The sequence below is a fragment of the Struthio camelus genome, chromosome 7 (genome assembly GCF_040807025.1).
Source record: "Struthio camelus isolate bStrCam1 chromosome 7, bStrCam1.hap1, whole genome shotgun sequence".
Lineage (NCBI taxonomy): Eukaryota > Metazoa > Chordata > Aves > Struthioniformes > Struthionidae > Struthio > Struthio camelus.
Window position 1 is genome coordinate 25,993,944 of NC_090948.1, and position 70,792 is coordinate 26,064,735.

Sequence of the window (70,792 nt, forward strand, 5' to 3'; positions counted from 1 at the left end):
TGTCTGCTACACCCAGGGCCCACTACACTTTGAGACTTGCTTTGCAGCTGTGCAGCAAATGGTAATGTACTAAAAGAAAAAGAAGAGGTTGTGATTTCTGAATATACTCAGAGGAGACACAGAAAATGTGAAATTCAAAGTCATTTCACTTCTGCAGAACGAGTTTCCTGCCTATAACTTCTTATAAATTTAACGAGTATTACAGGCTCCATATGACTACAAAGTCAGTGGGAATTATTGGCCCAAATGCTTTGCAAAGATTCATTTCATGAAGCAGCTCAAGTCTTTCTACAGTTGGCTTGAAATACATATGTTGCAAAAACACACTTAGACTTTGCCTCAGACTGTAATTATAGCACATTTCTTTGCTGCAGTGATGTTAGCCTTGCTAAACTGGCTAAACTCCAGTTGATAATCCTGCCTGCTTAACAGTCAACATGAAGTTTGATTTCTGCAGGATGTTTTAGATCTTATTCAATCAGCTGCTTATTATGTGGCACTTTTTAAAAGCTTTTGCCTTTGAACCCAAAGGGTCTTGGCCTTGGCCTTGACCTTGTGTATCAGTGGTGGCTGATAGCCAGACAAATATTTAATAATCAGTTTGTTGACCACTTCAAAGTCCTCTGGGATGAAAGACATTATGTAAAGCCAGCCATCCCTACTTTATTTTATGAGAGATGTTTAGCTCATTTAAAGAAGCTGGCCATCAAATTTCTGATAAAGTCATGAGGAAAAACACTTCCTAGTAAAATCCACCTTTAATTCTAGATTGATCTTTAATTTCCAAGTAGCTCCTCAGGAACTGTATGTGACTTGTTTCACAGAAACAAGTAGTGACAATTTATGGTACTGCTTCAGGTTATTTATTTTATTTACTGCTTCAGTCATATTCTGGACTATGGCAGACGTCCGGAGGCTAATTAATTTATACTGGCAGGGGTTTGCTCAGTCACAGAATCATCCGGTATCCACTGACTTCACTGAGCAGTAGGTCAGGCCTAAATGCAAATCCTCTCTTTATTCCTTATTTCCACCTCAAGACGATCCCATGAAACCTTATTCTGACGTGTTGTTCATATTTGTCTTATTGATGTTGGCAGTATGAAGGAAATTCTATCTATAGTACTTGCAAAAATTCCAGTTTTACTCTTTGCAGTCTTTAACTCTTTGTATTTAACCCCAATATTAGAGCTTAGCTTTTGCATTAGCGACAAAACCTGTTGACCTTTTACCTTTAGCTGAATTTCCTGAAAGTTCATCTTTTCCTTACTACGTGTAGACACTGTTTCTATCTATACATTTTTTTCTGAACTCATTACATTTTTTTCAAGAGGCAGAATGCATTTGAAAATAAACATGCAAGAATAACTTGGGATGTATATACACATAGGCATTAAAGGGAGGCCTTAAACCTGCACTTGGAAGAATGTCTGAAAACAAACAATGACATTAAGATGACGTAATTTCAGTGCATTTTATAGGGTCTTAAATCTTTGCTTTTTACTACCTGTTGGGCTCAATCCTGCAAATCCTTATTTCTCTAAGTGTCTCTATCAGAGTAAAAAAGTCCAAGTATAGTTACGAAGTTTAACCAGAAAAGCAAAAGTTGATTTCCCACTCCCATCACTGAGTCAGAGGTTGAAAGCAGTAGACGGGATTTCACTCGGATTCACTGTGCTTTGATGCTGCCGTGCTTGTCCTGACAACACTGCTAGGCAATGGAAGAGCCCCAAACCTCCTCTTAGGCTTTGTCTCCCCCAGCCGGCTTTTTGGAGTTTGCTGTGATGTGTTCTGGGTTAGGGGTACAGCGGGTCGGATGTGCCAAGAGAACACGGGGACTTCTCCCAGCTGTCTTCTCCTCCTCTCTTCATGAGTGAAACACAGCTTGCTTTCTACACATAACCAACCCTCTTCCCCCAAAAGTTCTGCCTATGTTTGCATATGCTATGCTGTTTGCCCATGGGAGATGGCACTCTCCCACTGTGAGCCTCCAGCACTGTCTGCTGTGCTGGTTTTTGCCCTTCTACATTCAAGCCCAGACCAGCACAACCATGTCCCTGGCTGCCTTGCAGTGACTGTAAGGGGGCAGCTTCCTGCTGTGCACCAGCCTCATCTGCATGCTGTCATGTTGCTGATTAGAAATGCAGTGAGACTAGGAAGCACATCTAATTCGTAATCTGTGTTTACAAAACTTGGTTTTATTTGCCCCAACTATCTAGCTCATTTTTAGACTTTGCTTATTCAGAACTGAAAGGATCCCCCATTTTAGCTGTAATCAATGGGAAATTAGCCAAAGAATCATTAGTTCCTCCTGCTTCTCCTATTTGGGAATTATCATAATTGTAATTTGCAGATATTTCAGCCAGTTTCCAGTCTGCTAGTGGTGGAAAGAATGGGTTTTGGCATAAAACTGGGCAATAGACTTGTTCAGTGTAGATGATTCTGTGCTTTCTTCATGTTCCGGAATGAAATAATCAGCTGTACAAGTCTGGTGTATAAGCACTGCAGCCCAGTCTCATTCAGAATGTACATATTTTTTGTCAGAAATTTCACCTGAAAATCAGCTCATACTGCAAACAACAAATGTCATTATCCCTTTTTATGCGAAAATTACCATTCTGGTTAAAAATAATCTCAGAAGGGTAAAAAACAGTCATAGTTCAATTTTAGGCTATTCAGGATCACGATTTTGCCTTGTGCTCTATATATTCAGTGTTTGCAGCATTTATGAAATCTGTTTGTTGAATAATTGCAAAATAAATAATGCAAAATAACAAAGAGAATTTTCTTTTCTTTTCAATTAACGTTATTCTGTTCTGCAGGTTCCTGCTTTAGTGGACAGTCCTTTTGCTTTCTTCTATGCTATTTTAAGGCAACTAATTTTAACAGCTCTAACTAAATGAAATAGTTGGAGAGCATACGTTATCAAGTACTGTATTCCCCAGCCCTTCAGAGCAGCTCAGCTTCAAATAGCACTTACATATTGCCGATGTAGGGATTACACCACTCCTCATCCACGTGATTTAATTCCACCTTGCAGCTGCCCAAAATATCTTCCAGTTCCTGGGTAGAAGGAATGTTGGGCTCGAAGCACTGCAGGGCTGAGAGGGTCAGGCCATGTTCAGGCGCTGCCCCTTTGGTGCTTATGTGCTGCTGAGGGCAGTGGGGATGTCACTGCTGCAGGATCAGCAGGGCAGTTTTTGCTGAAGTCTGGTGCTGCTTGATGTGTCCAAGCAGGTGGCTGTCCCAAAATACGGCACGCGCCTCAGCACCTCCCCAGATTAGCTCCCTGCTGCATCCCAGCTGAAATGGGAACAGCCGCTGCAATGCAAAACTCTGCACTAGGGAAACATCAGGCAAAAACCCATATTCACTCCCCAAGTAAGGAATATTACTGTGTGTGCCAGCACGGAGCTCTCCTCAGGAAAGCGACTTTGGCCAATACAACCAAGATGCACCCCCAAATGCCACATGTGACCCCGTTCTAATCATAAGTATCATCGGCTATTAGGAAACAAGGCACAGCTCATCTTGGGGGCAAATTCAAAATTCAAGTTCAAAAGACTATGAAAGCAGTTGTCCTGGGCCTCAGCAAAGGTCCCTCTCACCCAGTGTCCTGTGCCTGACTCTGGTGGTCAGTACATGCCTGTGAGAAATACGCACATGCAAGCACAAGTTATACTTTGCGATACTCCCCCAGCTTCCAACTAGTTGCAGCTCAGGAGCTCCCAGATCTGGACGTAGTTTCTATGTATTTGGTTTCTGTTCCATAAACTTGTCTGGTTACCCCCGCAGGTGTCTGTAGGCTTTTACCCTCCACAGCCTCTTGTGGCAAGGCGTTTCACAGCGTACCTAAACCACTTCCCCTTGTTTTGAACCTGGCTTCTACTAACCTCATTTGACACCCTTAGGTTCCCATCCTGGAAAAGAAATTTAAGGTAAGTTGGCACAGGAATTGTACATGACTCTCCCCAGACCAACGTGGTTTTGTGATTGCTTTAAGCAGATTTAAGTCTACCACAGCTGTGGTTGGGGTGGTCTTGCTGGACTCTCTGCTCACAGACTCCCACACTTGCAGCCTCCGTTGAGCTGGGACTAGCCCCATGACCCACCTGCTAAAGTGGATCTAGCTGAAAACCGTTTCAAATCCTCTTCAGAGGAGGTCTAACTTGTCTTTCTGGCACACTCCTTTCCTACAGGAGGAACTTATTCTTGAACTGTATACCCTCTGCTGTGGGTTTTCATCAGGTACGTTCTTTAGTTAGATGCATTAAAAAAAATTTGAAAGGGAATAACAGATTAAGGAGAACCTATGTAAGAAGGCAAGGCTGGGGCAGGAAGGTCTGTGTGTCCATTCATTTCAGAGGAAATGGAAGGTAGTTGGCTCCTCAGTCAGGCTGAATCTCCAGTACTGACAACTCCTAAGGGATCTTGGAGGGATATGCAGGCACCTCTAGATGAGCCTAGGTGCTCAGGTCAGTCCCCCCAGACACCCATCTTATCTTTAGGTACTGAAATATCCTTCAGAATAGGACCGTCCCTCAATTAGATGTTAACACTCAGTGCCTTTAGTCTCCCAAATTAGACGTTAACATTCAGTGTCTTTAGTCTCCCAAATCATATAGACCCTGTTGACATGTGCATATTCTGAAATGCCATTAGTGAGGCAGTATTTTTCTTTTGTTTTTGTTCCTTTGTCTGATTTGCCAGAACAATATCTGGAATATTTGAAATACAGTTTTTTTTCTGTCAGTAGCAGAAAACAACGAAGTTCTAGTGTCATGTCATGACCTGAACTATAGATAGTTGTGACCGGTGAGAAGGCGCAGCAGGGAAGGCGCAGCAGAGAGTACTTTCTGTTTTAAGAAGTTGCAGGGCTAATTCTACTGCTTTTGCACTGGAATCTGTTTCCCTGAGCAAAGCAAGTTACACTGTATATAAGGAAGAAAGAAGTGAGTAATATAGGCAAGCAAAAATATAGGCAACATTAACTCTGCGATTTAAAACACTTCTGTGATTTCCCAGTGTCCTTGAAAAGGGGTTTCTAACTAATTTATTCCATCCATTGGGGTAAGTAAGTCTTGTTGTACAAGAACATCATCACAGTCATTGGTGGTCTGGATGCCGTACCGGCTCAGCTTTGCTCTGTGCTCCTCTCTTCTGCACCCCTTGTGAAACAATACTCTCATAGGATGAGCAGTATTTAGGAGAGCAGCTACTAATTACAACAGGAGCAGCTTTCACAGCTGTGGCTTTGTGGAACAGATGTTCAGGGGCATGCAAAGCATTATCCTGATGGGAGGGTCCATCAATCTTTCTCACATGTGCCTAATTTTACCCAGCCTAAAGCCATTAAGATGCATTATTCCACTCACACGTTTTTCAGATTTTTCAGTACCATGTCTTCAAAAGGCTTCAAGACTGAAATCTGCTGTAACGTGAATGAGGTATAAATTATGATGAAATATTAACTTGTATAAATTCCTATTAACCCTAATGGAGAGCTTCAAAGGAAATCCAACACCTCCTCCACCCCTCTGCTGCTTTGTGAGGCACAAAGATCGCCCTAGCACTGTTGGCTTTTAAATGTGATTTTCTATTTGATCTTTCTATGCTTCAACGTTTTCTCTTTCTCTTGTCAGTAAAGCTCTTTGGCAAGATTCAGGAAAATCTGAACAGACACTCAATAGATCTCTAAAAAGGTCTTAAATATGCTGATTTTGCAAATCACCCATGTACGTTGCAGTAGGGAGGGATTTACACCTTCCCATAAGTGCTCAGCTAAATCAGGATCCAGGTCTCAGCCTCTCCACGCATTAAGGATGACAGGGGTCTGGGATGGAAGTACAACTCATGAGTTACCACCATTTAAGTTTTCCAATAACCTTGCAAATCTCTCCAGCAGAGCAAAAAAAGATCAGACCTGATGCTTAAAACGCAAACAAACAAGGAGAAAGGTATTTACTTAATCTGGCAGGGAAAGTTTATAAGGTCAGCTAATCAATAAATCAAACAAGTAGCAAAGGGTGAAAATAGATTTGATTATTGCTCCACGGTTCACCACAAGGTGTTACAAGCTAATTTTCAGGCAGAATGATAGCATGAATTTTGAATGCTCTTTCTGTATTAAAAATCACATTAGTTTAAGTAACTGATTAATTGATGATAGGAAAAGCGACACCCTCAAATCAGTTTAAAACTAATTTGTATCAATTAAGCCTCGCCGTTGATGTAAGCTAACTCAGTTCCTTACTGAATTTAGAATACAGTCATACAAGATGGTCTTAAGTCAAATTCAGCATGTTCAGGTAGGAAATGAGTCCGGTTAACTAAACTGTTTTTGAGCTCATTTTAAGTTGAAGCTTTGAAATCTGGAACATAGACAAGATGCCAAAGTCAGGTGTCAGGACTCTTACACAGAGACTGACAGAAAGGACTAATTCTCTTGTGCAGGCAACACAGCGCGTCTGTGTGTCACACACAGCCTGGTCCTTTGATGCCTTCTTTCTTCCAGGCTCTGTACTAATTCTTTGAGAAGGAAGAGGCCAGAGGGAGGCAGCTTGTGTTTGGGCTTAAATCTGGGAAGCTGAAAGAACTTAATGAAAGTTGGAGGACAAGCACTGGGGGAGATGTCTTCACAGGGCAAGAGCTAGTCTCCTGCTTGTGAGGCTGAACTGTTGCAGCTCAAGTTCATATTGTTGATGAGTGGGAGCAGTCGCCATGAGACGGGCTAAGCAATCCGCTTATCGAGTGAGGAGGAAGGAGCAGAAAGATGGTGCAAAAATATGTGTTTTATTTCAGCTTCCTACCTTGGTTTTCCTAGCTATGATATGGAGAGATAATCTGGAAAGAGTGGGGGGGGAGAACCAGTGAGTTAATGCTTACAAAGTACTTCAAAGATATGACATATTTTTTAATGTCCTCAATATATTACATAATATACCGCATCTTGCTGAAAATATATTTACACAAGAAAAGGTTTGTGGGCTTGCTAACCCTAAGACTGCACAGAGAGAGATCTGCTCAGACGAGGTGTATTGTGCTGGTGTGGGTCTTCAGGCTGTCACAGCTTTCTGTAGCATTGCGGTTTCTAACAGAGCAGTGTGTGGACTCCTAAGAAATTGCCCTCATCCCATCACTAGACCTGGTGCACAAAAAGGTTTTGCTGTGAGAATATGTACATGAGAACTGTAACCACATCAAGGAACTTGGTTGGGTTATACTCCCAAGTAAAATGGACTCCAACATACTGTATGGCTAGATGCAACTATTGAACTTGTCTCTGACATTAGCACAAATCAGGCAGAAACTCAATCCATCTACAGCACTCCAGTGGAGTTACATGGTAGCCTGGCATCAGGCACAGAAGCACTATGGGACACAATGCTTCTAGTGCTGCTGTTGGCTGTGCTTTTCTCAAAGGAACTGAGCTATCAGAATAAATCCAAATAAAGTCCTGTGGATGTTTTTTTCTTTAATACATAATTCTATTCATTTTTCAACATACAGTGATCATAAGAGACTGTATACGTGCAATGGTTATGAAGACTGAAAGTTAGAAACATTACTTTAAATGGTTTTTAGCAGCCCTGGTTCAGCAGCCCTTTTTTTGCCGTAGCTGGACATCCAAATTTCGCAGGTGTTTCAGAAAGCCACGATTGGGTGAAATCCATCGATGCTCCTTCACTGTTTTTATGGCCTCAACCAAGGAGAGGTGGTGATTTATCATGAGATATGCTAGGACTAAGGACGCTGACCTGCTTACTCCAACTGCACAGTGCACCAAAATTTTAGCTAGTAAAAAAAAAAAAAATTAAATTATAATCATAGAAGAGGAGCAGTACAGTGGAGGAAGTTTAATTTAAAGGAAAGGCAAACCTGCTGCCTTCTCCAGCTTAGTGACAGTAACTTAGCAAACGATTTATTTCTTACCCTTCTCATAGATCACATGAGCACATGAACGATTAAGTCCAATTTGCAACACTTACTCATCTGAGTCATACTCACTTGTGTGAGAAGTGTCATGAGGTCACAACCTGATTTCAGAAACAGTGGTAAATCAAAGAAAACTTTATTGAAGCAATGAAGTTGTTCCATTATAAGCAAGAGGAAAATCAGACACACTGATTTCAAAGGGGCTTACTTAGGTGAATAAGAATGCCAACATCTGGCCTGAAAGGATGGCATAAGCATGTTAGCCACCAAGAAAAATGATTGGCCTAGTACCACTGCATAATAAGGCAATTTGCCATGACTATAATTCTCTTTTGAAGCCAGAACTTGTGATGCAGACTGAGATAGCTCCATTAATGCCAGTTTACCCATGTTAAGGATTGGTCTTTTATGTAGTACAGGTTAGTTAGTATTTTATTGCACCAGTGCCAAGAAGTAACTCTTTTGAGCTATAAATCTTATTGAGTAAAGGTAAATCTTCTCCTCAGAGGCACAGCCCTGCAGGCCCTATTCATACAGGAAGTTCATTTGCAGTGTATGAGCCTCTTCACATGGCTGGTCACTGTAGAAATCAGGACTTCTGAGTCTTTATTCATTGGTTCTACAAATATAGATGCCATAAGAAGATCCCAAAAGACTAGACCAGATAAAATTGTCAAAACCATGCAAATAACAAAAACGTATACATAGCAAAACGCAAGCAGAGAATCTGCCCAGTCTCACTGTAGTAAATAAGCGCATTTCAGCTTTTCAGTTATGATGTAGCTGTCTACAGAGACGTTAAGAAATTCTTTGCCAATATTGCCCTTAAAATATGCCTGCAATCTATATGGACATTGTCAAAGGGCCAGAAGTCAAACCAAAAAGAGGAGTAGACCTAAAACCTTGTAGGGTGCTTACTTATAAATGCCTTTAGGCATTCTTTTGTAAGCAGGAACTTCAGCCCAACCTTGCTGTGTCCAAACCATCTGGGGGCAGTCTAGGGCTTTTGGTGCACCTCAAGAGACGGTTGGGGAGAATGCCGATGCTGCAGCGCTCAAAACGAATTGGAGCACACTCCCAGTTGTGGGGTGGATGGTGTCCACAGCAGGCCTTCTCTCCTCGTGGTGATAATGCAGGGTTGCTGCTGGGGCAGCAAGATGGGGTGGGCTAAGCTGTTAAGCTACAACTAACCTCTCACGGGTAATGTGGATGCATGGGGCTTGTTTCAGGAAGTAGCCATGCTCAAACTCAAGCCCCGGCCCCTGCCATGGAGCAAACAGATATAATGTGTGAGTGCATCCTTATAGTTCCCATAGGTCCCTTTTCACCGTTCTGAGCATCTTTTCTCAGATTCTTATAAATACTTTGCTTTCTCTACTTTTCAACATTATTTTTTCAGACTATGTTTTGTACCCATTTTAATTGTACGGTTTTTCTCTTCTATCTTTTTGAATCAGCCTTTCCTCACAGATATTCTTCGCTCTGTTCTATCTCCTTTCTTCTCTGCCCTAGCCTTTCTCCTGCATTTTTCATCCTTTTCCTCCGCTGCACTTTCTGTAGTCTTCCTTGATCTTCCAGGATCTAGTTACAGCTGTATATATGTGCCCAGCCTTCCCTCCTCTCACCACCCACCGTGCAGATGACGAACAACTAGCAGGAGACCATGTATTGACTGGTCCGCCACCGAGCTTGTGAAATTGACCTGTTACAAGAGGCTGTCAACTGACATAAAAATGTGAACAACAATAATTTCCTACCTCCTGGTGTGTTCAAAGCTTTATGGATAAATTCTGCTGCAGAGAAAAAGAACTGGCTTATGTCAAAGTCTGGAAGGTCATAGGCTGGTACACCATAATAATCAATGGTAGCTCCATAAAAGTCCTGGCCTCCTTGGCTGTACACTGTGCCATGGGCAGCATTTAAAACATGAGTAACTCCCATCTTCCACAGAACGAATCTGTTGTGAGCTGTTACTCTAAGGAAAAGACAAACAGAAACAGATCCCGATGAATACAGAGATATTTACAGAGCACTGTGATTGCATCTCCCAAGCCATTTGCTGAAACATACGCCGATGCTATGTTTCTCAGGGCTAACCAGCAATTAACCACCAGTTTAGACATAATTTTATCTCAGAATTCTTTGCTGTCTGCAGCATAAATAATGTCAATTAGCCAAACTATGAACTACCTAAAGCCATACCTATAAATCATACTTATAGGCAGAAGTGCGAGGACAGTAACAGGCTGAAAGAGGCAAGGAGTACAACAGAGGCGTTAAATTTTAGTCAGTCCAGCAAGCTTTACTTACAGGTCTCCTAAGAAGAGATTAGGCCATACTTCATCAACATGGTTACAGGAGGGTCCCCTTGTATTCAGCAGCTGCTCGATTTCTTTAAGAGAGGGGACATCCCCTGTGCATGTCCCAGCCCCTCCGGGGCCCTGTGGGCATAACTCCTCCGGCCCAGACATGCTGAGTGAGAAACAGCCGTGGCTCTCAGGAGCCGGTGATCCCAAATCAGCCCTGCCCGGCTTGCTGGGGTGCTGCCAGTGCCTGTCACCATCACAGTGGATTCAGGGAGATGGGCTGCAGCAGCTGCCGGCCAGCCACGCGCTCCCAAACTGCTGCACCGTGCTGCCCAGCAGTGCCGCAGCCCTGGAGGGTCTGCAGCCTTCTCTGAGCTGCCTCAACCACCCCCAGCAACAGCAAGCCATACATTACAAGTAATAAAAGGCCAGATAAAGGAAAATTAGAAACCTGTCAGGTGCACTAAGAATGACAAATATACCCTGGTAACATAGAGGCTTTTAAAAATATAGCTGTGAAAGAGCTGGAAACGCACCAATGACGCCTACTGACATGGCCACCAGGAGGCTAAACACCAAGTAGATTATGACATCTTGCCTAGCACCAATAATCTACAGAAATTTATTTCTTGAAGCTACAGGTTTTGCACCAGGTAAGAGAAGCTGAGCCTACGTGTGTGTTATATGTCTCGTTTTTTTCTACTGCAGTTATTGTTTTCATCAATGTGTTAATAAAATACACCTGCCACATATTGTATGTTATGTTCTTTTGCTGAAGAGAGAACAAAAAACAGGAGTATAACGGTCACCAGGTGAAACTTGTAAGTCACTAGGGTAGTTTAGATGGGAAGTCCTGGTGATTCACAGCTTGGGGATTCATCACATCAGATTGTAACATTGGAGTGCCTGTTCAAAAAGACAGTGGCTGCAGTTCTGATCTGCAGGCTGTGTGCTTCCCGGTAAAGAACCACAAAAATTTGAGGTGATCTGTAGGGCTACAGGGCAAAACACATGGAAGGTACTGTTCTTCCTGTGTAATCCTGTCGGCTGATAATCAGAGCAAAGCTCCTCTACCTAAGAAGTCCGGAAGAGAAGGAGACCCAAGAGGAGAAGCTTGCTGCTGATATCTGCTGTAGCAAAAAGACTGATAAATGGAAAGAATGCTTGGTCAGGCCTGCAACACCTTTATTCCACATGCCTTGTTTATTATGTTGGAGATGTTGTGATTCTGTGACTTTATAGAATCTCATGAAGCAGAAGTTGTTAAGATTATGCTGTGGACTTAGAGAAAGAAGGAACAGTTTAAGTCTCCTGTATATAAAGAGACTGTTAGTTCCCAAGGCTGTGTACATTCTGGCCTGGGAGCTGAAATGTGAGAAACTGTGGGCAACAAACGCTGCAGTGCTTATTTAGAGGGGAGACAGTGAGACAGGTGCTGAACTGGTGCACCTAGAGCCACAGGCTGCTGTTCCACAAGACCCAGCTGGGAGCAGGGCAGCCAGTTGGCCAGAGCCAGCATAGGAGAGCACTGTAAAATGGTTAAAATAATGCTTCAAGCACTAGGCATTATGTCCTTAATATGTTATCTTGTTTATCTGTTTTTTTTCCTTCCTTCAGTACAATAAGGTTTGTTAAGCTAATTGATTTGTGCTCACGTGTGAGGAAAGTTAACTGACTGAGCAGATGGAAGTTGCTTAGTTTAGTTTAGTTTTCCCAGGTTTCTGGGTGGAGGCTCAAGTTGGGGTTTTTACTAGCACTTTTTAAAGGTAAGCCCAGCTCTTTTGTTGTCAAACAGGTTCTGGCAAGCATATTTAACTCTGTACCTTTCACCTGTAAAACTCTTCTTGGCCTCTACCTCAGATGTGCTTGACTAAGAATTCAAAGGTAATTTGCAGTGCAAAAGCAGATGAGCAGCAAAATTTGACCTCCAGAAGAATGCTCTCCAAATTCTGTGTGTCTCCAACATTTGCTGTAACACATAGCCAACTATACAAAAGTCGGTTCTTCTACATCTAGCATCTCCTAAACTTTAATAGTTCTGTAGATATGACTTTGGTAAAGTTATGTTGCTCTTCTGACCAGCAGCTGTCTTTGAAAGAGGCAGGAGGCAGAGATCTGATTCTCAAGCAGGCTCTGTTAGACACTAACCCACCAGATGTCTTTTTGCTTGCAAGAACTAGACAGTCTCTTTCTGCTCTGTGTGGCCCCTTGCTGGCTGTTTTGCCCTCAGTATTGGGTGCTCCACTTGTCCCTGCAGATCTGAAAAGGCTGATGGTCTCAGAATACATCCTTTTTTTTACTTATTTACCCAAGATTTAGCTCTCAGATCTGTGGGTTAGGACAGTTAAATGCTACTCCAGTGAGGTGTCCTTTGATATGAAACTCCCATGGAGCTGAAGGTCCTTATCAGCTAAAGTGCTAACTCTTCTAAGAAAATCCAAAGGTTTTGTTTCATCATTTTCTTGTTTCTTGGAGTACTTTGTTTTATTCTCATCTTAATGTTCAAGAAAAGGTTGCTGTTCTCTGACTGTGGAGAACTGCTGTATTTTAGTTCCTATAAAGGGAGCCAGAATGTGATACAGGAAAGATTATGCAAAGTATCAACTTAGCTTTGTCATAAAATTTGGCAGAAGATGCCTTCTAAATGTAATCTTTTGTGCAGGTGGGTTTAGCTCTCCACAGATTTGCTTCCTGTATGACCCTTTTAAAGCTACTCAGAATGGGTGTATGATATATGAATTGATATATGGTAACTCTGAATGGCCCTCACAGGGCCATTCTTAGCTTTCTATGAACCAGGGGCTTTCTGAGATCTCAAGAATTTGGACGTTCTCCTGACTGTTGGGATGATGGGCAATTCTGAGTAAAATATCTGTATGCAGTAGTGTATGATCTTAGAACAGGTGATGTTTCAGCATGATTAATTTAGGAACACCCAGCAGAAGTCATCCTTTTAATCAGTGGACTATGCCTTTGTGATTACTTTGTAGGTAATGCTTGGTGCAATAATCTAAATCAAACATTCCTTAGCTAACAATGTAATAGGAAGCAATAGCATAAGCGCTCATGAAGTGTTTTATTAGCATACAACATGGCATTAGCAGGGCCTCCTCAGAGGCAAAAACTGTAGTAGTCAAAGACAGAACATTCATGGAAGCTCTTTTATTGAAAATACCTCTACTAATACTAACTGGTGCCATTTTTGCGATACCTTTTTATCTCCCAAAATAAAAATGCGGCCAATATCAAATTCCTTTCACATATGCTAAAAGCAGAAAACTTTTTACAGTGAAAACGTTAAAGCATAGAAGTTCAGCTACTGTAAATAAGCACAGTTAGGTAACTACATTCATCCCCACACTTCAAAGATCTATTCGTTTCCCTCGTTAGCCTGTTTTCAGCATTTGTTTTCTGGGCTGCTTAATTACTGAACAAGAATTGAGCTAATCGAATTCTGGCACATTTAGCTCAATTCTAAGTGAGACAGTGTTTTCTGTTTTCTACTACATTAATATATTTTTAACCTATGGAATGATTTTACCTGTTTAGCACATGGAGTTTTATTTATTTATTTACTTTGCTCTGCCAAGCCTGTTCTCTGCTTCGATAAAGTTATGGTTCACTAATTTGATTAGTTCTTTGATTTGATTCCTTTTTCTCCAGTTATGGGTGTCAGAAGGTTGAAAATAAAATAGATGCTTAGAAGTTCACACAGGCCTAATCTAAGTACGCTTCAACTCAAGTACAGAGATTACAGAAAGCAGTCTAAGCTAACCAGGACTTGATCTGTACGAAAAAAGAGATCAGCCCACCAAAAGAAGCGTGATTTAGATCAATTAGCTTCACGTCCAGCTCAAGATCCCCCTTGCTTTGTTGCAGTCTTTGCTGGAACAGAATTTTCTTAAGCAATTCACTCTCTGTTCACCTGCAGCCCTTCTTTCCTGCAGATGGTCTTGCTGAGATTTTTCGGAGATAGATATTTCAAATCACTGAATGTAAACAGTATTATTTGATGACAAAAAGTATTTAAAAAATAAAATCAAACTTACATTTACACATCTTATTTTCCATTGCTATATAATATATTGTAGCTGGAGCTAGTTGGGAAATTTCAATAGGAATTTTCTTTCTTTTTTTTGTGATTAAATGTCAGCTGAACAGTGAATCAATCTAACTGTAAATCGATCAAATTGTTTTCAATCTAAGGATGCCTCCAGAATAATTACACATTTTAAAGACTTTTTTTCTTGGCAATTTGCAGTAGTTTCTAAAATATCTGTAGCTTATCATTTGTCTTAAATACTTAGACTCGCAGGTCAGCATTGGCACCACCTGTCAAACTTACATCAATGCATTCCTGTCACATGCCACACACTGACATAACCAAAAGTGATGGAAAGAGGTTTATTGGAAAATGCTGTTAAATAAAGCACAAAGTATTTACAGACTTCACCTTTTTAAAGAGCATCAAACATAACCAACAAGAAGCAATCTTCAGTTTTGAAATGCAGTGGCTAAGCAGCTATTACATGTCTACTTTCAATTAAGAATTACAAACTCTGAGTTCTCCTCTTGATCACCTTTCTGTGTAAGCTGTGTAATTTGGTCATTTTGAAAATATTTGTTAGATGGTGAAACCAGACAGAGCAGAAAATGCCATTAGCAGTGATAACTTCGGATAGAAACCTACTGTTGAGGCTCTCTTCAGGGCTGAGGTTGCAAAACAGCTGAGCAGCCCATATAGGTAGGCGTAGGGGGAGTTGCCAACTATGCATCACCGGGCTACATACTACTGTCTTCCTCGCTTTTGCTGCTGATGTTACTTATAGCCAAGGGTTTACTGCATGGAAATCTGCTGCTGATTTAACAGACTTTGGGGCCTAGAAGCTTTAGACAGTCCTGGAGTCACAGATATATATAGTTAGAGATGATTTTCCAAAACAGACTTTTAAAGTCTGGAGACTAAATTCAGAAAGTCATTGGCTGCCAGTTGATTGCTGGTCTTGCTATGTACTGTATAGGGAAAGAGGATATTAGGAACCTTCTGCTTTCATTTTTGCTTCCTTCCTGCAATCCAGTGAGCTGGTGGATTCTAGCGCATGTTTACGTCAGAAAAAATCAACAAAAACGAAGCCATAGCATTCTGAACAAATTAGTGCTATTCTAGCACCTTTTATAAAAAGGTGAAGAACGTAGGAGATCAAGAAGGTGAGTTAACTCTATGACTGTTCTTAAGACACATTGATTGACACAGTGGCCTGTTCTGCGATGAGACCGCTCTGTAGCCTCCTATAGTTATTTTTGTAGTAGCTCTTAATTGTTGCTTTTATTTATTTTTATTTATTTATTTTTGGCTTAAGCTAATTTTTTGAATTGTATTAAAATATGCAGCAAGAGTCACACAGGGATGAAAAGTAGTAAACTTGTTCAGGTCACAGGCTGGTGGTACAGATTAGTAATCATTTTGTTAGCATTTTACAGAGTGTGTTTTCCACCCCCTGGCTCCACCCAGACATGTTACAATCATATCAGGATCTTACACAGTGCTTTTCCTCAGTGGCCTCGAACTGTTTTACAGAGACGTCTGAGCACTGTCCTTACTTTATTGTGATAGGATTAAGCCAGACAGGTGAAGTGTCTTCCCAGTAACACGTCAATGGAAACAGAACCAAAGTTCTTCTGTGAGGGCTTCTGGGGATGGGAGAGCCCATGTTCTTAACTCTGTTTATCTTTTTCTGAGGAATTGGGTATAATGTTATCTACTGCGTTGCACCAGAAGTGGGGAGCTATGAACTGGTCTTGGGCTGGCAAGGTAAGTTAATGTTGTTGAATGTGTCGCCGTAGGGGCTTTTCCTGAGGTTTTTGATGTTTGTGTTTTCAGCTTTCAAGCTACTTATTTTACATTATGAGATAGGAGACAACCGTTTTTATGCTGCTTCAATGAAGTTCTTTGTTCGTAAGTAACTAATAGTTTTTCCTTCAGAGCCTTAGAAGTATGTCAGTGTTGCAATAAAGTAAAAATGCTTAAAAGTCACGTTGAAATAGATCTTAGAAATGATATTAAAACAAAGAAATAAAGGTCTTTCAGCCATGCAAGTAAATGAGAGAACGAGAAGCAAGACAATTGGTGAGCTGTGCAGTGAGAAAGTAAAGATAGTCTGGATATGGCCTTGCAGGAAAATATATCACTTCACCTTTGCGAACACAGAGGCAATGGCAAATCATTTATGAGACTGGTCAAACTGCTCTGGGAGAAGGAGCCAACATGTGAAAATGCACTTTTACTAATACAAAACAATTATTCACTGGGGTGAGAAAAAGCAAGGGACATAGCTTCTACAGGGAAACTTCTTTTTCAAGTTACAGAAGATGCAGCCAAATTCCGACTTCTCACAGACGTGGGAGCAGGGCACCCTCTGGATCCCTGAGGTGAGACGGCTGCTAATGCAGACACTGATTCACGTGGTCCCTTTTCTATTGATCCGGTAATCGCTAGACCTAGCATTGTGAGGTCGTGTGGCGCAGCTACATTACAGAGATGGCACCCATACAAATATAAATAAAAGCGGCAGTGTACTGTAAATTGTACCAACTTGGCATCTGAAAGTGGGCAAAAAGTTATAATTTACTGGCAGGTGGTGAGGAAAAAAGATCCATGACAGAAAAAGCAGTGAATGCACATAGTAAAGAAGCATTAAAGTTCTATTTTAGCTTGCCCTCCTTTCTCTCCTGTAATTTTTTTTTTCTTGTCGGATGAATACTAGTTAATTTGAATACACACTGAATGTGGACCTGGAGTAAGCTGAATTACTTCAACGTTTCAACCTGCTTTATTACCAGCTTCTCCTGAGGTCTGTTTGATTTTTGTTTGTTTATTTTTTAAATAAGACTTTTGAAATGCAAAATTTCATTTTCTTTCACTGTACTTGCACATGTACAAGGATTGTAAAAGACTGGGTTTTTTTTCTTTGTGAAGAAAGAATTCAAAGCCAAATTCTCTCACATGGCAAGTTTCATTAACTTAATGGAGCGACATTGGCACGTACGCTTTTTACTTCAACTGAAGCTACAATTGAGGAGACTTATATTGGACCTCACTGTAATTGCGTCATCAGTCAAGAAAGTTCTGTATATTCTTCAGACGGCATTACGCTGCGGCAAAGGGCTGGCTGCTAACACAGCTGATATACAGAATAAATTTATTTCTGGAGTCATTTGTTTATAATTTATCTGTCCCCTTCTGTCCCCTCCATTTGTATTATTTATAGGTTATGGGGCACCTAAAGTTACAGTGCCTTGTTAAAGCTTTCATAAGTCATAAGCTTTCATTCGTGCTGTCCACATCTGCGCTTTGGATCACCTTGGATAAATGCTTGACAAAGTGCTGTCCGCCACCTGCCAGTTTTCGGATTTATTTTTTTCTACAGACACCAGAAAAGAATAACGGTGCAAAAAATGATGGATCTAAAAGAAAAATGTTTCGCGACAGTTTCTGTGATACGAAAATTGACACCAACTTTTAAGAGGGTTTGGCAAGTTTTCTCTGCTATGTTTTTCAGAGGCGGGCCTTTCATGAAGGACAGGGATATTTTCCTGACTACACTAGTGATTTTTTTTTAAATGATGGAAGGATCATTCTAAATGTTTATTCATCAGCTTAATAAAATTCTGCTTAATGTGGTAGGAAACTTCCACCCCTTTCATCCTGCCCAGGCTGTACTAAGGTACTGCCCCGAAGACGGACAGAGAGATCGTCCTGGAGGACACGCTATACTGCAGCGTCTTCCAGTAGAGTACAATTTTATTATCTTTACTCTGGTTTAATTATGTTCTGCTGTTCTTCAGTCAGAAAAGCGAAAGATTCCCTTCCTTCTCTCCTGCTGAACTCGGCTGGGACTACGGAAAACTTCATCTTTTCTTGTTGCATGACCGCTGCGCGCTGTGCTGCCAACCATCTCCCGATTAGGAATTTATTGCACGGCTCAAAGTTGTGACCCTGCTCAGCTTTGTCCAAGCCCGTCACTCCTGCTGCTCGCGGGCAGAACAGATCCCGTGACCCCTCCGTGGCCTGGGGCAGCCTGCACTCGGAGGTGAGCGTAACCAGCACAGCCGCGGGCGAGGCCTCAACGGACGGGCAGCCGGGGCGCGGCGGCGCTGGCCCGCCCAGGGCTGCACAGGCGGCGGCGGCGGACCGCACCGCACCGCACCACACCGCACCCCGCGGTGCGCCGCCGCCAGCGAGCACGGCCTGACGCGCCGGGCCGCGCACAGCCGCCCCCGAGGGCGGGAAGCCCCGCCCGCGCGCCGGCCCCGCCCCCTCGGCCCCGCCCCTTCCGCCGCCTCCTCGGGGCCCGGCGCGGGTGGCCGCCACTTCCGGCCGGGCATGGGGTGGTCGCGGTGGCCGCCGCCGCCGCCGCCGTCGCCGCCGCCGCCGCCCGAGGGAGCGAGGACGCGCCGGAGCCGCCTCCCCCGCCCCCCCCCCCCACCCCGGAGCAGGGCGCTGCGGCACCGCCACGTAGCGCCGCGGCAGGTGAGGGCGGCGGGCGCTGAACGCCGCGGCGCCGGCGGGGGTCGTGCGGCAGGCAGCGGTGTGGGCGCCGCCGCGGGGGTCGGGGGGGCCCGAGCCCGGCCTGGCGGGGCCGGGGCCGCCCCTCTGCCGGGGGCCCTGCGCCGGGCACCGGCTCCCGGCGCTGCCCTGTAGCGGTGCCCGGTAGCGGGAGCGGCCGTGCTGGGGGGCGCCAGCTCAGGCTGAGCTGCCTGAGAGAGGAGGGGCTCAGCCGCGGCGGTGTTTTCTCTTGGCGCTGAAAGCCCCGCTCTGCGTGGGGAGGGGGCCTGCCTGTCACGGGCGCAGCGCTTCCACCCGCTCCTCCTCCTCCTCCTCCCGCGTGGGTGCTGCCGCCGAGGCTTCGGGCCAGCGCTTAAGGAACCCGCAGTCCACGGAGAAACCAGAAACCGCGTGCGTTTCCAGCCTTGCCTGTTTGGTGGCGAAGGTTGGGGTCTCACCCCCTTCTAGGCGTCTGTGCCTTGTTATTTTTCTGTGAGCTGCGTACACTTTCCGTTTTGCTAACGGTCAACAGTAAAAGACCTCTCGAGATGACGCAGTGCGAGCTTTTATCAGATGAGTGGCAAAATCTGTAGTCTGCTGAGCAAGAGTATGGCAAATGTTGGGCAGCTTAGCTGTGCGCTGTTGCTGTGCTCTTCTAGCGTAGCAGGTCTGTCAAGAGAGACAGGTTGTTTGGTTTTAATACCTATGTTAGCCTTGACAGAAAAGTACTGCTTCTGGAAATAATGTCAAGAACTTACACTGTGCCTCAGTCTTACAGTTAGATACAAAAAGAGTTGTACCAGGTCAAAGCTGATATTCAGATAACTTTTTTCCCTCGGTCGGAGATGTAAAATTGGTGATTTTTTTTTTTGGAGGACACGATATTCAATTTTTCTGTAAAAAGCGGTTGAGTAAGCAGGATTTGATAAATAATCAGCAAGGCAGTGTGGAAAGGTGCCATTGCTGTTTTACATGCATGCTCTTCAGGTTTCATGATTAAATGGAGCAGTCTGCCTTTATAGCATACTTTTTTTTTTTTGATAGCCGTTTTAAGTCATAACTATGCTTAGAAAGTTAACTTTGCAGGAACTGTTATCCAGTCTGCCAATTTTACATGGCTAATGCATTAGTTGGCTTCTCAAACTATTCAGGTAATTATTGCTGGTGTTACGCTTTTCTAATTTTTGTTGTAATTATATCTCAAAAGGATATTTTTTTCAAGATCCATAAGTTAATGGAAGAAGAGGCAAATGGGTGTTCTAATGTTTGCCTTTTTATTGGTTTGTAACTGATATTGAAGTGGCCTCATGGTTTGTATTTGATGACTCTGTTTGCAAAATTCAGGAAAAAAGCACATGCAGTGTTATATGCTGATGGAAGAATCAATTTGTGCTAAAAAGTATGCTCCCTCTCCGCAGAGCTGCTTCATGCAACCGGACGCAGTGTATGTGCCATCTCTACAGAGCAACTGATCATGCTGTGCTCTGGGGCGGCAAAAGCTCAGCCAGACCTTTCCCAGCACTTACATGCCTTTCATGTTTGGTAGGGGGTGCCTTTTGCAGGATACCAGAGGTAAGCAAATCCCTGTGGTCTTGTTCTTTATCTTGCTTCATGTGATATGGAAAAAGGCAAAATCAACCTTCAGGATTGGGGTGAAGTGATTTTATACCCAGTAGAAATAAATTCATTGGGAAATTAGATCAGATCAGTTTAAGCTGTGAAGATGCTACTTACATAGAGGAAATATTTGGAAGACCTGTTAAAGAGGAAGAAGTCTACATTGTCTTCTGTTTGCTATTTTACATGATCTTTTTGACAGCTTTTTTTCAGTGGTATACGATTAAAAACACTCATTGGCCTCAAAGTTGCAATCTTTCAGGTTCTATACAGTCACTTTTCTTTGAACGGAGCTCAATATTGCAGTCCACTAAGCTGCTTGAGATACATAAGCTGTATTACATTACAAATGTTTAATGATAATCATTGTTTTTAAAAGTGATATCCCTTTCTTATTTAATTTAATGCCTCTAAAATGAGGAAGGCTCCTAGATTTTTCACTAGACTAGGAAGCAGGCTGTGACTGTAGAGAGTAAGAACAGATAGTTTCTCTTCCGATATTGTTCTAGTATTAATTTGGATGGGTAGATCTTTCTTATCTCTCCTGTATTTTCATCTTAAGGTGGGAGGGTGGGAAGAGAAGGAGGAGGTGAAAGGAGAGAGCAGCAAACCCAAATTTCTTTTCTGGTAGGCTGGATAAACAACAGCAAACGTTCTGTTACCAGATGGATATAGTATTTCTTGAGGCTGGAGGAGGGGGAAAAAGGGGAAGAAAAAAAAAAAAACAACAAACTTGACATTTGACTTTTAGCATGTGAAGTGTTCAAGGTCTTGTACAAATATTAATGAAATACTCTGAGTTATGTTCTAAGATAACTTGAGTGGGGGAGTAGTTGTTCAGTTGTTTAAAAATCACTTGTGCGCCTTGAATTACAGTGGCAGGATGAAAAGTGTTTTGTTGGCTAGTTATTAGAATAGAGGTGAGCTGTTAAGAGCATTCACTTGAGTACAGTACAACCCATTTGGTTTAATGACGTGTAAAAGTCAAGGAGCAGTATGTATACTATTCAGCTTGCTGCAATACGTAATAGCACTTTAGTGGTTCTTAAGGCAAATATGTTTAACTTTCAGGATATTCTGTAATACCTGCTGTCAGTTTTACTTCCCAACAGAAAGACTCTCCTAAGCATATGGAGCAAATCTTTGAATTTATAAGTATAAACTTTATATTCATTTTCCACAGTGCAGCACTTGAATGAGTAATGCTAGAGAAACACACATTCCTTTATGGTTTAAAAATTTAAGACATAGAATAAACTAAACATGACAATTTCAGAACTTTCTTATCTTGCCTTCAGAAAAAGCACTAAGATCTTTGAGTACAGCTAAAATACTGCTGATATCACTTAGTAAAAATGTTTATGAAACAACTATCATTGCAAAGTCCCTAAGAAAAAGAGAATGCAAATTTTATGGGAATATTTCTGCATTTGAAGTTTTTGTGAGTTTACTTCTGGAAAATATTTCTGTAATTTTTCAGTCTCAGTGGCTTTTGTTCTGTGCTTGATCAGCCTTATATATACAGGGGTAGCTATTGTATTTAAAAATTTTAATCGCATTTTATTTATGCAAGTTTTCTTCTTCTATTTACAAGATATCTTACTACATATAGGGGTGTTTAGGTAAGGATCAAATCACTGCATTAATGTATGTTATATTGCAATGAAACCTTTGATGTTGTTTGCTTAAATAAGCACTGAAGAACTCATGGGTTTTCAGGAAGAGTAAGTGGCAAACTTCTAATGCCAGTCAACAGAGAATCTGAGACTTTCTATGCATAACAAGGCAGTGCTGTATGTTCTTTTTCCAGCACAGCATTTCTAAATTGGTATGTGACAGTAGCATTACTATTGCAAGTTGGCTCAGCATACGTCTTTGTTTATGGCTTTCTTGTGCAGGGGAGCCAAGTACTCAAACCTGGGTCGTGTCTGCACTGCAAACAGCAGACTTTGTATAGAAAAACTTTTCACCTGAGGTGTGAGATGTTTTACTCTTGGGCCAGCTGATGCAGTAAAGGAAGGGGTTAGTTGGACTTGTCTATACTTCAGCTTGAAACCTTCTACCCAGAAATGTAGGTTAAATCACTTGAGATCTGATAGTTCTTCATTGTCCTTCCTAAAATCTATCTCAAGGATGGCAAGATTTGAACCTATGTGGAAAAGAAATCAGTAAGTGTGTCAGCAGAGAGCTACAGGCTTTGCCTCCCAGGCGCACATGGGCAGATTGTGGAACAGTAATGATGCTGGTAGTTTACTCCAGATATGCATGCAAAATCCTAATTCGGTTAGTGTTGTGTGCTGTGCTGCAGACATAGCTAGAATCTCATCTAACCCTTCAGCTGTGATTTTGGTGTAATCAAGTTCTGTTTCTGTAACAGGATCCCAGCCTAAATGTTAGTATGTTAATGCCACTTTCCCCTGGCTGTAGTAGTGATAATCATATTCAGCTTTCCACGTTTTTAGCTCAAAATACTGAACCAAAGTCTGTATGTTTGGGAACTTTATAAGCACAGAGCTACTTAATGGTTGACTGGCAGTAATTCCGTAGTGGAAAACATGATACAAATTGTGGATAATCATTTTGAGAGAGATTAATTTTTCATTTTTAAATATGCATTTAAGAAACATACTATGCTAACAGCTGGAGTATACTCTGCCTCTCAGAGGCACCTTATCTTTTAAAATGCCCTGTCCAAATTCTAGAAATATACATGGCTCATAATATAACTCTTTCTAAAAAAGATATCCTTATACATGTGTATGTGCATGCACACACACAAGTTCTTGTTCAGTTGTGTTCATGCTGTTTATTGAAAGGCTGAGGAAGGAAAAAGGGAAATGGAACACATGATATGCCCTACTGATGAACTGACTAAATGTAAGACTACAGTAACAGGAAAGCAAATAATTGACTGGCTGCAGACATTGCTGATGTTAGGTGAAAAGTATCTTCTGTCCTCTGGCACTTAAGTTCCTGCTTGCTCTGCGTTACTCATGAATGTTCCATTATTTAGTTTCAGAGATAAAACCAGGGATGTAGGAGGCAAAAAAGTAGTTTTCAGTGCTGTTTTGTGTTAAAAGACAGGTACCGTTATCTAGGCAACTTGGTCTCTTCCATTTCATTGGTCAGTCTGGCATTGCAGATTGGTAATATTACAACATAAATCCATTTTGGAGTCCAAGTTAAAATACTGGGGTAAAGAAATTTCCAAAAGATGTGTAAAGAAATTAAGGTTGATTATCATGGATGTAGAATATTTCTGTTTCTGGCCTGTAAGCTGGCAATTTTCTTAAGCTTCACAAATGAGCATTTGCTAGTTGGGCATAAAGATCTGTGTTGTATTTCCAGTGCTAGGATTATTAGGAAAAGTGCTTTTCACTGTGTAGACTACAAAAGTGGCTCTAAATGAGTAGTCTGGAGAATGCAGCTTCCAAGTTAAAGAAATTAACATTGTCGTAAAAACTGAACTGTTGCTGTAAAGATGAAGTTCAGTATGAGCTGTGTGGAACGGCTTACGTGTGCGTATTGTGTAAGAGCTTGTTCCTTTTGTTGGCTACTTTGTCTTTTAATTGCTCAACTGTCTTGTCTTTGACGCATTTAAAAATAGAAACAGATCTGATTGGGTGCATCATAAGTTGATGCAGGCTTTCTCCCAGATCCAGCCCTTTCAGCAATGACCTTTGACATTTAGGAGGGGTATGCTTACTTGGTGTTAAAAGGTCACTTTTATTGCATGTGATATGGGATTGTATTTTATTCTTGCAACGCTAGATGAATAAATGCTAGGTTGGTGTTAGGATTCTTGACTTGTAACACATAAACAGAATTCTTGTAGATTAAGGAGAATTTCCTGCCTTTACCCTCAGAAGTGGCTTTGGTTAGAAGACAAATCAGTAAGTTGAGTGAATTTTTGGCAGGTCTTTAAATTCACTGCTTCTAGAAAATTTGCAGTGATTATAGTGTTACACTGTATGTAATGTTAGGTTTAACAAATTTTGCCCTTATTGCGTTTCATCTATCTTTCTGAGTAAGAAAAGCCAGAGGTCTAGATAGGTGACTCAGGTGGGTGTGTGGTGGGTGTTTTGTTTTGTTTTGTTTTTGACTTTCAGTAAAACTTTCTACTTTACTTAAGATGAAATAAGATATAGTACAAAACAGATCAGTCAACTGATCATTAATTGCAAATTAAATATTATAATTCTTTTGCTAATAACTGTATGATCAAAGTAGAGAAAGAGCTGTTGCACGAGATTTTCAAAAGTAGTAAAGCACAGAAATGGACAGATACTGGTAACCAGAATTAGCTGTCTTTGTGATAACCTTAATAAATAAGTCTGCGTTTGAAGAGAAGACCATGCCTTTTCCAGCTCATAGCATTAGAAGTGCTACTTCTAAAAATAGCAAACGTGAATTTTCAGAAAGCAGTACTATAGGCACAGTACCTTTTTTAAAAGGGAAGTGAGAAAGAAAGAGCTTTTGGTGGGATCAGGAGCGCAGGCTACCTTTTCAGCCCTTTTTCACAGGCTGCATCCCTGAAAACTATGTAAAACTTGAATATTTGTACTGGTTTTGAGTGCGTGTTTACTACATGCAGAAGCTAAACAATAGATAAAATAGAATGTTTTCTGATTTTTCACTCTGAAAACTTTAAATATGTTTGTGGCAGCTAGTGTGTTGTATTATCTTTGTGCTATGATTTGGTTGGCATCATGATTGAAAGAATCTAGTATATTAGTTTTTTTCCTGTAAATTAGATGTTTTTCCTAGGACAGAAAATTGTAAAACTGTAGCTGTTTCTTGGAGGGTAGCTGTACATAAGCCACCACATACAAATTATGCACAAATTCATTCTGTATTGCTGTTCATGCGTTTTTAAATACTGAATAAGCTTTTTATTAGTTTTACATCACTTGCCTTTTTTTTCCTTGTATTTAGTGGATCGTGTTCTGTTTTTTTTTTTTTTTTTTTTTATTCTAAAGATATTAAATTACTTACGGTGGTATGGACTAGAACTACAGTCTACAATTGTCAATTCCATGCGAGTAAAGTGTTGCTGGGATGTGTTTCCTTCCTTCAAACAATATTTTAGAGTCAAGAAAACAGTTACTGAGAAATCTGTATGAAGCGAATATATTTTTTCATTTTTAGTGTGCAGTTATGGTATCTATTATCACATCACTGTTAAAGATGTTTTGGAATAAAACTAATGCTCAATCTCCAATGTGATTTTAAAAGGTGAGTATCTTAAATGATTTACAGTATGACAAACTTCTATCTTAATTACTTCAAAGGAAACATATATTGAAATACGATGACTACACCATTAACGTACACCTACTTATTGTAGATACCTTGGCTTAGAGTTTACCAGGAGATTCAAGTCACCAAAGCGTCAGTATATATTTTTGAAGCAGTGGAAAGTTTTTGACCTGTTGTGTACTATTTTAGTCCTAATTTGGTTTTATATGGTTTCAGGCTGTCCTTTCTTGCTTAGTTTAGGAATTTCAAATAGTAGAAGAGAGTAATGCTTAAGCTGATATTTAAACAGAAAAGTATTTGATTTTTCATTGCCTTGTATAATTGACAAACTTTTTTTTTTTAAACAAAAGACTAAAACTAGACTGGGTGCACCTAGGAAATATTCTTTTTCTGAATGACTTTAAATTTCCTTTTCTGTTTAGGAATTAGATAACCTTAATTTAGTTTTGCTTTAAAAGAATGTCTAAATAGTTTTTAAACTGCTTACATAATGAATTACATGGGCTTTTTAAGCTAGCTCTTGTGTAAAAATATTTTGGCTAATTAAGCATCTGGAAGTGTGCAAGATACACTGACATTTCAGTAATCTTTAGTAAACATTTAGGTCTTGTCTCTTTCTCCAATATATAACAGGTCTATTTTGTTGGCGAATAGAGAAGGATGATGGCAGGCAATAACCAGCTTTGCATTCGACGTTGGACTACCAAGAATGTGGCCAGGTGGCTGAAAGAAGAAGGCTTCTGTGAATATGTGGATATTTTGTGCAATAGACATAGGCTAGATGGAATTACGTTACTGACACTTACTGAATATGACTTACGATCCCCTCCTTTAGAAATCAAAGTCCTAGGAGATATCAAAAGGCTAATGTTGTCCATTCGCAAACTACAAAAACAACATATTGATGTCCTAGAAGAGCTGGGTTACAGCAGTGATAGTCATCTTAGCACAGTGTGCCCTAATGTTGGTGCACTTCAAGGTACAGATTGGTTTTGTAACGGTGAAGTACCTCGAGACTATGATGGACCAGTTACTGACTTGAATGGTGATCAGTATCAATACTCAAATGGAAAAAACAAACACTCTATGCGAAGGTTGGACCCAGAGTACTGGAAGACGGTTTTAAGTTGTGTGTACGTCTTCATAGTGTTTGGCTTTACATCATTTGTTATGGTTATAGTACATGAGCGAGTACCTGACATGCAGACATATCCACCTCTGCCAGACATATTTCTAGACAGGTAAGAAATTTTCTTTTAAAATAAACCAATAAATTGATTGTTAAAGCATAGGTTATCTGTTCTTTGTTGTCAAAAAGCTTCATATGCTCTTGAAGATGCTCCTGCAAAGTAATAGTTTGAGTATATTAGACCCTTCTGTTAAGATTGAAATGTGCCTCAGTTAGAAGTAGAAATTTAGTCTGAGCAGGGGAAAAGAAATTGAGCTGTTCTACCCAGTTTATATTTATTTCTGCTATTTATTTCTGCTATTTATTTCAACTTTAGCTAACTACTAATAGTAATACTACAATACAGGGATTAAATTCTTCCATCCTCTCATTCCAGTATATGTGGTTTTATGAGGAACCTGCTTAAGAGATTGAACTTGCGATGTCGATAGCAAGGGGTGGTTGCTTTGCCGATAAGTCCATCTTTCAGAGAGTTAAAGAGCCTTTACTTTCTGTGAGGGGTTTGCGTAATGCTTGAGCCTCTCTCCAAAGATAAACTTTTTTAAAAATCTCAATCTCGTATGTATCTTGTCGTCTTTAATCACTGCAGAACTAGGAGTGAAGAGTTTGTGGAGTATTAAAGCAAACACCATTTTGTTCTTTTGAACCAAGTTAGGTACTTTGGTGTGAGAGAAAAGGTTAAAATAAAGGAAGAAAGCAGGACCTGTGCCTTTGAATAGTCCTCCTGATAAAAGCTGCAAAGGAACCTTGTGGGTTAGAACCTAGCTTCATTTGTAGATGGGTTTTCTAGTTTGGCCTATCCATAGTAGTTTGTTTACATTGGAAATTAGATAGGAAGAAGAATATTTTCTGCAGAAATTGCTGTCTGAGTTCCTGGAGGATGTTGAAAGTGTTTTGATTCTCTCCACCATGCCTGAGATGTGACCTTAAAATAGACCTGGATGTATTTGTATCTTGATTGCTGTACATTTTAAAAAAAAAAAAAAAAAAAAAAAAAAGTCAGCTGACATAGATAAGCAGCCATGTGCTTTTGCTAAATCCAGATGTTGCCATGAAATTTTTACGTATCTTTATCGAAAAATTCTTTGATGAAAGAATATCCTTGTCTTAGTTCTGAGCTGTCTGTGTGTCCCAGCAGCCCACTGATGGTTGGCTTTGTGGAGAAGGTACGCTCTCTTCTGCTTTGAGGTAGATGGTAAGCTAAGTGCCAGTGAGCAAGAAAGTTGAAGGGTGATAGCGTTAATACTGTTTTTGTGCTCTCTCTCCAGTGTACGCTTGTTGATGATGATTTAGAGACACTCTGCAGTAGGCTTAACAGACAACACTTTTTTAACCACAGAGTATCTATTAAAACATAGTCGTGATTTATGCAGTACCTGCTCATTTTTTTTAGTGTTGAAGAAAATATTCCACTCCAGTCTGAAATGGTATACAGTCGCAGAGGTGAAATTCTAGTCATTGACTAGAAATTTGATAGGGGATAAATGGTCTATGTGCAATTACGCCATAGAGAGCTTAATGCCTAGAGAGTTTAAGGAGACAAGATAAACTGTCTAGAAGTTCAGTCTTATGTCCTTATTCCTGCCAGTAATCTCTATTTGCATTAATTGTCTTAGTGAAGTCAGTAAGGCTAATCTTTTGAGTAAGTGTGCAAAATCCACTGCAAATGTAGATATTACTTGGCAAGGATTGACTGCGCTCAGCAGAGTAGAATGGAGGAGGGAGACTGGGAGTTACAGCATTGCTGGACTCTCTTTCCAGGCACTAACATGGCATTCAGTGGGCAGGAGGCCGGAAAGCAGCAGCCCACAAAACAATGCCAGAGGATTACTGCAGAGCTAGCATTTGGGCAGTGCTTTGCTACCTCTTTGTATCAAAGGGAACGCAGAACTTTGAGGAACAAACTCTGCTGAAATGTGTCAGTCTGTATTTTGGTGAAGTTGCAGAGTGGAAATTGTTACTCGTGCCATATGTGTGCAAGAAGCTATTAAATATTTTGACAGACGAGGCTAAAAGGTTTGCATATACTGATTATCACTGAAATTTAACTTTATTTTTTTTCCTGATGCTTTTCTGTCCTACTTCATATATTTATGATTTTAAACTTTGCAGCATTCCGTTAATTGTGTTGACGTGGCGATCTCACATAAGCAGAATAATAGACATGATGTAAGTTAATGTGTCAGGATGGAAAAGATCATTGGGCAACTGGATGGTAAAAGAACATATCTTGGTAGGGAATCATACATGTAAATTACTAGAAAGTATCCTAGAGATTTTCTTTGACTTAGGGAATTCCATGTATATGTCTGCCAAAAATACATTATTAGAAAAAGATAAGGTAATTAAAAATAAATATAAATCATGTTTAATCCAGTCTAGTTTTTATCAGCGTAATGCAAGTTCTGTAGTTAGAGCTTACAAATTTAAATGCCTGTTTTCTAAATACTGAGACTAGAAAGAACATTGAGGCTTTTATACTGTAAGTTAACTTTCTTGATTTGTCATTGTTTTAGTGTCCCTAGGATACCATGGGCTTTTGCTATGACCGAAGTGTGTGGTGTAATTCTTTGCTATATTTGGCTGTTGGTTCTTCTCCTTCACAAACACAGGTATGAGATTTTATATATATATATATATATATATGTATATATATATATATATGAAAATTTGAATTAACTGGTACCTTGATTCAGAGGAAGGATCGTTACTAGAATTTATGACTCTAATAGAGTCATATTAGAAGTTTATCAGCTTTTATTATTAAAAGGAAAATCTTAAAATGAGTTAGGGAGGATTTAGTTAAGAATGTTGACTTGCGAACCTTATGAAGGAGTGATCTGAATGTACTTTTCCACTAATTCTATGTGCAATTTCCTTCAGAACCCAAGTATTTCAAGGAGTTGTATATATTCTCATACTGTAACAATTTTGTGTATAAGAAAATTCCACAAAAATGAAATACTACGAGACAGCTGAGCCAACCTGGCAGCTTGCTGCTACTGAAGGGAGAAAGTCTATTTGTGTGTGCGTATTTTAAGTTACATTTTTACCAATTTATTGAGGGTTATCAGTTCACTAACAGAACATGTGAGTGACAAAGCTAGTACAAATGTGGTTGTAGAGGAATGGGGCTATCCCTTTTGATGGCAGTGAGCTTCTTATGTTGCCTCATCCTTTCGTACGGAACCATACCTTTACAGTGTCAATTTAAAAAAAAAAAAAAAACCCTGCAAACTTGCAACAAAGCTTGGGGAACAATAGTGAAATGATTTCATGGGATTAAGTCGGGGAGAGCTGCTTTTATCATTTTCTTAATCTAATAATACAATATATTAGGATTCTTACTATCGGTTCCTGTGTGCTCTTCCCAGATCTATACTTCTGCGAAGGCTCTGCAGCCTCATGGGGACAGTATTCTTGTTACGTTGCATTACAATGTTCGTTACCTCACTCTCTGTGCCAGGCCAGCATCTACAGTGTACTGGAAAGGTAAAAAAACAACAATACTTTAAAATTTTGTTTCCTTCCCCCTCCCCCCTTTTTTCAAATTTAATCTATGATTAAAGTTGTTGTGACCATCATGTTAGCTGTGTGTTTGTAAGAACAGTCAACCTCACCCCTCCAAAATTCCCATTATGCATGTATCCGTTCTTAGGGATTTTAGAGGCATTTTTCACTTTGGAGAGGATATAGTTATTTGGGAAAGGTAGAAGGGGGTGTTTAGGATATTTCGCAATATAAACTGGAAAGAATACGTTAGAGAAATGTGAACCGAAGGCACTGACTTAATGAGGAAGGGCTGAATATGGAGTAGTTGTGTCTTTGTCTTGTTAGATGCATGGCTTTCAAAAAAAAAAAAACTATTAATATTTCACCCCTTTTAAGAAGAGGTATACAACATGGGGTTTCATATTTTTATTCTAACTTTTAATTGCAATATGTTTGAGCTTAATATTGGAAGCTTGACAATGACACATTAGGAGGTAGAATACATTCCAATATACTGGTGGCAGTCTCGGTATGTAAATCACTTACCAGAAAATACTTGCTTTATATTTCAGGATTCATCAGGGGTATAATTATAGTTACTAATATGACTCGCTATGCCTCAATAAAATTCAAACATATGGTAACCTGTATTTTAATAAAAGCCCAAAATGATGAATGATATTAAGTATACTGCTAGACAGCTGTTGTTCAGTTATCAATGGCATAACTCTAAGGAGATGATGTGTTTAAAAAAAAAAAATTACTAAAGGTTCATGACACTGTCTTTTAGTTGTATGGCAATGTTTGGGCAAAACTCCAGCGGGCGTTTGCAATATGGAGTGGCTTTGGAATGACTCTGACTGGAGTACATACGTGTGGAGATTATATGTTCAGTGGCCATACTGTTGTCCTGACCATGCTCAACTTCTTTGTCACAGAATGTAAGTACAAAGTGTCAATACTTAAATGTCCTTAAGTGTTGAGAGTGTGTACTGCTTGCCATCAACCAAAGGCACGGACGGGGTGCAGCATTAGAGCTGAGAGAAATTCAGATTGCTGCACTCTTTCTCAGGTTCGTGACTATTCTCTTCCAGATGGGAAAGGAACTGCACCACGTGGGTTAGTGGAAGGATAAATAGGGCACATCAGAAAAAACATGTGAGCCAAGAAATTTGGAAAGGCTTTCTAGTTCGCTACTGGGAGAATACTGAGGAGGATATCGCTCATGCTTGTCTGTTCCTTATACACTTCATTACAGATCTGCCAGTGACCCCTGTCAGACACAGTCCCAGGCTAAGTGTTTCTCCAGTATAATCTGTACGGCCAACGTATCAAATCTCCAAATGAATGGGAACATATCACACAGTAGTGCTCTTCTGTAATTATGAAGTGCAATTTGATGCATTATATAGCAAGCTAAAATAGTTAGTTTGAGTTCAACTGTGATGGTATGATTGTGATGTCATAAAGCATTTATAAATCTGCTATTTTTCCCCCTTAATACTAGATAAGGCATGATTTTCATTAACAGAAGCTTGTTGGACAAGGAATTCAGGTTTGCATGTTCCTAAATAGTTTTAGGATGTTCTGTTGATCCAGAAATGAACAGCAGCAGCTGTATTTGTAAATTAAGTGATGAAGTAATTGATCTTTACAACTTGTGCTTGTTGTCATTGAATTTATTGGACTGGTAGATATAAACAGACCTTCCAGAAGAAGGCAGTAACTTGATCACGTTTGTGGATGAAAAACTTGTCTGTAAACTTCTGTTGTCTAGGAATGGTTTAATAATAGCTCAGGTTTTTGGGATGGTCCAATTAATCACTTCTTTTTTCTCTTAGATACGCCAAGGAGCTGGAACTTCTTGCATACCTTGTCCTGGGTCCTGAATCTCTTTGGAATCTTCTTCATTTTGGCCGCGCATGAACATTATTCTATAGATGTCTTCATTGCCTTCTACATCACTACAAGACTCTTCTTGTATTATCATACGTTGGCGAATACTAGAGCATATCAACAGAGTAGGAGAGCAAGGATCTGGTTTCCTATGTTTTCATTTTTTGAATGCAATGTTAATGGTACTGTTCCCAATGAGTATTGCTGGCCCTTCTCAAAGCCCACAATAATGAAGAGATTGATTGGCTGAAGAGCGTAAGGGTTAATTCGGATTTTTATGAAGCATTATGACTCACACCCTACAAGGCTAGCTGGGGGGATGGAAAATAACATTTTTCACTCCGTGATCTCCTCCTGCTTGTCTCATTTCTTAGATTATTAGCCATATAACGGGATACCAATACTTCACAGGGATGTGTTTTGTTTTTGCTTAAGTAGAAAGGAAGACAGGAATGGGTAAAGGCAATCACTGAATCATGAATATGAACCAGAAGACTTACCCTTAGTAAGGTTCTATGTGAATGTTTAAGTAACTTTAACCTCAAATACGTGCTTGTACTGAATATAACCTATCCTTTATAGGTCCAAATATTCTCCGTTATTTGACACGTCAGCCTTTATGCATACTGACTTAAAAAATTACTCTGACTTTCTTTTAAAACAGTCGTAAGTTTATCTTTTAAAACAAACTCTGTGTACACTTAGATTGAGGAGTATTGTGTTATAATGAGAAATGCAGATGTTCCTTACTGAAAGGGGGTCTCAACTGTTGAGTAACAAGTCTTAAAGAATAATTGCGTATGTAAACGGTCTGCCTACAGGATGCCAAAAAAGGAAAGTCTGCCTTGTGGGTACGTAGTGATGATGTGTTGTTGTTTGTTTTAATGAGAGCTTATTTAGTCAAGTCTATCAATTGTCTATGCGGTTGTTCTAGCACTTGAAGGTTTTCCCTTTGTTGTTTCAATAAATGAGTTAAAAATAAATGCTACATCCACTGAAAGTAAAGTTAGCTTTAGTGCTTTTAAAGCCACAAGATAACTTTTCTGTGTGGTTTTAATTGGTTTATATCCAAACCTATGCATGCTTTTTATGAGCAGCTCTTTAACATTGGAAGAAATATAAGTTATCTTCACATATCTTACTGTCCCGTAAATCAGTGGGGAAAATGCATGTTGGTAACTCTTCAGGAAAAGTGTAGTAGTGAGTTTTGGAGATAGTGCTCATATTGATCTTTGTATTTTAAAGGTAAGTTTCATCGCTCTGGTGTCAATGATATGGTGAATATCTCTGGATATATATACACAGTATATTTGGATATATATACACAGTATGTGTTCTTCTAGCAAGTATGAAAAAAGACTAGTTCTTGAGTTGTTCATTTACTACGCTGAAAGATAAAAGTAGCATAAGCAGTTCTGGCTGTAAAAATCACTCTGAGCCCGTAATGTATAAACAAGAATCACACAGTTGGTATCTGCTCATGCAATGATTTGTAAAAAGACATTACTACCACTGGCTGAAGAGAGCTGAAATTAGGTTTATGCTGATTAGGTTAAGCCTGTTAGGTAAAAGTTGTAATTCACATGAAGTGTGTAGCCCTTTTCATTAATTACTGCAATTTCAGAATAGGTGGTATATGTGAAAGGTAGTGTAAGTCAGCCTTGGGAAGTTGCACAAAACTTTTCCAGCTTGGTACAGGCTGACTTATGACCATAATGTATGTATATTTGCATGGAAAAGAATCCCTTTGGTTGACTCTTGCAAGACAGTTTTGTATTTGGAGGTTGGTAACCTACTGTGGTGGTCTTCTCTTTGTGTTCCTTTTATAAACCTGGTTTGTACTAGAAACAATTACTAACTTGACAGCCTTCCTCTTTTCATAATATATTACTTTTGTAATTTAATTTAGCTCCTGTTTCACAGAGGAATTGTGCATCTTAGTCTCTGTACTAAGTGCATTGAGCACACACGTGTTGTACTATTCTGCAGACTTTTATATTTGTCACATTCCAATTTTTAGCAAAATTGCAAGTATAATAATGCATTGTTCAATCTGCCATAGCCTGATGGTTCCGGCCATCCAGATTGGGGGAGTATGCTTCTACTTAACAAAAAAGGAGAATATGTTGTGAAAGACTTATTCATTTGTTGTCCTTACCTTTCTGATTTAGGAAAGGCAATTATGAACATTCCTCTTGAGACTTGATATAAGAGAGTTTTATTTACTAATTTATATTTGCCTTTGCAATGCATACACGGTTGTTATGAATGCTGTTTTAAACTCTTACACCATCTGTCCTCAGATGTGCAGGATTGTATTCTGAGTTATAATGTGGGGAAAGGTGTGCAATTAAACTTGTGAAGCTGTTGATTCTGAAAAGAACTATGTCAGTGCTAACTGGCATACCAACATCTGCGTTGAAAAATTATTTTGGAACTTATTCACATAGTACAATTCTGAAGTATAGCCCAGTGTAATGGTGTTTACATAACAGTAAAGGTATCATTTCAGTGCTAGTTTTTTATTAAGTTGAAATACTTTGAAGCATAAGGCTTCTCTTTGAATATGTTTTCTCAAATTCTGTTAAGTAAATCTGTGTGTTAAGTCAGCATTGCTTATCAGTGTTTTTAAAAAGAAATTTGTTCTTTTGTGCTGATTCCCTTGATGCTAAATATCTGTGTCTGAGATGCACAGTATATAAAGGTTGGTTTTTGTGAGAACTGGAGTGGGTTAAAATATTGTCAAGATAATTGTCCCCTTCTGTTTTGGAAGTTAATTTTGTCTGTCTGTAAACACACAAGTGGAAGGCTTGAAATTGTTAGAAAATCTGATCTCACTTGCAGAATAGCACCGGTCAATCCTTAAAGTTGGTAGAATAAGCTTTATTGTTAATTAGATGGAAACAAGCTGCAAGTGACTGACAGCCTGAAAATTCTGTGCCTGCTTTTTAAAGAGTCGGTGCTTTAAAAGGGTTTTAGTGCTTCTCTGCTGCTGACGAGCCTTTATAAATGAAGGCAGCAGAGCGTTGGCGGGCCTTGGAGACAATGCTAAGTATATTCAGGCTTGATCCTTCGCCCTGATGTTCATGTATCAGTCCCTTTGCCCTCCTTTAACTTGCTGCATCTGTTTCTTACACATGTCATCTAGTATGGTGTAGGGGAGTGCACGCCTCTGAATTCAGAGCAGTGAATGAATCGGGTCGGTTCTTTACCTAGGGAGTGCAAGTGACTAACAAGAACATGAATCAAGTCATATCAAGTGCACAAATCAATCAAGTAGAAAAGTCAGTCTGACTTTGAATGATTCTGGATATACAAAAGAGGCGGAAGGTCATGTTTTATATACTTTTACTTGGTAACTTGGCAAATCCAGGAATATTTGAGACTTTGCAGTAGTCCTAAGCTGTTCCTTAGTGCTATCAGTTTGGGTTATACATGGAGTGGATGTGTGGACATGCATATATGTATGCACACGCTTAGGTGATAGAGAGGTGATAGACTTGGAGATGCTGTAAGTATACTGCTTATGATGAAGCAAACTATATGCTTAACTCTAAGCAAATCACTAATCACTAACTTCAGTGAGGGTTACCTTTTGACTTTAAGCCTTTTTTTGGATTAGGGCAAGTGCATACTCTGCATGGTATACTGATACTGTAATGGGAATGGATAATGTCATTTTCTTTTCAGTTTACCCTGATTTTTCATCTGCAATAGAAGAAAACATGTGCCAGTAGAATTTCTAATATTACTACATAAATGTGTTCTAAGCAAAAAGAACCCCCCCCCCCAAAAAAAAAAAAAACTTTGTAAAACACGCATCAGAACAGAACCTTGATAATTGTTTTAAGAAGCAGAAATCAGTGAAATTGAGGGGGGAAAAACCCTCTTTCAGATGCAAATGTTAAAGTTAAATAAAATGTTATTTAGAAGTATTAAAGTCCTTCAGCAAGGATAAAAGTATAGATTCCTATGTTGTTTTTAGCAATGTTTGCACAGTTCTGAGCTACACTTGTTCATTTCTGTTTAGCTCCTTTATGTACTTTTTAATGTCTACTGAGGTTTGCAAGCACCAAAACCATTGTGGAGCTGAATCTTAATCATGAAATTTCTCTTTGAAGAAACACCAAATGTCTTGAATAAATAAACGTGGATTATGTGGACTTGGAGTGTAATATCAGAAAAGTAATCAATAGGGACTATGACAAGTAGTATTTCATTCTGTCCATATAACCTTTACTGAAGAGCGGGGGAGAGTTTGCCAGGATCTGTGAAGGATGTTGACTGCTTTGGTTTTGTTTCAAATAATCTAGCATTATTCATTAGAAAGTTGACCTGTAGCTACAAAACTATCATAGTCTTGTGAAGGGAGCTTATTTTACAGAAGTCCTAATAGTGAGCCAGCCCACACTATGAATTATTTGGTGCATATAGACTTTTAGAATCGGGTGTTAATTGGTAGACCACTGGTGATCCATATAGATTACTACTTCTGATGTATCTTTGACATTGTCTCTATTCTAATTGAAACAGTATTTCTGGAAAAAATGTCTGTAGGTTTACTCCAAAGGATACCTTGCTCATTCCTCAATTCCTTACAACCTTTCAAACACTATAGTATTATGAACACTGAACTTCTCATATAGCAGTTTCCTGCAGTGCTTACCATTTGTATCTTAAAGTTGCAGTGAATATAATGTATATAAGTTAGAGATATGCACATTTTCAAAGCCAGTTTGTAATAGGTGTGTAAGAACTTAAGATGTTAAATGTGGAGCACAGTAACCTGACCTGCTAGCCAACTGACTATGTGGTTAAAAGACTTACTGTAACTTAGTTCTGGTGTCTCTCTGAATTCATTTTTCTCAAATAAGAAATATGTCAAATGTGAGAAATCACAGACTGCACTGTGCACAATTCGTAACATAATACGGATGTAGAAACATGACTTCTCACACTGAACAGTTGCTTCAATTTTGTTCCCACAGAGAAAATAGTATTACGTAATGGCTAGAAGGTATGCCAGTGAAGTTTAAAGCAAGTACTGTACATAAGTAAATATTGTTTTGATTCTAAACTCAGATTGAATTAATATATTGTTTTATATCTTTGTTGTATTAAAACGTATTTAAAAGTACTAAAATAAAATATTTGAAAGATGGCAAATGTTTGATTTATTTTACATATGAAAATATGGCTTGTTATCTTTACTTTTATGGTCACAATACCAACATATACTTGAGTCATCTAGGTTTGAGTTGCTTTTTCCCAAAGCTCTGTTTTACCGCTGTGAAAATCCATACTGTCTAGTGCATGTAGCAGTGTTCCTGACTCTTTTGCCAGCTGTACATTGCTTTGGCAAATCACTTAACCATTTTTGTTATTAAAAGGTTAGAAAATGTATTCCATCTTGTAAGATCTCAGTCAAGTATGGCAAGATGGCTTTCGAATGCTGTCTTCAGCTGAAGTAACTTTCCTGTCTCTAGGTACAGTGATGAATAGTGTTAAAATAAACCAGAAGTCAATACAAAAACTGATTTAAAAAAGAAGTGAAAGAACAAAGTTAATTTCAGATACTTTTGCGCTTCTACCGACTAATGGGTTTGTATGCTATTCTTGTTGCTACTTTCACAGTTACTGATTTTAGTTATCTAATATGTGAAAGGTCATACAGGAAACTCATTCCTACTGAGAAGTTCAAATAATACTTCCAGGTGCGCTGTCTATCCTGCAGTTGTACAATTATACTTGTAAATGAAAAATCTAAAATATATTTTAGACCTTAATTCAGCTGAAACATTTTCTGGTTAGCATGAGCCAGGTAAACTTCTAACTTATTGAACTGTTAGAAAGTTTTCATGTACTTCTCTTAGAATCATAAATTCTTGAGCAACCTGATAATTTAGAAAAAGAATCCTGAATGTAAAGCCTTTCCTCTGAGCGTGCTTTTTGGATCAGTTGTTAAAGACTAGTTGTTAAAGGAAAATGGGTGCAGCAATTCTCTCTCTCTCTCGCTCTTTCTCTTCCTCCCCCTTCTTTTTAAAAAAAAAAAAAAAAAAAAAAAAGGAAACAAAAGCAATAATGTTCAGTGAACCAGTTGCCAAGTACTTATCCATGGCATTTGGTCTAATATTTTTGGGAACCAGGAGGTTGAGTGCTAGGCAACTTGAAACAATTGTGTGCTTTGTGTGTTGTAAATGCAGGGTGGGAAAACTTCCAGAGAAAATAATCGCCTGTTGCCCAGAATATGTTACAATATTAAGACTTGAACTTTGAATAAGACTTTCCCCTTCCAAAATAGATTGCACTTTCCCTGTTACTAGTATGACAGACAGAAGATATGTAATTGCTGTTATCTGTAAAAGGAAGAAAGAAAACACAATCTATGCGAGTATTGGGCTTAAGTTTGGGGTTAAAATGCAGATGAAGCACTTCTCTCATTAGCCTATGCTTTTATTAGATTGTATTTGGGGATAATCAACTTTGGGTTGCTTTTCTCAAATCATTCCTTTCAGATTTATTTTTGAAATTCTTACAGGGGAAGCTGATACAGAACAGCATTTCCTGATTAATTAAATGAATGTAAACATTAGAAATGTTTTAATATCGAACTGTTTAGTTACATCATTGCATCCTACCACTTTCTCCAGCAAACTTGTTGATTCTAAAGAAGCCATTGATCCTTATCTGTTATGTGTGCAGCTAATAGACTTATTTACTGTTCATCATCCAAACTATATGTTGGATAATTGATCTTGGACTTCCATAGCACTGCCAAAGACTTATTTCACAAAGACTGGGCATATTTTCGCAACCAGCTTTTTCCTAAAATTAATTTCTTAGAGAGTAAGTAGGTGTGAGAATAAGATTGGTGTGATGAGCTTTTCCTCCAGTATGGAAAGAACTAATGCTGACAAAAGCTAGTTGGTACACACTACATGAATTCATTATAACGGTGTGCATACACTTCAGTTTTTTTCTGGAGAGCTAACTGTTTGGGGGGGGGGGGGGGGGTGCAGTAATTAAATGTTCACAGCTATGGTCTCAAGTCTTCAGCTACCCGTGACTGGTCTGTTTTGTCTTTTGGCATTGATCTGCTACAAGTAGTGGTGAAATTACTGGGTCTTTCTAGATTACTAAACAGCTACAAAATGATAAAATAATTCCTGTCACTGTCAGGACTATATTGGAGTTTGATGCTAGGATATTCACTGAACTGTTAGTCATTTGACTTGTGTAAAGTATTAGCTAGGTAATCGTTTCTGTAATAGTGTTATTAGTTTTGCAGATGGACTGTTCAGAATCTATGGGGAATTTTTTTTCAAGCTCTAATCTCTAGTATATCACAGCAAACAAGCTCCTCCTGTCCCTTTGGACAAGCAATGTTTCTTTTCAAAGAAACGTTATTTAATTTCAATAGAAAAAGTAATTAACTTTTTTCTTACTCTACTATATTAACTCCTCAAAACTGAATCAATAACTTTCCGAAACACCATAATCAAAGGCAATAGTCCTAGAAAGGAAAAAAGGGGTAGAGGGAAAGGAGAAAGAGCAGCAAGCAGCAAGTTTGGTATTCTTATTATAGTACTGAGAAGGGTCTTCAGAAAATGCAAGAAAAAAAATTTAGTTCACATGTACTATGAAGGTATTTATATATAGGAGGGTGGAGAAAGAAGCTCAGGGAGACTACTAAAACATGTTCTAGAGGTGACTGTCAGCTAAGATCTCTCTGCTGTACGCATGGAAGCACTAAACGCAGCTGGTAAAACTTGTAAACTGCAGTGTTGCTGACCTCTGTAACTTCATCCCAAGTCCCATGAAAAAGCTCTCTTCCCTTCAGCACTTAAGTTTCTAGATTCAAATTATTTCATAATGTCAGCTAGCTCTTTTTTGAGGGAGAAGTTAAAACACTGACTCCTGTATCCTAAAGGCACTTTTAAAGTGCCCTGATTTGGAGGGGGCGAGAGCTGTAATACTGAACATGCACAGAACAGAGACCTCATAGCTACTGTTTACACATGGAGAAAAAGTTGTTACATGTCTCAAAAACTTGTGCCTACTAATTAAGGCCTGTCTTAATGTGGAAAAGAGAATGTTTTCAAGCATGTTTCCATTAGGAGGAAATACCAGTATATCTTGAATTAAAAAAAAAAAAAGAAAAAAAGAAAAAAAGCTGTTCTCCTGGGCCTTATACTGGTTTCTGAAATAAGTGGTACTAAGAAAATCATTCTCTTAACATCACTGCCTCTACACTTCTGAAAAAATGAATGATGTTCTCCCCCATCCTCCTGTGGTCCAAACTAAGTACAAGCTGTCCTTTACTTCAGGATGGAAAGCAAAGATCCAGCCTGTGGAGTGGGGTTATGCTGGTATTGTATTCTGAGAGGCCGTCAGAGGCATGTTTGAGTTGTTTACAAGAAGTGGGAGTTTGACCTAGAACCAAGAGCCAAAGTTAAGAAGAGAGAAGACAGATATAAGCCACTATCACTAGCTTCTGTGAACGAGCAAATGTTATTCTGCTCCAGATCATGCTCAGGCCAAACTAAATTGTACTTGATGTTCAAATTAGACCTAAATTACTCTATCTGTTCTCTTCTGAGAACAGATCTGACACAGATTCTGTGTCAGTAATTTTCAGTGCAACTTAGCAAGCTCTATTTTTCTTTTGCAGGATGCTAACTTAACTGCCACATCAGTTAATAGTGCATTGCACTGCTTTTATGGATGACTTTGCAAGGGGAGCTCTATTGTTTCCCCACTCCAGGGTAAAACAGTACCTCAGTGTATTCCAAGTGGAATTACTTGTTGATACAGGTTTTTCTGAAGAGGAAAGCAAACAGCATGTGTTAACCAAATGGTTTTAATGAAAGTCCCAAAAAGTGCTTCCATCTATGAATAACAGAAGGTTGTAATGCACTCAGCTGAAATCTCTACCTCCCTGCTGCTTTCTTGCCTACTAAAAATAGTCATTCTGTCTAATGCAGAGAGACATACTACTCATATGACAATCACAAGCAGTCAATCATGAGACTAGAAACACCTAGAAAAGCTTTTGCTCTAAGGCAGGCCATATTCAATGAGAAGAGACAGCAGAGGGAGTGGGTTGCGATGGACCTGGCAAAAGGCAGGGCTTACTGGAGCCTCCTGCCTGCTCCTGAGGCTGCTCCTTCACTACTGCTCTAACAGAAGGCTAATGACTGCTTCGAGCTAGCTGGCAACGTGAAAAGTCACTTGGGTGTCGTCTCCATCCCAGTGCTGCAGAAGCGCAGCATCTCTACTTCAAACTCGGACTGGCAGAGCAGGGAAGCAGCCTGGTGTAACAGCACTGCTGAGTTACTGCAACTGCACTGCCACTGATGCGTGCATACTGACTGAGAATGGATTGAAGTTTACATGCCAGAATGAAGTTATTTTATTCTAGAAATAATTACCTATGAGACAGAGTTACACTAGTAGCTAAATCTGTAGACAGGCTCCTCCCTGGGCATTGTCACTTCCATGTCCACCTGCAGCGAAGTTTGATTCAAATATCTGCTAGCTGGCACGGCTGACAGGTGGTTTACAACTCTTGTCATTTTTCACTTCGGCTTTTCAGTGAGGATGTAGACTATATCATCTGATCACTACTCATATAAATATGAACAAATCCCTCCTCCACTTTTCCCATGGCATGAGGGAACTAGCATCAAATCCAAGAAGAGTCTGGTTTACTGCAGTACAACGAAAGTCGCCCCATCTTCCTTTCAAGTCCTACCAGCACACGCTCTGGTGAGTACGTTACCCATGAGAAGCGATAACTCAGGCTTACCTTTTGCTACTTAGTGTAGTTTTTCACATCTAGTGTGGGTGTTCAAAGTCCAGTGCCAATCAATCCAATACCAATAAACGCTACCACATCAGATGTGAGAAAGTATACCTAGAGCTGCACGAAGACTAATGAACTCTAAAAAAAATTGCTCGGCTCTTTTCCTGGATCTTAAAAACCCCCCCACGTACCACTAAATACTAATATATATATATATTTAATATTATGCTCTGCTCCAGCTCTTAAGAGGGATTGCTAGTCCCCAGTTTCCATATGTGTAAAATGTGGGAGCTTAACCCTAGCTTGATCCCTGGGGCAGCAGGCAGTTGGGATGCAGATCCATGCTATCCCAAACTCCAGTCTAACAGCAGAAGAACTGGGAGAGTTTATCCAGAGAGAGGTAAGAAATACGTTGGCTTAGAAAGGAGGCTTTCTTATCTTCCTTGGAAAGAAAGGGAGGGAGCTTAATGATAGTGCTGAGAAAGTGCACTGATAGGTAAACAAACTCATCAATGTTTCTGAGGGTATTTATCAAAATAGAATAAAGGCAGTCTGAATTCCTTAATTGAGTGCATTTAGTGTCTTAAACATTTAATCTGAATTTTGAATGAAATGTAGTATTCTTGAAAGTTTTTCTCCTTTTTAGGTCACTAAGAAGAACTTAGTTTTGTTTAGGGATTTCTATATATTAATATTCCCATATACAGGCGAGAAAAAGCTGGGAGGAAGGGCTGAAGTTGATTTCAATTCACATCCTTATTCTCTTGATTCCTTGTCCTCCTTTTTTCCCCCTTAACCACAGAAGTCCTCAAAAGCTTGTATGCATTATTCCTCTTTTAATCACCACCCCTGCGACATTGTCTTGCTAGACTTCTGCTAGGCAGGAACAGACTTGTCAACTTGCTACAAAGCCAGGTAGGATAATTAGGGACTAACACTCTATTTAGATGTAGAAGCCTAAGACATGCTGTGGCTGCCAGAACTGCTAGGTTTTCCAGGAGGGGCCTGTGGGCAATCTCAGGGGGAGCAACATGGTCTCTGCTAGGCTGAAGCTCTCTTCTGGCACCAACCTCATATGCTGCAGCATCCTTTTGGCTGCTTGCGTAAAGGCCAAAGGTAAAAGATCTTTAGGAGGCTGGGTTTTTTCTGCCGGAAGCTGATTAATGGGCAACAGCCGGACAGCAGCCTAAAATAACAGCTGGAGTTCCAGGATCCTGCAAAAGAAGTATGCTTGTGCATTAAGATTACTGAGCTCTGGCTTTTGTCACTTGAACATCTGTATTCTGCCCTGAAGATATGAAAGCACATTTGAAATTTTTCCTCCTGCAAAATGAAAGCACAGAAGTAGTCCTAGGCATGCCAAAGATGCTAACGGATTTAATCAAACAAACCTATTATACTCCATCTGGCTTCTCCAACAGCTTATTTAAAACAGCTTGAGTATCCTCAAATCATAGTCTGTAACACAAATCCCCCGAGCAGTAAGAAATCAGGACTGCAGTCAAAGAACATAACCCACTCGTGGTAAAACTTGCTTGCTTGTGCTTGCAATGAACAGCGGGGTAAAGCTACGAGGCAGGGGAGAGGAAAAGCAACCTATATGCAATTGTTCTTGGTCCCACACAGCTAGTCGTCTATATAAAGCAGCTCACAAAAACCTTAAGAGCTGCTGGCACTGCCCTGTCATAGAGGCACGGAGAAGGCAAAACTGTATATTGCTTAGTATATTGTGTACAGCAGAGAAAAGGCAGTCCACCTGCTCTATGGGAGCTGAAGGAGGAGAGGGATAGAGCAGAAGGCATCTACAGTGTCACTTCACACTTCTGCAGTTAACTGCAGCCCGTGTCACAAGAAGGCCACTAAATATTTTGAAAACAGTGCTGGAAACATGAAAGCCTGGAGACAGACCGTATCTGTCACTGGAGCGGCCTCGTAACATGACCCGTGCCATATTTGGTGCTGGATGCACTGAATCTTGCGCTGCTGTAGGAAGAAACGCAATAGCCATATAACTGCATAAAGTTCAGAAGTCCATCATATTACAGAATCAGTCAGGCTTGATTTTGTTTGTGAATATATAACCTGCAACTGCAGTTTTATTAGCACAAAGATCTTCATTTTGTGGGGTTTTTTGGGTTTTTGTTACTGCTGTTCCCCAACCTGAGATGCTCTCAAGAAGCTTGGATTTCAGAGGGCTGGGTTTTCAGAGGGTAGATTCCTCCGCCCTCTCTGACTTAAGAGTTTGGAAAAAAAAAAGCACTAGTCACTGTCGCACATGTACATCTTGTTTGGTGAATTTCACATGTTTCTGAAATGTGGATGTGTCAGTTCATTGCTTTTGGATGAATTTTGAGTGCTGTCCTAACCTGGATGATGTGGTTGTCAGGCTGAGGTGTGTTGGGCAGCTGCCTGATGGAGCTGTTTCCTGTGACCAAACAGGACAGAAATCTCAGCGTATAAGCAGTTTATAAGTTTTATCTTTGTGATTCTGTACCATTTTCCTAATGCAGCATATAGTAAATCTTACCTGACTATCTTCTGGTCTCATGACAGCTTTTCTCCTATGAGTATCCAGTCTTCCTTAGTGGATGAATCTAACATATTGAAGGATGATTTTTAGGCATCTATTGTTTTAATGACGTTGGAAACACAGGATTACAAACACCAATCATGAGTCTTCCTGCGTAGTTAAATCCTTGTTACTGTTATTATTTACAACTTGGTATATCTCTGAAGAAGTAAATGTGTTCCATTTGTAGGCATATGTGTAGGTTATTCTAACTAGTAACTTTCTGTTTCATTCATAATGAGCTTCAAATTTTATCCTTATTATCAGGGGAAATAGACATTGTGCTAAGAGAGAAAGCACGACATTTCAAGCCTGATTCAAAAGTGTAATTATTCAGGGTTGGTTGAATCTCCAAGACTGCCTGCAAGAAGAGGTTAAAGTAAGACAAACTTTCCTAGTCCCTTCCACAGGGAAACCTGGGATCAGAAAACTAACAGTGGACAGATTCAGTGCAAATGCACAACGGGATTCAGGAAAACTGAAATGCACTGTTAGGTATCTAGTAACTGAGGCATTAAAAACTTTTCTTCTCCCCCATTTCCATGTAGGAGTAACGTCTAACAGCCTCCTTTCAGCCCTTTGTGAAGGAGAGCCTTGGGCACAGCAGAGGAGCATGATACTCCAAACCTCAGCATCATTTAGGAAGTTTTACTAAGCTGTTGACATTCACCTTGATAACGTGTTTGTAGACAACCAGTATAAAACAGTGTGGTTTAAAATATACGCCTGTAGTTTTCTAAAATGGGGGAAGTTATTTCAGTGAAAAGATTCAACTTGTTTCAAGACCATTTTTTTTAGTACGTGCACAGACTTACAGTATATATTGTGTACTTAATTTTTAATCAAAATGCAGCTGGAAACATGGAGTTTAAATGTGTATCATCTAAAGTATTACACTTTTATTTTTCAATAGAGTTATATAAACAGGACTTTCAGAACGTTATAAATGTAATCATCCATTGCCTACCTCAGGAAAACTGATGTATTGCATAAAAACAACAGCATGAAATACTCAGCTGTTGAACCTTATTTACAGGGCTGTTTGTTCAAATGGATAAATTTCCTGTCCTCTTGATTTGCATAGGAAACAGGTTAGAATTCTGAAGAAAGCTGGTTTCCTGAAAGGTGTAATAATAGAACGTCACTTGTATTTTCCATTATGAGTGAAAAATTTCTCTATAAAAGTTAAATTGGATCCTCACAGTGATTAACACAATCAGCACATATCTGCATTGGAGACTGTTGAATCAGAGAACTTGATCCAAGAATTCATGCTTACACCTTCATTTTTTACTTTAAGAAAGGGGAGGAAAGGAACAGAAAAAAAGACATTTGGTTAGGGGTGAAGCAGCATTTCAGCCAATTCCTTCATATACTGGGGGAAAGAGATCTAACACAAGATAGTTAACCTGTCATCACTGAATAGTCTTAAGTAACCAGGGATTTCTCCCTAGTAGAATTTTCTCTGTTCTTGGCCTCTCTATTGTCATGTACAGATTAGACAATGACTGAAAACTAAAGTATTGTTAGTCAAATATAATTTTATAGAAAGAGTTAGAAATTACAGAAAGTTAAATAGTAGCTGGTTAGATGGCAATACCTAAAATATCAAAAATTGAACTCAACATACAATGTTATTTATCAAGGAAACTCATGCAAAAAAAATCAAATAGAAAAAAATCAAGCAAATTAATGCAAAATCTATTTGCAGACTTGTTTCAAAGGCAGGCATCTAGCATTATTCTGTACTATTCCAGATGGATACTTCTGATCCCAAAATCTATCCCTAAAATAGAAATTCTTATTTCCAGTCAATCACATACAGCAGCAGAACTGCGGAATGATGTTTGACTGCCATCAGAATGTCTTCCTTTAATTTAATTTAACTTGCATTCTATCAGAAGTTTTTGTTTGCTTGTTTTTTGAGTATGAGTTCTGTAGATCTCTGAATTACTCGATTCCCTTAGTCTTAATTAAAGTCTAATGCAGGTGTAGCTTTTTAACGAAACAGAGCATCGGTGCCTCTGTAGGAGAGCGATGCAGTGGCAGCGGTAGGGTCCAGATTTGCCTGCCGCGGGTGTCAGAGAGCCATAGGCTGGGGCCATGTGCGCGCCTCCACGCCACCAAGCCCACCAGCACCTTGCCCTATCAAACCTACACCCTGCGCCACTGGCTCCTTGTCCCCGGTGGGGAGCCAAAGCCGGAGAGATGGGCTTTCATGCTGGGGCCGTCTTCCTGCAGCAGGAGCTAGTCCTCAGAGGGACGTGCCAGGAGGTGCTACAACCTCTCTGACACTGGCCACTCCTCAAGACCACAGGCACATGGCGGTACCCTTGCCTGGCTTCTCACCCACCGACCCAGCCCAGGAGCCTGGCAAGCTGCTGCTCGGTGGAGGAGCTGGTTTGCAGCCATCAAGATTTTCTTCCTCCTGGGTGTCCTTTGCTGGGTCTTCCAGCCAAGGAGCAGCTCCTTCCATGGGAGCTGTCTAAGAGTTAAATAGTTTGAGCCCTTCTGAAGACAGCCAATTTCTTGAATGCCGTCACAAGATAGCCTAGCTATCATCACTGGCAGCACTCATGGCACCAGGACAGATTATTTCTTCCAATATTCTGTGATTTTTTTTTTCTTCTCCCCCAGACCTTTTCCTTGTAATGGAGGCAGTAAATGTTGCCTTAATGCAAGATGAATTCCTCTGTCTTATCAATCTATTCTGTGATGTCAGAGAGAGGCTTTTATCCATCACCTTGACTTTTATTTTCAAGGCCTATTTTCACTTTTTATTTTCTGCCTTCCTGGTTTTATATCAAGGGGCAATTTCTTCCTTCTAAAAGGCATGAATTCAGCCTGTTGAGATCTCTCTCAGGTTGTTATTCACCATCTGAGCATCCGGAGATCTTAGTTCACCAATCTGTCAAGGCTGTTTTCAGCCTCCTGATTCCTGGTAGCATTTTCCCCATCTTTATTGTTGTCTTTCTATTTTTAGGCTATTTAAGTCACCAGTGCTTGTCAAACATTGTTTCTAAGTAGGCTGTTTGCTTGTAAGGCCTACAAGCTGGTGGTTAGTTATCTCAAATAAATTTAAAATGTGACTTTCTGATGAAGCTTTTGACGTTTCTCCCTACGGAGATGTGGCCCTAACAGTTGGGGCCACATTACCATCCCTGTACTGGTGAATTTGCCAGTTTTCCTAATGCAAATTAAAAAAAAATTCAATGGTCTTTGATCAGTATTTATATTTGATTCTTACAATCCATCTTTAAAGGCAACTGAAAACTTAATTTAGGAAGAAAGTTATTTTTAAAATGTGCATTAATTAATTAAACTGCAACCCACCAGTTACCTCTACTAATTTCTCAAGGCTCCTTGGATCTCTGTTCCTTGGCTAAAGTACCTTCTAGATATTTATTATAAAAACAAAACTAAAATTTAACAAAACAGAGGGGAAGTCTGGTCCATATAGACAAAAATATTGATGCTTTTTTTAATCATAAGTAGCTAATACGGTCAGCATCTTCTCTAAATCACTTTCTATAGTGAAGCAAATGGGCAGTAGTAAGGAATATGTAATAGGAAGTATTGTTTAATAGGCTCTTTCTTGGCCTAGAATTACCTTTACCATTTAGAAAGTAGATCTATCATGGAGCTTTAAAATAACACTAATAGAGCATTGCTCCTAAAACATTACCTTTCTATGTGCTTTTAAAAGAAATGTTTAAATAATTAGCCTCAGCCAGACGTGCTCTATTTTGTTGCTTTTTGTTATATTCTAGTACTTAAGGTTGTACTTTCTGTTTGAATCACATGAGTTGCATGGAAACCTGGAGACCGGCTTCCTGCTGAGCGCAGAGATTTTCCTCTCGGGACTAGAAATATCCTTTTAGAGAACTTATCTCTACATGACAAGAATGGAGCAAAGGAGCACGTCTCTCCCTGAAAGACTCTTTCCTTATGATCAATGAACCAAGGGTTATTTCTCTTTATCTATGTCCTGGCTAGCCTTTTGATATTAATGTTTATGACTTCCTTAATCTGTTGCTGGGTTAATTGAACTGTTGGCCTGTGTCCTGCTGTGAATATCCATCAAGTGATCTAGGCCTGTTTGGCTGGCAACGCTCAGAGAGATTATTTTTAAGAAATATGTTTTTTGTGGATCATTACTTGCAGGGCTTTGTAACTGCTCTAAAGACTCAGCTTTGGTTCCAGTAGTAATTGACACTGATGGAGCAAGTGACATCGAATTTTTCCACTGCCTGCACAAGTGAATCCATGTGCAAACACATATCATCCATTTTCGCAAATACAGTCAGTCAGTGATTTTTAGCAATGATTTCTCATGTGTGGTTGTATACCATCTGACATATCTGGCTAATGCAAGATAATTCTTTGAAACTAAGTTCATGTCCATTTAGCCTTCCAGGCCATGTGGCCAACAACCTTGTGGCCACTAAAATATTTCTTCATATTTTTCCCAGGTAGATTGTATGCATACCGCTTAGACTGGTTTTGAAATTACAGTTTTTAACAGAGACAGCATCCATATCCACGTTTCTTTTTCTGTTCCTCTGTGGAAATCAAAATTTGTACAATTTTCCTTTTTTAAATCTTGCAATACACTAAGATAAGCATATATGCTTTTCCATCATAGCTACTTACCAATACAATGCCTTTTTCCGGGTGCTTAGGCAACAAATAGGTGAAGCGTATGCTGAGTAAATTTCAATTTTCATTTCGTGTAGGTGAATATTTAACCTGAAGTATTCACGTGCCTATTTAACCCAAAGCACTAGATGTAAAAGGGTCCTCTGTTTTGGTAAGAACCTTTAAGATGTTGCTCTTGTTTTATTTATTTTGTTACTATAATGGAATCTGCAGTGAAACGGATGCAGCAGTGACAGGATCCAAGCATCAGCGTTCGTGTGGCGCGTGCTTGTGGATGGCCAGATTATCCAGATTAGCTTATCACTACAAGGAACACCATCCTTTCTGTCTGCTCCCAGCTCCGAGTGATGGAGCTCTTTGTGGCTCTAATAAAACTGTTGTGTGCCTTTGTCCAGTTTCTGGTATCCTTAAACTCTTCAGTGTTGTTCTAATATTTGTCTTTATGCTTTACTTTTCTACAAGTTGCTCAGCATCTGTGTTATAAATGCTGGGTATACATTTTAAAGCAAACGTGCAACAGTGCCAGACAAGCTCTTCTACATGCCCATTCCACGTGCGGATGTGGTGTACGCAGCTTTCCAAGGAAACCATCTAGGTGGAGTCGGTTTTCCTTCACCACTTTTGCATTTGGTAACATGAGAATAGGCAAAATAAATCTGTAGATAAGTCACTTCTCATAAACTTTCCAACAGATTTGTTCTGTCAAGATAAGCCTTTTCTCCTGGATAACGAGCTGTGTTGGATTGCTCTGGCATAACTCTAGCTGCTTGCAGATTAATCGGCTTTATGTGACCTCTGTCTCTGTTGCCTGGTTCCTCATGGGATTTGCTGCCCAGTCATTAGTTTCTGGTAGCAAGAAACCCAGATACCACTCCTCATTTTTTCCCCTCTCCTTGTTTTAAACTCTGGGCCGCTCCTTCTGGTCTGGGCTTGTCAGGGATTTACAGAGATGCTATTTGCTCCCAGCTGCAGGTCTTCACCTGGCAGGGTGTTGAGTTGAAGGAATCTCTTGGGTGCAACTGTAGGTGTCCTAGTACTTAATGCAAGGCATAACATGGTAAAGATTACCCTTTATTTGTGTTAGACACCTAGTATTTTCTCATATTCTGCCACAGGCTTCAATGTTTATTGATTGGGTTTTTAGTTCATGACAATGTAAAAAAATAAATGTTTCTGTTTTACTCCAAGATATGGCTGTGTTTTTTTCCTCCTCAGGTCTATGGTGGAATTTAGAGATAATCATTATCTTGGATTAGCTTAAATTTCACTGCTTTAAACCTGCTGAAGCTCTTTCATACGTTTGCTCAAGTCATAGGAGTAGTTATGGTGTCATTTTGTTCACCTGAGTATTTTCATGCCATGAAGTATTTTCCACATCAAAGCTAGCCTGGCCTAAGTCTTTCAGAAAGAAGCCACTGCCTACTTTTCTTTCTTTATTTATTTATTTTTTTAATTACGGGCATTTTCCAGCATACAAATCAAAGCTTGATAAAAATTCATTAGCAAGTTTAGCTTTACCTGTCCAACTGCTATTACTATGTGGTAATAGGATGTGCAGTCACAAACGGTAAGAATCTTCTATGGCATACAGATGATTGAAATGGCTAAGTGTAATGGTGTATGAGAGGTATGTTCTAAATATAGGACTGAAAAGCAAAAAATCCATGCTTTGGTCCTGTCTTTGATTCCAGCTTTCTCTGGGGTATAAAACGGGGAAAAACATCTTCTGTGTGATATCAGACACAAACATTTGCAAAGCAAACAGTAGTAAGGTCAGGGGATAGAAAGCTTGATCAGAAATGAAAGGGGAAATGTTAATAACACAGCAGAAATGAGTTTACTTCAGGTGACAACTGCTGCACCAATCAGTCAAATCTATTGATCCACTTAAGTGATTTGGGAACACTGGGCATCTCTCTCTGGGTTTTTCCAATGAGTTTTACAAGAATGGTTGTTTCACTTACAAATCAGCATTTAATTATTTGAAAGCTCTTACTGGCTGCTGAGATAATGTCCTAATCCTTTTATGCAAAAAACTCCAATTGCCCCTCCCTTTCCAGGAGGTATCACCTCCACAGAATGAAGCCTATTAATTTACTCATTTTAGGATGTTAGAAAGCCTGGTGGTTTGCAGGTCTGTCAGGCAGTTGTACCTAGCTTTGTTAGAAAGCTGCTTTTTCCTTGAGCTACAGGAGGTAAAAAATCCAGAGGAAATGGAAACTGCAACAAAAAGAAGAAGAAGAAGAAGAAAGGGAGAGAATTTGCAAATAGCCAAACACAAATCCAAAAGAAGGAATAAGTACAGGCTTCTCTGCATGGGTTAGTTTTCATTTGAGTTTCTCCTTTTTCTTTAACAGAATTTTTTTCACTATTCCTCTTATTTTTTATTGGGGGATATGATAGTTTAACGCTGAGAGTATGCTAGTAGAGTGCACAGCATCGCCACAGGCCCTAACAGCAAGGGCTGGATTTTAGTTTGCTTTGGCTGTAGAGCTCTGGGCAACCAGCTTTGATGAACTATGTAGGTGCAAGGAGCTCTGTGCCTCCGTTAGTCTCCATAGGGCCTGTAAACAACTTGGTTCTTTTATTGGCTTCCCAAGCTTGCCTTCTGCTTGCCTTCTCAGCAATAAAATTGCAGGCTTAATAACATTCAATGGTGCGCCTCTGAGATGAGGAATTACCTAGGTATGAATCTGTGCAGCTTATTTAAAGGTGAGGGCTTCTGTGTGTGTTGTTTTAAGCGTATCTTAAAAGTTGGCTTCAGTTAAACTTCATCCTAATTATTTAACCTAAACTGAAGTAAGGCTACTTTAAAACTGTTGAGAGAAAAAAAATTACAAGGCATCAAGTCTGTAGTGGATGAGCCCTTCAGGTACCCTGAAAGCGTGGACCCTTCCTGGGTCCCCTCTTACGGCTTTTCACGTGCCTGGTTTATTTGAGAGTGGTTGCACCTTATGAAACAAAAAGCATAGTCAGCCCAATATCGTTGCCAATGAACGCCTAAGTAAGAGCATAAGAAGAGAGTGAGCTGAAATGACATCTCTATTTGCACCTCAGTGGTTTTTCTGACTTGGGAGGGATTGCACAGCTGTATGTAATGGCTCAGCAGATTTGTAGTTGGTAATCCTTCACGGGCTTCTCCTCCACAAACTTGTCTCGTTCCCCTGGGAGCCCGTTCAAATGTTGAACATCTTGTGGCAAGGAATGCCACAGCTTAACTCTCCATTGGTTAGGAGGACACCTGCTTTGCTGAAACTTGCTCCCTGCCAGCTTCAGCTGCTTTCCACCCTTTCCCTGCTGGTTATACTTTTACAATGCCTTTCATACTCCCTCAGCCAATTCACTTCTGAAACGAAAAGTCTCAGTTTACTTGTTCATTCGATGGCTTTCTTTAAGGTCTCTTTTTCTGCTCGGTTTCTAATGTGTGAAGGCCTCTATCTTGAGAGGAGGGCAAACAATAACTTCAGGTTTGAGTTAGAAGTGAACATGAACTTATTGAACCTGTTTAATTGGAAACTGATACAGACTCCAGTCACTTGCTCTCTTTTGGTTGGTCACATATGTTTCTTTATCAAGTAATCATGACTACACTACATAGATAAGTAGAGTTTGGAAGTTTACTACAAGAACATACACATCAGATTGTGTTTAAATGTTAAAGTGATTCAGGTTTTTTTTTTTTTTTTCCTCCAAGTGAAACCAGCAAACCGTATGATTCACTGATGTCAGTCATGCATACTCATGCCTGTATTCAAGCAAAGCAGACATAGTTAAACTACGAGTGGGAGGAAATGGCTGACTGGCTCAGACAAGTGTGATACTTGGTTCAGAGTGGAAACCAGCTCATTCAGAGCGGGCGCGCACGCATAGGACGTGTGTGCGCTGAACGTTAGGAGAAGAAAGTGGCCCAGGCCCTGAGGTGGATGCTAAGAAGAAAGATCCAGAGTAATTTTGATGGATAGCTATTGTAGGCCCGAAGACTTGGCTCTCTGCGGTTTAGAAAATGTGCTGTAGGAAATAAGGGATCGTTGTAAGCATGAAGAATGGGGAGAATGAGAGTGAAAAGGAAAGGGAGATGGAAATTGTATCTGCAGGAGCCAAGCATGTTAATATAGAGATGTTCATGCACTACTGTACAGACCATGTCTGTAGTTTGTTCTGTAAAGAAAGTGATTCATTAGTTTTCACTCAGGGTGGAGTACTTGGTGCTTTCCTGGATTGCTAAAAAATAAAGTGAAACCATGACTAAAATCTTCCTCTTAAAGGAGAGAGGAGGGAAAAAAAAAGCCAACTGAAATCTTGTGTAAGTAACTAAATCTCTATTCAGAAATGAATTTTTACACTGGGTATGAATAATAAATACATGTCTTTAAATAATGAACAACTTATGCCCACAATCCATCTTTACTTAATCGGATCTCTGTTTACTCCTAATGTATGTTCCAATGCACATTCAGATGTGCTAGTTGCCATTGTCTCCTATTGCTGTTTATCCTCTCAGCATGTGGTTTTCTTCTTAATTCATCAAGACACATTTCTCTGTGTCATGCCAAGCTCTCCTATTCAAAATTATCTGTATTAACCTGTTGGGTCTTCTGTTGTGAAAGTACTGGACTTGCACACAGGAAAAAAAGAGGGATGCTTATCTTCTGATATAGCTAACAGATACCGGCTGGCATCATGTTGGGCCTTACTGCTAAACTGTGGAGGTTTTATCTGCTGCTAGTAAGCTGGAAAGTTAACTTTGTACCATGTATTCTACTAAACCACTGGTCTTGAATATATTCTTCGTATTGTGCCGCTGTAATTTGTATTTGTAAACACATTTTTTACTACCTTTGAGGAAATGTTGATTAAGAAACCAACTACGCAGAGGTGAACTAGAAATCGTGAGGATGCCTCTACCAGGGTTTCCTGGCTGAGCAACCATTTGCCCTGGTGACTTGGTGACTTCCGCTGCGGGCTGCGTGCCGGCTGCCGCACCGCAGCCAGCGGGCCCTTCCCGCCAGCGGCTCCTCCCCACGGCGGCAGCAGCCACCGCCTGAAGAGGTTTCCCAAGGGTCCGACCTACGCGGTGGGGTGCAGGGCGGGGGCGTTCTTTTTGGGGGGGGGGCGGCTTGGGCAACCAGCGCGAACGCAAGCTGGCAGGAAAGGGGTGGCGGCCCTTGCTCGAGGGAGCGCCCCGCCGGCTGTCGCGGCCTCCGCCGACAGCAGCGGGCAACCGCCGCCCCGCCCCGCCCCCCGCCGGGCCCCGCGCCGCCGCAGGACCCCGCCCCGCCGCCGGGGCTGCCCCGCCGAGCGCCTGTCGAGCCGCGGCGCCGCCGCCCAGCTTCTCGCCCGGGTCCACGGCGTCTCCCGCAGCGCCCGGCGCCTCCCGGCTGGTGGCGGCGGCGGCGGCCGGCCGGGCGGCGGCGCGGGGTGTGGCGCGGCGGGGAGGCGGCCGGCGGGGCGGCCCCGGCTCGTTGGGGTCCTGCGCGGCGGCGGGCGGGCGCATCGGTGTCTCCTTCACTTCGCCCTCCAGTGCCAGCGGCTGCAGCAGCGCGGCCTCCTCACGGCGACGCCCGCCCGCGGCCCCGGCCCCGGCCCCGCTCCGCTCCGCCCGCCCGCCCGCCCTAGCCAGGTGCCGGCCTGGGCCGCAGGGGCGGGCGGGCGAGGGGGCGCGGGCGGCGGCGGGGCCCTGCTCGGCGCCCCTCAGTGCCGCCGCCCGGGAGGGCGGCGAGGCGGAGGCCGGGGGGTGGGGGCCGGTTCTCGGCACGTTTCCACGCGCTTCCCTCTGCCTCGGGTGGGCTCCCGCGGGCTGCGCGGCGCCGGCGGTTGCAGGAAGGGCGGCGGGAGGGCGCGCGGGCCGGGCCGGGCCGGGATGCCCAAGATGGCCGCGCCGAGGAGTTCACCTTGCGGCGCCGCGGGCGCCTCGGCCCTGGCCCTGGCGCCGGGCCGGGCGGGCGCTGGGCGCTGGGTGCTGCCGCCGGCGAGGGCGCCCGTCTCCCGCCGCGCCCGGGGGGGGCCGCCCGTTCTCCCCACGCGGTGTCCGGCGGCCCGGGGAGGCCCCGCTCTCCCCCTGCTTTCGGTTTCTGAACACCTAGTTCATCTCTGGATGTTTCGTTTTTTTCCCCCCCTCTCCGTAGATTCTCTAAATTGGCCTAGCCATGACTATTTCTCCAGCATGTCCGCCTCCGAGACGTAAGTAGGGAGACAGTTGAAGCAAGGGTAATGAGTTCTTTAAGCTTTAGTAGTACTAGAAGTTTAAAGGTCAGTGTCATGCCCTATATATATAAATATATATATATATTTTTTTTAACCAAATATATTTTTGAATCTACTTCTCCATGCTGATTGCAATATTGGAATACAATTTTAATGTAGTTATTGCCAAGAATTTTTAAAGCTGCAAGGATATTTATTTCTTTATTTTAAATATGCCCTTCAGCCTGATCTTTAATATCCTGAGGTCTTAAAGTTGTTAGAAATCTGTAGAGAAATTCTTGGAATTCGTTTAGTTACAAGATGTAGAAGAGTTTTGAAATAGTACCTCGAGGGAAAGAGGTGATGTAATAATTCTGACAACGTTTATACGCTTTTTTTTTTTGTTAGATTAATTTTTTTTCTCTAACAGAAGAAGAAATCATTCTTGGAGCTCTTGAATAACAGATGTAATTCAACATTTTTTTTAGGGTTGTGTGAAAAGAGGGATAAAGCAAAGGTCAGGATGAAGATCCCAGTTGAATTAATTACTTTCTATGTTTTTGAAATGAGGAAGAAGATTATCTGATATAGATAGTTGCTGTCACAACAAACTTCTTGTCATTGTATGTTATCTCTATTTTAAGCACTTCTAATCACCTTTTAAGTGAAAGGCAATTCAAAATAGGGTTGAAGAAAGCTATCTCTGATTGTAAGAATTTACAAACCTAGCTAACCTACCAACAGTGGAGGAAATGGGAAAAATTTTTTGCCCTTTTTTAATTTAATAGGCTTTTCTGCTGATGACGTTGGCTTATCAGATATTGTGCAAAGCCAAAATTAACTTACGGCTTGCCCTTTTGTATATTCTGTTCCTGCTAGCATAGGACTAGAACAGCAGTGTGAAAGTTGTTTTAACTCTTTTTTATCACGCATCTTGCACTTGTCTGTAGGCTGGAATGTCAGGCAAACATTTGTCAGTTTCCTTGCAATGGGAAGGATGCTTAACTAGGCCAGATAAAGCAGCACTATCCTTTTGCTCTAGTAATCCTTTCAGTTTAGACACAGATGCCAGTTTACTCACTTCCCAGGACATTGTTGCTTAGCATAAATCTCTTGTCTTTGGTGGTTTGTCTACTCAGATGGGAAACAGTGTTTAAAACGAAAGCAGAAGGCTCATTTATTTTAACTGTCAAAATACGTTTGTGCTAGAGGCTATTACAAAACTTTACAACTAGAAATAGTTTTTCTTCTAGAGATGGTAGTTAAAGGAAAGACCCACTTACTAGAGAAAAATACATAGCTAAACTTTTTCTAAATTACCTAAACTACTAATGAATTATTCAGCTGCTGTATAGCAGAAATGTAGAGTGAGGAAATAGCAGTGTCCCACACTTCCTTGGAATTTGGTCTGAATAACACCTGCTTTTTTATTGCATAAGTAATAGGAAGCGTTTTCTGACTTGTTGCTGAGATTGATAATTGTTCTGCCATAGAATCTTCTCTTCCTGAGGCTTATGTAATTTATTGTAATGTAATAAACTTTGACTTGGGCTACACCATTTTAACCTTTAAGCGCTTTACCTTTTTTTTCAGAGTGGGGCAGGTTTACTTTAACTCCATGCAAAAGCAAACTTGTTTTGTAATCTCCAGCAAGAGCTAGATGTCTTGCTATGGTGACCTGGTTGTAGAGCTTAGAGTGCCTTACTAAAGAATGGTTATTTTTTTAAAGCTAAACTGTAAATGCATAGGTGTAAATGTGTAGGCTAAGCTGGGCTTGGATGGGCCTCTTATGTTTTAGGAAGGTGAGGTGAGGTCCTCTGGAAAACTACAGTAGAAATGTAAAAGATAATGTTAAGACACAAAGTTCCAGAAATTTTTTTTTTAATAGTAGCAGTTCATAAGAGTTAGGTATGTATGACAGGTATAATCAGTTTATATATTGTTTAAGTGGACGCTATTCTGAAACAGTCCGTTTAGTGGAATGGTGCCCAAAAAGAACTTATTCTGGATCGAGTGTTCCAGGCAGGTTTTCCCTTTATGCCGATAAGTCTAGGAAAAGATGGAAAGAAACTTAAAAAATGGGTTACTTGCCTTGATCCCATATGGTTAAGTACGTTCTTGATCTTGCAGAAATCTGCAGAAAATGTGCAGTTCCACAGCCAGATCTTGAAAATTTGAATCCTGGCTAAAAGTGCTTTCTAAAAATTGATCTTTTCTGCTTTCATTGAATGTGAATATGAGAGATTACTGACTTATTTTTTACATTCTAAAGATATTTTTCTGCTTGCTTAAAAAAGTTAAGAATGTTCATCTTGCTGTCTCTGCAAAACAAATATGACTAATTTTAAAAGACGAAAGAAGACACTTGGTATCATTTGGGCTTTTTATGGTTCTTGTTCAGTTAGTTTCATTATTTTTCCCCTTTGGTTTTTGGCCCTTTCACACACAGCAGGGGGAAATTATCAACTCTTTGAAATACGCTCTTGTTTTCCATATTTCAAAACTATTAAAGATAGTGCCTCTGTAACGGAGGCTTTTACTGTTGAAATCACGGTAAAACAGTCACTGAGCGGTTATAGATAGAGTATCTTCGCAGGCAGGAGCATTGCACAGACCTGTGTGAGAGCTTAGGCAGTCTAGCAGGCCAGGGAGGCTGGGTGGTAGCCAGTCTTGAATGACAGGTTCCTTAACAGTGGGATTGCCTGAGGCTCTGTGTCTGAGTAAGAGCTCATCTTAAAAGCCTTTTTTCACTGACCCACCGCTCCTACTACTTGTTTTAAACTAAAAAAATCTTTAATTCCTGTACTCTGTAGGGAATAACTTTACCTAACAGTTCGCAGTCTTCAGAGTTACTGATTAGACCTCATCAGCCTCGTTTCTGCTTCAGGAATGAAGTCACAGCAACAAAGAGCTGTTCAGCAGGACTCTTTCGCTTGTCTTCCTTCTCTTGTCCTGCTTGTGAGAGATCCAAACAGTACCAAATCTGGTCGTTATGGTTTTCTTTAAAAATGCTTGCGTATCTTGTGTATTGGAAACTGGCAGGTGTCACAGTGCTGTTGACTGTAGAAAATTGTACTCTTCCCGTGGTGGTTGCGTAAGACTTCTGTAAAGCTTCATCAAGCCGTTGATTTGAACAATCTAGTTAGTGACCCCAGAATTTATTTTTTTAAACTACATGTCTGCCATTTAAATTATGGGGCAGGTGATGTTGGAAAATAGATGTGCACTCTTTCACACTTTGAAAATGAAATGTTTTAGGTCTTGTCAGATAATTGCTGTAAGCATCTGTCATTTAACTTTATAGGAATTCAGGAAGTAACTGTGTGCATTATAGATTTTGAAACTTGCAGTTTCCTGGTCTTCAGTGGAAACTACCAACTCTGGAAATGTGAAGTTATTAGCTATTTTCTGGTACTTAAAAACGTATAGAGAAATTCACTTGATAAGTGAGAATTCCGCAGTCATGTAATACCTCTTCCCTCCAGGCAGATTGCCTGCACCCAGAAAATGTTCCCTGTTCACAATGAACAACGTTGGTGCAAACCTGTAGGTGTTTTACAGAATATTGTAACTATTGTTTGAGCCATCTGTCTCTTAACTGCCTTCACATATGAATTCTGGGTTTAAAAAAATCTGTAAGAGTTGGGGTAGTGTTTCTGTGCATATGCGTGGTAAAACTTTCACTATTAATTAGCCTGTTACCTTCCAGCTCCAATGGCGATTCCTCCATCATATGCAGACCTTGGCAAATCTGCCAGAGATATCTTCAATAAAGGATATGGTAAGAATAGTACCTGTCATACAACATAATGTTTGTCTGTGCTGTAGTGGTAAATTGACATTTTAAGCCTGCATGTGAAATAGACTGCTCAGATGCCTGTGTTTTGGGGTAGGGGTGGTTGTTTTTGTCTTTATCCTCAACTGACAGGTCATTGAAGGCTTTTTGTAGGCTAGTTTGATGTGAAGTCTGTTAAATCTTACTGCTTTTGCTTACATAAATGTCAGGAAAGAGGTATACAAATATGCAAGAATGTAAGTGTCAAGTGTAATTTAGGTTAAGATGTGCTCTTTCTTTACTGACCTGTATGTGCTACAGCATTTGCTGGTATAGAAAAGGGATATATTCTACTATAGCTTTTTGGAGTAGAAAGAGGAATAGCTGTCAAGATAAAGAATGTTTGAACATAACTAAAATACTAATACTAGGGAGCTGCCTAGCTAAATTGTGCTGTACTGTTTCTTTCTAGTATGTAGGCAAGGCCTGTAAGACTTTAGGAATGAATTCGGGGGCTTTTCCACCGAGATTGTTACCCTTGGAGCTGAGCAACACTGTGAAATGACAGTACTTTAAATCTACTTGTATGCCAGCTCCAAAGGCTACGTATTACCCAGTGACTGAGTTTTTGCTTCTGAGATCTTTCTGCTTTGTGGTCAGAGATGAATTTTATTCTGATTCACGCATAAGGGTAGCTCTTCCGATGGCATTGTTTCCTTGATGGTATGAGTTCTGCTGTCAGGAAATAGTGCATTTTTTTCTGTTGTTAAATTTATTCTTGGAAGTGACCTTTTGGCCGTTAAATGGGCATATATCCTCAGCATACAATTGAGAGGCCACTCCCGGCTTAATACGGTGAAGATATCTGTCGTTTCCCATGGTAGAACAGAACTCCGGTTTTGTGTGAGGGTGTCCTTCCCTGCCCCCTATAACATCTGAAATTTGGATGGTATAGAATCCAGTGCTATACTCTGGGACGTCTTTTGTGGTTTTTTTCTACGCTGTTGTGTGTTGGTGTGCATGTGTGTATGTATGTATGTATATTTTTACACGCGCACGCAGCTGAGACTGGAAAACTAGCTTGTTGGAAATGTTTCATAGCCTTAATGGGTGCCTTTGTAACTTTGACTTCTGTTTATTAAGGTTTTGGGTTGGTGAAACTGGATGTGAAAACAAAATCTGCAAGTGGAGTGGTGAGTTTAAATACTTTTTTTTTTTTTTTTTCTGGATGCATTTTACTGTTTACTTAATTACAGAAGGGCACGTTTCTGGGTGCCATTAGGTAGTTGATAGGCTATACTAATGATAAACACTTTGTGTCAAATAATTTCAGACGCCCTTAAAGGTTTGGCTTTGAATATGCCAGTGTCATTGCAGTGTGCTGCCAATATCTAATAATCAAGTTAGCTGCCTAGTTACCTTTGTAAAATAAAGAGGTTTGTGTTAGCTGTTGCTCATTTTATGTCTGAAGGTGAGCAAGTGTCTGACCGATTCTTCAAGTGTTTTAAGAAACCAATCATAATACACAAATCTTATTTCTGAAGTACACCGTGCCACTATTTATGCTCATGGGAAATGTCTGGCATCTTAACATGCTCGTAGAAGCATGGCATTGAAGTAGCACTTTGAATCTTTGGCTCCTCTTTAGAGGTATTGGTGTAGTAATGTTCCATGCAAGATGTCTTGGTCATGCAAGTGGTGCCTTTTGTAACTGTGTCTATTTCTAGAGTAGACTTTGCAAGATCCAAAAGATTTTTTTCAGAACAGGAAGCTTTAACAATGTAACTGGCTGTTAGGAACAAGGTGTGTGGTTGTGTTTTGTTTTTGTAAACATCTGTATCCTAACTGAAGTGCTTGCAAGAGCTCTAGTCTAGAAGTAGGAGTTCTTAACTCTAGTTTGTTTCTGTCAAGGACTACTAGTAATACTAGTAAAACTTCCTGAAAAAGCTGAGCCCTCGTATGAATCCCTTTTCAGTTATAAGCCATCCTTCCTAGGAGGAGGAAATGATGGCATGTACAAACACTATAGATGTTTTTAAGCAGAGATAAGGTTTTTAAATGTAATAGCTGACTGTTCTTAAAGCTGTTATCATGAGTGGCTGCGTTTGCATATACTTTGTGCAATACCAATATCACAGAGAGAGAAGTTAAAGCTAAAGCTACTCTTACCTCAAGTTTATGTGGTCCCTGTCATTTGCTAGGGACTAGATCTTACTGCAACTAGATCTTAGACAACTGTGTGGAAGGTTTAGTGGTTCAGTAGCAATCCAGGTAAATGCTTTGGCCATGATTAAATTTGTTCTTTAACAGTAATTGATCAGTCTCTCTCTATATGCAGCAGATCTTGGGCTGTAAGTATGTTGACAGTTAAAGATCCGTGATTTCAGAGGTAGTCGTGAAGTAAAATCGGTATTTCCTTCTTCTGGGGGAAATGGGACATGCCGCTGTGCGAGGAGTCAATTTCATAATTATATTGTGTGTGGTAGAAGTCAAAGGTCAAAACTGATTTATACTTAAAATAAGTTGAAATAATATTCTCTTTTTCTGAGGCCAATAGCATTTCAATGGAAATAGCTCCTTAACAAGCCATACCCTTCCACTACAAAGTCTTCCTACTAGATTTTGTCTTTAGTTTCTGAACAGTGGTACACAGATTTTTCTTTCTGTTCTTTGGGATACTCCAAATAGTGAGAGACATCAGGACCTTGTTAGTTCTTACAAGGAAATGTGAGTGCTGTTGCTAACTTTTTAAACACTTTAAGAATTCTGAGTGTGACTCAACCATAAAAGCATAAAGTCAAACTATTACGTCAACTCACAATTCAAATATGAGTGTTCTCCCTGTGTGTCGTTAAAACAAAGTGTCAGGGGAATAGGAGTTTTACAGATGTCAGTAAAAATGCATTGATACCTATGACCTGTGTGAAAGGCTGACACGTTGGTTTGACTGTGAACTCTCCCTCCCTTTAAAAAAAAAAAAAATAATCGGTCATTTGAAGAATGATAGCATTCTATGACACTTTACAGTTGTACGTGATTTCTTTGGTGATGGATGAGTAGTAAAGTAAACACATAAGCATTTTACTGGAGTTGCATTATAATGTTTATGGCTCTTAGTTTGATTTTTAATTTGCCCATAAGGAGTATCAAAATTACCATATTTCAAGAAGTTTCTTCTATTTTTAAGGAGAATGCTTAGGGTACCTACTGTCTTGCTTTTTTAGTCGTATTCTGAACTTATACAATTTGCAATACTGGCAGTTGGTGTTCTGTGCAATGAGATGAGGGGGAAAAAATCCTCCAAGTGGGCGTGAATTACCTAGTTCTTTTGACTTTCTGCCCCTTCCCCTCTCACCCTTCCCCCATACTTGCAAGTTGTCTAATGTTAAACTTGCATGGAATAACAAGATCTTAGTGTTTGCTAAAGAAAAGTCTGTCTTTTCTCTTTTGTCACTGCGTAAGGCTTTCAGGAACACTTGTATCTTGTGTATAACGTGAATACCATCCTTTTTAGGAATTCACAACATCTGGTTCATCGAACACAGACACTGGAAAAGTGAATGGAAGCTTGGAGACCAAATACAAGTGGGCTGAGTACGGGCTGACTTTCACAGAAAAATGGAACACAGATAACACTCTGGGAACAGAAATTGCAATTGAAGATCAGGTAATATATTAAGAGAGTGTATATATATATATATATTCTAATATATTAAGAGAGTTTATATCTTTTACTTAACTGCAGAACTGAATTTATAGCTTTATCTTTTCTTCCCCCCTTCCACAATTAGATTGCCAAAGGCTTGAAGTTGACATTTGATACAACTTTCTCACCAAATACAGGGTAAGAATTCTATTAGTGTTTTTGGCTTGGTTAGGAGAATAGCTGCCCCCATGGTCAGTAAGCGTTCACCTGGTCTGTGAAATTAACAAAGAGATATTGGTACGGTTTGTTATTGATGCAGAATTACTTGTGAACTTTGTTTATAATGGCCAGTTAACGAATCCCAATGTTGAAGGTTTTTGCTCTTTAGCATCACGTTTTATTCTGCAGGGTTAGTATTGGATGTTTCCCAACAGCCCCTTCTGGTCATTCTGAAATAGTGTAAGAAGAAGTATAAGTATAGAAATACTTAATTAGAAGGTTACAAGAGGCATGAAGAGGTCTCTGCATTCATCACAAAATGCATACCTGCTGTGACTTTCTTGAGTTGTCTGTGCTTTGGCCCAGCCTAGACGATACTTGTGCAATGGTGTTTAGATACCAACTACAATTACATGACTTCAATTTGGCAATCCATTGAGAAAGAACAAGCCCTGTCGTAACATGATTGTTTCTCTGTTTCAGAAAGAAAAGCGGTAAAATTAAGTCAGCCTATAAGCGTGAATGCTTAAACCTTGGTTGTGATGTTGACTTTGATTTTGCTGGGCCTGCAATCCACGGTTCAGCTGTCTTTGGTTATGAGGGCTGGCTTGCAGGATATCAGATGACTTTTGATAGTGCCAAATCAAAGTTGACAAGGAATAACTTCTCTGTGGGTTACAAGACCGGAGACTTCCAACTGCACACTAATGTGTAAGTACTGAAAACAGCCTGCTTCCACAAAATTCGAGACAATCTGCTAATCAGAATATGAGTGCTTGAAATACCAAGAAGTGCTTGCAGTGCAATTAAGTATTGGGCCTTTTTGAAAACAAACTCATTTATTAAAAGCTAGCTTGTGTGCGTCTCTTCAAAACGTTAAATACCTGTGTCTTGTTATTGTTTACTATGTAATATATGCTGCAGCTTACCGAATGTGGAAGCATGTTAAAATTAGAACTGCGATAGTTCAGTTATTCAGAGCAGCTCATAATGCTTTTTCAGGCTTTCCTATTACATTGAATTGTATCTGACTACATATAATTTAAGGGCACTCGGTTTGTTAGATGTAGCAATTAGCATTGCTTTGTTTAAATATGGCCATAGTAGCTTCTGGAGCAAGAATAAAGCTTTGCTTCCAGCCTCTTAGAACAGGCTCGCCTTCTTGCCAGTATGTGGTGAAGAGTGTGTGAAACGCTTAAGTTTATGAACCTTCTTCAGGCTCTCTGTATTTAGAGGTCATGGATGTTCTTCGCTGGGTTTTGATCAGCTTGATCTGAAAAACACTGTTTTCAATTTAAGTTAATATAAATTGGCATTTTTCTAGTGTGCTTAGTTAGAAAAGAACTTCTTACTTGATTTTGAGATAGAAGTTTCTCCTTTTAGAAGGGCATGATTGTGTCTGTTCAGGCTGGTGGAACCTGAGGGAGGGAAAAGCTACAAACAGCTTAGTCTAGGATGCAAGAATTCCATTTCAGCTTACTGATGTCATCAAGCATTGCGACAGATTTTAAAATAAATGTTCTGATTCCTTAGATACATAAAATGTATTCAGTAACTCGGAATGCTTTTTTCCTAACTACTAACACATATCTGTTAGTTTGGTAAGGAAACAGTTTTGCCCTTGGTTTAAGCTTGGGTTTTGGTCAAATACTTAGTTCAGCATTCTCAAGAGAATTAGCATTGTCTGTAGTGCTCTGAATTAGCTTTTTGCATGAATTATTACAATGTAATTTTGCCCTGAAGCCTTTGTTCATATCCCCTGTTCCTGTCTAAAGTGTGAAACAATTGAACTTTTCTGAATTCTCATTCAAATGAAACTTCAAACTCGTGTTTGTGTATGAGAGTGTATTTGTACACACAAACGTATTATACATATATAAACATAATCTCTCTATTTTTCTTTATATAGATATATATGTGTATGTTTTTGTACATACGTATTTGCTTATATATGTATGTAACATAAGAGGCTTTTTTTCTTAATTTGTGCAGCAATGATGGGTCAGAATTTGGTGGCTCAATTTACCAGAAAGTGAGTGACAATCTTGAAACTGCTGTAAACCTGGCTTGGACAGCAGGTAGCAACAGCACTCGTTTTGGCATTGCAGCTAAATACAAGTTGGATTCCACTGCTTCCATCTCTGTAAGTATGACTCTAACATAAAGGGTTATGCTAAGCCCAGCAGTCTCCCAGTTTCTAAACACGTGTGTTATTAGTACCAAAGGAAAAAAAAAAAAAGAGTAAAAAAGCCTTGTAAGAGTTACTCTTAACACTCCAGGTAGTTCATAACTAAAGCAGCAGTATTTAAATTATGTAGTGTTACATATGGCAAAATCTCTTACAGAATCTGACTCTGGAGGACTTGAAACAACAACAACAACAACAAAAAAGGCAGGAGGAGGAGATGGGCGGAGGGAGAGAACCTTTGTGTCTAACTCCATAAGTTTACAGGGGTTCTTCTGCAGCTTTTAGAGGACTGTGCGGGTTTCTCATAGTAAGAACTCTGGAGATGCTGCTAAAAAAAGGCTATGCGCAGAAAAGTATTTAATTTTGTGTATGTTATAAGGTTGGAATTGAATCTGGGTTGTTGAAATCATCCTATAGAGAAAGTGATACAAATGGAGATTAGTAATCTTGCACATAGTTCTTATGATAAATGTTATGAAATGTCTGCTTCTTGACTGAGTAGAGCTGCAAAATACTAGTTCTTTTCTAATACTGTTAACATGGAAGATTCTTCTGAAGTGGTTTGTTTTGGGAGACTGTGGTGGTGATTTGCTGTGGCCTTCTGAAAAGAAAGAGAAGGTGTTCGCTTGCCAAGTGAACTCCAGTACAGCTCTCCTCCTCCATCCTATTTGCCCTCAAATATATTTCTGTTCTTCAGTAAATTGGGGGGGAAGGGCATAGCTGGAAGAAAGAATCCAGGAAGCACAAAGATTTTGGAAAGGACAAGTAAAATCTGGCTCTAATGGATAATGGTGGTGTCACCATAGTTATTCTAGCTGCTGAATGATACTAGCAGCTCTTCACCTGTAGCGTTTTAATTGTTTTCGGGTTTTTTTTGCAGGCAAAAGTGAACAATTCTAGTCTAGTCGGAGTGGGTTACACCCAGACCCTGAGGCCAGGTAAGGGTTTTCACACATAAAATATATGGGCGTGACATAATTAATCTATCATATGTAGAAATTCTTTGAGGTCTGTGTGTTTATAAGCAACCGTTTCCCCTCTTTAGAACAGTTTTATACTGACGTCAAAGTAGGTGTTTGACAGTAGCTTATATTGCATATTAAACTTTTATCTAACCAAGACAAATTCTGTTGTATCTGATGGCATTTCTGCATCATATTCCTCATTTATTTTTTTAACAGTTTGTTAAACAGTCTGTATTGTTTGATAATATACCTTTAAGCTGTGCAAGCAGTCTTTTTTAGCATTGTTTTCTCCAGTCACATCGTACTGAATAATAGCAGGTCTTAAAATAACAGGATTAACCCTCAAAACAATACATCTTCTGCTCTGCATATTTAAAACAAACAAACAACAAACCCCTGAACTTATCTGTTCTGTCTTAATATAAAAACACTTCTTAATATTATATTACCATTGGTTAGTTCCTTGTTTGGAAACTAATAAAAATATTAGTTTCATTCCATCTCTTCACTAGTACGAATGTCTGTTTGTATGCATAACTTCCCTTTGTGCACACCTTAATATAGAAGAGGCAACCTTTTCTACACTCATCAATTAGAGACTTTAGATATCTACCTAGATATCTGTCTTTAGATATCTACCTAGATATCTGTCTAAAATGGTGCTGATGAAAACTGTCTGGTTTGCTTGATTCGCATGACTAGCTTTCAGCAGATTTGACAGGTGTAAATGGATTCTTCTGTAGAAATCTTTTGAGGAGGGTGGTGCCAGGAAAGAGCTACAGCTAGGACTTGTAATGACAGAGGTTGAATTGCATGAAAGCTACTCTGATTATATGTTGTAAACACTCTTTAAAATCTTACAGGTGTGAAGCTTACACTGTCTGCCCTGATAGATGGGAAGAGCATCAATGCCGGCGGCCATAAACTTGGTCTTGGCCTGGAATTGGAGGCTTAAAACGGTGAAGAAACTGCTGCAGAGAAGGGATATCAGAAGAATTTGGCCTTAAAATGTATTTCCAATGTGACCAGCAGGCTTTTTTTCCAAGAAGGATGACCTAGAACAAGAGCTGTATTTGAAGTATTTAGACAGTTACTTGTTAGCTGGTTTCTAGTTAAATTGGTTACCCATCTAGTTACAATTCTGCATTAGTGCAGTCACTTAAACATTATTTAAATGTATTTAACTGTTTAATGCGCTACCCACAAATAATGAAATAGACATTTATGAAAACTGTACAATTGTGTGCATGTTTGTTTTTATGTTCCTTTTAACATTCGATATTGCCATTGAATGAAAAATGGATCAGTGGATGTTTTGAAATGAGGTCAACAGTTTTGTTAAATCACCTGAACTAGAAGTACATTTGGTATCCCGAAACAACTCAAATTATGAATAAAACAAGTACACACACGTACTCGTGCCTCAAATATTTTAAGAGTTAAGATATGAGGGTAGTGCTCAATGAGTTTGAAGTTTAACTAAGAATAAATCAAGAGCTATAGCACTCTGTACCTTTGTGCAATTAAGGACCTGCTCCTCTAATGACAACGCTGAGGACAGATGACTTTCATTGAACAGTTGGATTCCTCAAGCTGATCCCACCCCCAGTCAGGTAAGATTTGTCGTACCGCAACAGTTAAATTTGCGCTGTGTTCCATTGGCCAAATTCACTGCAGGATGATGTACTTTGTGCATTGAGACATATAAAATCTGCTCCTTGATACCTTTGCTTGGGTGGAGGGAGGAAATACAGAAAACACATCTTTTACTGATATCTTACCAAGTGAAACTTCCCGCTGCAGCTGGATGGTATAACAGCCTGCTTAGCCCAACGGCTGTGTGAGGTTTCTTCTCAAAATGAGTGAAATGCTTAATTTTAAGTGGGGATGGAGAAAACGAATCCAATTCTGCCTTCCTCTTGACCAGTAATTCTTGACAAATGTCCATTTTCTGTCCAGAAACGCATGGAATAATAGAAAAAACTCATACTGTTCCAGATTAGAATTAACAGAGAGAATGGAAATATAAGGGATATTTGGTCTCTGAACATGCAGTCTCTTAAGGTCAAACACAGCTACTTGTGAAGGCTTCTGCTGTGAATGTATTGAAAAGCATGCAGTTACAGTGTGCTTACATTTAAGACCTGAGGTTCAAGGGAGTGCCTGAAGCTGCTGCTTGCAGTCCTTCCTCTTGCAGCTGAAATGAGTATGTATTTGTACTTAGTCTTGCAGTTTGTAGTTCACAGCAACTTCTTTTGTGGGGAGCTAGCTAGCTTATGGCCTGCAAGTTTTATCTCCAGCTTGCAAGCTATATTTGGTTCATGCTGGATTAGAATTAACCCCCTAAAAAATCCCAGTGATTTGCTTGGGGTCCTAGTCCATTTTGCATCGCTGCCCTCACAATTATTGAGTAGCTACTTTGTAGTAAACTGTCCGTCTTCAGGCTTTATCTGTGAAAGAGTTCAGTCACCCTCTGAACAGAAGGGAGTAGAGCAGAGCTTACGCTTCCAGCTCAGGCTCTTGAGCAAGCTTGCTGGTTTCTTTGACTCTGTTTTAAGGAAAACAGAGGGGGTTCAGCAGCATGGGTAGTAAGCTTTGCGCTTAGGAGTACCTTCCACCACTGTCAATAAAATGCCTTTCCTTTTCTTAGGAGCACTTTAAATGGTGGAACAAGAGGCACATAAGGTGCAACTTGTTAGCCTATTCTTGGATGTTAATTTTAGAAAACTCTTACAATATTTCTAGTTTATATATGCTAGGCCTTCTAAAGCTAGAGAACATTCACCCAGACAATTGAATTTTAATACAGGTTCTCTTTTTGGTGTAATTGTCTTTGGTGCCACACAAAGCGTGTTCAGGCTTGTCCTGAAAAAACACTGTGCCTGTGTGCTTCATCCAACTGTACCACCTGGACAAATAAAGGAGCCTCTCTCTTGCTTGGGAGCAATGTCTTGCTTACATCCTTAAACCAGCAGGGCTACAACCCCGGTGCTCCTCCATTTTGGAGGTGGGGGGGTTCAACAGGGCTGCAGGGAGTCTGACGTCTTGGGATTTTAGAAAGCAGCTACAAGCTGCTCTAACTGCTGTCCTCACCACATGCTCAGCTGTAGCTATTTTCCTTGCAGTCACATAATAGATAAATAAAAGCAGATAGTTCAGAACTTTTCCCCTCTTTCTGCAAACTAATAATGGAAAACTTAAACCTATTCTTTTCACTCCTTTTTCACAGCAATCATTTTACTAGTCCTTAGCCTTTAAACCTTAAGTAGTTTCTTTTTCTTGTTATAGTGCTGATAGGCAACCAAAGAAATACGGGGGTTGTGTAGCAGTAAACATAACTGAAAGTGCAAGTTTGCCTACAATACCCTGTCATAAATCATTACTTTGGGCATGAAAAGGATATTTGGTGTCTACCTCTTAACATATCTCAAGTAAGGCTTACAGAAATGGCTTTCAAACTTTTTGAGTATGTTACAGAAGCTACTGGTGTAACTGGAGTTTTGGGGTTAGGAAAGCCTGTAGTTTTAATAGCTCCATTTTGTTAAAAAATGAAAAAAGCTTTAATGATCACTTCCAGTGGTAGCAAGCCTTCCCTGAAGTGTCATCTAGAATAAAACAAAAACACTGTGGTATCCAATGACCTGAGAACGGTTGTTCATCTTGTGTTTGTGTAAACTGTAGCATTGCTTTCCTGCCTACTAAAATGGGAATAGAGTTTGTCTGCATGCATGTTGCAAGAAGATTTAATTGCAGACACTTTCATAAATAGAAATGCTTGCATGTGAGACTGATCTGCCTGAATCTTGCAAATTACCATCCAAGTGACTTGGCCGTTTGTGTTCTAGCAATGCTATAGAAATTTGCCAAGTTGTAGTAACTACCCTTACACTGAACGCAGCTCAGCTTGGTGTGGTACACTCTTAAATCTGCCTCTTGTACGCTTACAGTCATTTGGAACTGAGAAATTTTTTGAAAGTATTTCAGACTGGGCATGGAAACCTCCTGTCTAAGTTAAGGGGCCCAGGTTTTTTACTTTCCCTCGGCTATTGCTGGGATAAAGCCAGGTAGCAGCAGAATGTGCTTACTGCCCTCTAATGTCGTGTTTTGGTGTTTGGCTTAAAAGTAGCGATGGTCAGTCTAGCCCACTCAAAGGTGCACTTGAGTCTAAGGTAACTACATTTTTATAGAAAGTAGAAATGCACAAATACAAGGTAGCCCATGGGCAAATGATTCAGCCCTGCTTATGTCGAAGGTCCTTGCTTCTTTATCAGAAGCTTCTGTCAGCAAAGACAGAGAAGCAATTCTGTGCAAGGTAAGTCACCGATCACAGATGACAAATACTGGGTCTTACCTGTGGCAGCTGTGTCTTAATGACAAGTACACATGTTTTGAGTGAACTGTCTTTAAAAAAGAAAAAAAAAAAAGAAAAGAAAGCTGCTGCATTTGTTGCGAACTATTTCAACAAATTCTTCAACTTCCCGTGGAGTATTTTTGTCTCTAATTTGGAATAAGAATAAAAACACAAATTAGATGAAATAGTTTAG

At 40.1% G+C, this 70,792-nt stretch overlaps 3 protein-coding genes across 14 annotated transcripts; 2 read left to right on the plus strand and 1 right to left on the minus strand.

Moving 5' to 3' along the window:
* Positions 1-7,594: 7,594 nt before the first annotated feature.
* On the minus strand, positions 7,595-10,406 carry DUSP13A (dual specificity phosphatase 13A). The gene is made up of 3 exons (XM_009671193.2): positions 10,246-10,406; positions 9,693-9,910; positions 7,595-7,794 (listed from the first exon to the last, which is right to left on the minus strand). Exons 1-3 carry the CDS (start codon positions 10,404-10,406, stop codon positions 7,595-7,597), a joined length of 579 nt encoding a protein of 192 aa, XP_009669488.2.
* Positions 10,407-17,883: 7,477 nt separating this feature from the next.
* Positions 17,884-37,405, plus strand: SAMD8 (sterile alpha motif domain containing 8). Of its 3 annotated transcripts, XM_068950486.1 has the most exons (8): positions 18,668-18,771; positions 20,205-20,358; positions 25,552-25,638; positions 26,296-26,903; positions 29,368-29,463; positions 30,226-30,343; positions 31,134-31,284; positions 32,185-37,405. In XM_068950486.1, the coding sequence occupies exons 4-8, from the start codon at positions 26,323-26,325 to the stop codon at positions 32,487-32,489; spliced, it is 1,251 nt and encodes a 416-aa protein (XP_068806587.1). In that variant the 5' UTR covers positions 18,668-18,771; positions 20,205-20,358; positions 25,552-25,638; positions 26,296-26,322; the 3' UTR covers positions 32,490-37,405. The 3 variants fall into 3 exon arrangements, with proteins under 3 accessions (XP_068806586.1, XP_068806587.1, XP_068806584.1); XM_068950485.1 differs by lacking the exons at positions 18,668-18,771; positions 25,552-25,638 and adding an exon at positions 17,884-18,331; XM_068950483.1 differs by lacking the exon at positions 25,552-25,638.
* A 16,775-nt stretch (positions 37,406-54,180) lies between these two features.
* VDAC2 (voltage dependent anion channel 2) lies at positions 54,181-67,663 on the plus strand. Of its 10 annotated transcripts, none has more exons than XM_068950488.1 (10): positions 54,254-54,346; positions 55,398-55,452; positions 59,165-59,236; positions 60,374-60,423; positions 62,745-62,897; positions 63,022-63,074; positions 63,579-63,806; positions 65,088-65,238; positions 66,164-66,221; positions 67,112-67,663. In XM_068950488.1, the coding sequence occupies exons 2-10, from the start codon at positions 55,419-55,421 to the stop codon at positions 67,201-67,203; spliced, it is 891 nt and encodes a 296-aa protein (XP_068806589.1). In that variant the 5' UTR covers positions 54,254-54,346; positions 55,398-55,418; the 3' UTR covers positions 67,204-67,663. The 10 variants fall into 10 exon arrangements, with proteins under 10 accessions (XP_068806595.1, XP_068806594.1, XP_068806597.1 ...); XM_068950489.1 differs by having other exon boundaries at positions 54,257-54,332; XM_068950490.1 differs by having other exon boundaries at positions 54,262-54,321.
* The last annotated feature ends 3,129 nt before the right edge of the window (positions 67,664-70,792 follow it).

Bases quoted from the DNA above. Each gene is read 5' to 3' on its own strand.
- DUSP13A (XM_009671193.2), bottom strand. From the start codon at position 10,406: ATGTCTGGGCCGGAGGAGTTATGCCCACAGGGCCCCGGAGGGGCTGGG. The intron at 9,911-10,245 runs GTAAGTAAAGCT...TCTTTTCCTTAG, and splicing joins AATCTCTTCTTAGGAGACCT to AGTAACAGCTCACAACAGAT. The intron at 7,795-9,692 runs GTAGGAAATTAT...TTTTTTTACTAG, and splicing joins AGCTTTGAACACACCAGGAG to CTAAAATTTTGGTGCACTGT.
- SAMD8 (XM_068950485.1), top strand. From the start codon at position 26,323: ATGATGGCAGGCAATAACCAGCTTTGCATTCGACGTTGGACTACCAAG. The intron at 26,904-29,367 runs GTAAGAAATTTT...TCATTGTTTTAG, and splicing joins CCAGACATATTTCTAGACAG to TGTCCCTAGGATACCATGGG. The intron at 29,464-30,225 runs GTATGAGATTTT...TGCTCTTCCCAG, and splicing joins CTTCTCCTTCACAAACACAG to ATCTATACTTCTGCGAAGGC.
- VDAC2 (XM_068950488.1), top strand. From the start codon at position 55,419: ATGACTATTTCTCCAGCATGTCCGCCTCCGAGAC. The intron at 63,807-65,087 runs GTAAGTACTGAA...TAATTTGTGCAG, and splicing joins TTCCAACTGCACACTAATGT to CAATGATGGGTCAGAATTTG. The intron at 66,222-67,111 runs GTAAGGGTTTTC...AAAATCTTACAG, and splicing joins CACCCAGACCCTGAGGCCAG to GTGTGAAGCTTACACTGTCT.